Genomic DNA, 72,089 nt, shown 5'->3' with positions numbered 1-72,089 from the left:
AATTTCAATTGCCAATAATTTGACAACATTTCACAGAGATGAATGACTCGAGCATACTTAAGCTATGCATGGCAAATGTAATTATGAAATTGAGATGCCCGAATAAACATCTTTTCTTAGTTAACCATGCATTAGGTACCATGTTCAACCATTTTGTTTTTAAGTGAAATGGTTTATGATCCCAACATGGTTGGCTCATGGTACTAAACATATGCAACTAAGAATGCAGGGTGAATTTTCATACTTCCTTTTTTGTTTTTGTTTTACAGAGGAAAATGCAAGGATCATGCATGAGTAAACATGAAAACAAAAGGTATGCAGTTTGTAGAACAAAAAGTATGTTGAACGCATATGCATGATGATGCAATGACTCATGCAAAATGTGATGCGAGAATATGATAATGGACAAATGCAGGAATGATATGTTCATTATGATGCCATGAAGAGATGCTTATGTGATGCATGATATGAATGCATTTACGGACATGAGAGACCGAAAAATCATCTCTTCTTACTTGCACATTTGGGGGTGCAGTGCCCCATGTGTGCAGTTAAGAAGGTGATATGGATCTTTCGGCTTCCCATGACAAAAGACAAGACCAACATACAACGCGTGTGTGATGACATGATGCAGACGCACAAAAGCATAACACGGGGATGTACACAAGATGGAAATATCCTCAAATAATCATACAGCAAAGGCATCCATGACATTTAGGTTATACGCATGGCAGTGTTTAAAAAGGAACGCAGCGTGTTTGCTTCGTGCCCCTACTGTAGGGACCTAAACGGGAGGAACTAAAAGGCTTTTAGTGATAATTCCCAAGGTGGTCATATCTCTCTTGATGGTTTCTAGAGGTATCACCCCCTTCGACAAACATATTGCGGCAGTGGGGACTACCAGCAATAATATGTTATCAAAGATAAAAACTCTAGATGAGGGTTCACTGTTATCAAGCAAGTCGGAGACCCAACATGACCACAGATTCACCTCCACTTCTTATGTTCCCATGGACCTGGGTATAGGGCCCCTTTTCAACTCACCATGTGTACAAATAGTGTTGGTGTTTATGTGCATCAAATGAATAAATATCTATCTCATGCATACATTTCAAAAAACACACTAAAAGCATCAAAGAGTTATATACAAGAACGTAAGAGAAATAAAAGAAAACCGACAAAAGAGGAAGTCATGATATTGCACGAGATTAGAAGGCCTAACTCTCTAAAAACAGTCCCCAGTGGAGTCGCCAACTGTCGCAACCTACCCTTCAGCGGGAGGGCGACGCGGGGCTCGCGGGTGCGTCTTCCAAGAAAGGAAAATGCGCGGAGTCGCCACCAACGTTTATTCGAGGAAAACATCAGAAAAATCGGAAAAGGTGTGGTCTACGAACTTTAAGTGTGAAAGGGTCGGGAGTTGTATTTACGCACGAGGAAGGTATTAGCACCACACGCGTCCGTCACAAGGGACGGAAGCCTTTAATCAAGTGTGCAAATATGACTTCAATTTGTTTTATTTTCCCTTTTATGCTTTTATGCCTTTTTATGCCTTTTGTATTTTTTATCTTTTTGTGGTTGACAAGGGTGCTTCCCTTGCTCCTACGTATTCCTCAATTGTGATAAGGAAATCAGACCTACGTAGTTCTTTGAGAACTGAACGTTGGTTAAGTTGTTTTTATCCTTTTTTGCAAGATATATTGTGACCAAACAAAAAGTTGTTTAAGACGTTGGACCATTTAAACGATCTTTTGATTCTTTTGAAAGGAGAGAAACATTTTAAGGCATTGGACCATTAATGATCTCTTGGTTTTTGAAAGTAGAGACAAAGTTACATGTTGACTTTAGGCTTTCGAAAGTCCACGTTAACCAATAAAAGCAAAGAGGACCATTTAAGACGTTGGACCTTAAAACGGGTTTTAGGTGATTGTTATGGATAAAGCTTGATTTGTGAGTTGATTTTAGCCTTAGTTTCACTTTGGTTATTAGTCAATTCAATTAAGAAAAATCCCAAAGAAAAGCGTCCGATTGATTTTTTTGGATTATTTTATTCAAAGATATTTTGATTATTTTATTATTATTTTGCCTCTTTTGGTTTTAAACGTGGTTACGGCATGAACGATCGGTTAGATTTTGTTTTAACAGTGATTAAACGATATTACAACTCAAATGATCGGTGGAAATTCATCTGATTATTGATTAGGCGAGAAAACAACTTAAATAAATGGTTAAAGCATGTCAAAAGGGGGGTACGGAAAACAAACGAAATGAAAATAAAAGCTCGCGAAACAAGTGGGGACCACTAAGGGTACATAGAATGAATTGAAAGATTCGATTTTCGGGACCTTACCGGTTGAAGACCGAAGAACGATGAAGAACGAATGAAGAACGATGAAGAACGGTGAAGAATCTTCACGAAATCACTCACGAAAACGTCTCAGAAGCGTTACGGAAGCGCTTCGGCGTGGATTTTCTTCACGGAAACAATTTTTCTCACTAATTTCAAGAGAATCCTAAATACCAGAAGGGCTGAACGAAATTACTCTGCCCTTTTTCCCCTATTTATAGGGAAAAAGAAGGAGGTGGTTGCCGCCCAGCTCGCCCAGGTGAGCTGGGTTGCTTCCACCAGAAGGCACCACCTTTTGTTGGAACCCCCTGGAAGGCCCAAGTGGGTCTGGTTTCTATTTGCACCTCCTTTTTTACTAAATACACCCCTTTTTCTTTTTTGCTGATTCCTTTTCCGTAACGTTACGGAACTTTACGGATTATGTAACGACACTTATTTTCTTTCCAGAATGTCGCGAAACCTTATGGATTGCGCAATAATCCCTTTTTTGACCTCTAGAATGTTGCGGAACTTTATGGATTGCGCGAAAATGCTCCCTTTCGACTTTTGGCATGCCGCGGAACTTCACGAATTACCTAACAATGGGTGTTAAGTACCTCGAAGCGGTCAAGCAAAGGTTGCAGGCCATCAAACAATGGTCCCCGGACGAAATAAGGGTGTGACACTATCGCTTAAGCCATGGCCAAATTCAGGCATTATTTGTTACGCCATAAGTTCATTATTATAACTGATCACAAAAGCCTTAAGGACTTGTTGGAGAAAACATTGTAGACTCCGAAACAACAACAATGGTTACCAAAATTTCTTGGTTATGATTTCAACATAAAGTATAAACCAGGTAAGGAAAATATCCCTGCTGATGCATTGTCTAAAAGCTTGTTCATAGCTTGGTCAAAGCCTACTAATCATTGGTTAGCAAAAGTTGTAGTAGTTACTAAGGAGGATAAGTTATTTAGTGAACTAATCAGTCGCTATGCTCATAGGGGAACCATTGATCCTAAGTATGATGTAAAGGATAGACTAATATTTAGAAAAGGGAAATTGATGATTCTTGAAAATTCATCTTTGAGAAACCAGATTTTACAAGAATTTCATGACACTAAATTGGGGGGCCATGCTGGAAGGACTAAAACCATTGCTAGAATTTGCAGTCAATTTTATTGGCCTAAAATGCAAGAAGATATTAAGTCCTATATCAGATGTTGCAGTATCTGTCAACACGCTAAGGTGGATCAAGCAGTACCTGCAGGATTGCTGCAGCCATTACCTATTCCACAACAAATCTGGGAGGACATTGCTCTGTACTTCATCACTAATTTACCATCTTCTCATGGCCATTCGACTATCATGGTCATAGTTGACAGGCTTTCTAAATTTGGCCATTTTATAGCTTTAAAAGTTGAGTTTAATAGCAAGTTGGAGGCTGATGCATTTATCAATAATGTGACAAAGATACATGGATTTCCTTTGTCTATTGTGTTTGATCGTGATAGAGTCTCCATCAATTCATTTTGGCAGCAGCTGTTTAAAGCTCAAGGAACCACTTTGGCTATGAGTTTATCTTACTATCCTCAAAGTGATGGCTAGATGGAGATCCTTAATAAGACTCTTGAAATGTACTTAAGGTGCTTTGTGTTTGATAAACCTAAGTTGTGGTACCCTATGCTAGCTTTGGCAAAATATTGGAACAACTCTTCTTATCATCACAATTTGGGTATGAGTCCATTTAAAGTTGTATTTGGCAGAGAACCACCTGCAGTTGTTCCATATCAAGTCCATCCTAAGGATCATGTATCTCTGCAGGAAACTCTTGTTAATAGAGACAAACTTTTACAGAAGCTCAAGGGGAACTTGGCTAGAGCATAGAATTACATGAAAATGCAAGCACAAGAGACGAGACTTTCAATTTGAGGTGGGAGATTTGGCTTTGGTGAAATTACAACCATATATGCAACACTCTATTGCTCTTAGAAAGAATCAGAAGCTGGGAATGCATTTTTTTGGACCCTTTGAAGTGGTGGAACGAGAAGGACAGGTTGCTTATAAGTTAAAATTACCTGAGGTTGCAAACATACATCCAGTTTTTCACATTTCATTACTTAAGAAGTTTAAAGAAAGTCAGTCACAGTAGTACTTACCAATGCCACTTACAACAATAGAATTTGGCCTAATCATTCAACCTGATCATGTTTTGGATACAAAAATTATTAAGAGGAATAGTATTGAAATTCAGCAGGTCTTGATTCAGTGGGAGTCATTTGATGCTAGTGAGGCTTCATGGGAGGATTTGGTAGCTATGAAACAATCTTATCCTCGATTCAACCTTGAGGACAAGGTTGATTTCAAAGGGAAGGGTATTGTAGCGAGTAATTTCGTGGGTGACAATTATGCTGGAAATTTTGTTATGAATGATGGACACGTGGAAGGTGATCCGCAAAACATGGCCACAAGAAGGAGCACAAGGGCCCACAGGGAGAATGTGCATTTAAGAGGTTATGCTCATTGAGGAAGGGTGTGTTGTTGGTATGATTTTCTCTCTCTCTCTCTCTCTCTCTCTCTCTCTCTCTCTCATATGCACCCATCTTTTCCTGAGCTCATCTCCTTTCTCTGACCCCTCCTAAAATTTTGATTATTTTTTTTATCCTTGAACCAGGTTGATTCGAGTGAGCTGTCAGTGACATTGCTTCAGAGTTCCAGTTCCCATATTTTTATTTTGCCTCAATATCCCAAAATAGTTTATGCTAACCATTGCTACTTGTACTTTCCTTAGTTCATATAATACATATTATATTGTTTCTTTGTTACATAGGCTCCAGTTGTCTTCTAATAGGTTTCTAATGCTCATTTTTTTCGTCATAAAGATTCTTAACATTGTTGTAAGTTCAAATGTTGCTACAAGTTCTCATGTTGTTGACACTCTGGGAGATTCAATTATATAATTTTTTAAAAAAATCACTTTAAATTCTGAAAAAAAATTGCTTCAATTTATAATATGATTATTATAAAAGTTAATTTTCAATTATATTACTATTAGATAATAAAAAAATTCCATTAAATTAATCAAATAATGCGTGAAAGTTTCCAAAAAATATAAAAAAAAGAATGTTGCAGAAAATAATTTAGAAATGAACTCAAACTCAACATTTTAAAGACTGATAATCTAGAGTTCAAATCCATTATGGTCGACAAATTGTACCATTGAACCAAGAACTACTAGTTTGACCCATCTTAAAATTGTTTAGTGAATCAACTTACCACCATTAGACTATCATAATTAATTATTATAAACTTATGACACATAATAGGTTTTCTTAAATTTTGTGTTATTTTATAAATTTTTGTAGTTCAATTACTAATCCATTAATTCGACCAATGATGAAGTCAATGATCAATTCATTTCTTAAAACATTTCTTTCAATAAGTGATATATCTTAATTCCTATCGAAACAAGGAATTCTAGATCTTTTCCCAAAAATAATAGGGCTTTACAATATGCTCCAGTTGTCCATAATAAAAAAAAATGTTTCAGTTGTTCATAATAAAAGAAAAACTTAAATATTGTTTTAGTTACTGAATTTGAAAGACATGTTCTTTTTTAATTCCTCAAATTTAAAAATATTTTTTAGTTCTTGAATTTTGACATTGTTTTTTTAGTCCAACACTTCACGATAATTTTTAACACTTTATAATGATTTATTTTACACTTTATGATAGTTTTAAAATATAAATTCAAGTGGCTAAAATATAAAAATTAATTTATGACACCTAAAAACATGCACCACTATATATTAATTACCAATTCAAAATAAGTAAAATTATAAATTTGGTTCCCCAATTTGTTTCCAATTTTGATTTTGGTCTCCCTTTAAAATTATTGACGAATTTTGTCCTCTTATTTTATCTAATCATGCAATCTTGGTTCCCATAGGGGGTGAAAATGAGCCGAGCTAAGCCAAACTTTACTAGGGCTTGAGTTCGGCTTGAGTTGAATACGTAAGGCTTGAGTTTGACTCATTACCTGTCATAGGCTTTTTTTTAAAAGGCTCGGCTCGGCTTGACTTACATAAAAGTTTGGTTTGGCCTACGAGCACTACTAAAAATATCCTATTTTACGATGCACATTCTACGTCGGTCATTCAGTAGCCGACGTAGTAGTCAACGCGGTGGCATTTACGTAATTATATACGATTTTTAAACGGTACATTTCGTAAACGACGACGTTTGAATACAACCTCGGCTTTGTACGTTTGGTTCAACTTATCGAAGACGGTGCTTTTGAAGACACCGTCGTAGAAATAAAAGGATACAAAGACGGTGTTGCTTATACACCGTCTTAAATTTTGTACTATATATACTCGTGTTTCCATTGATTCAACACTTCATCTTTTGTCTTCGAAAACTCTACGACGAAAACCTAAAACCTAGCGCACATTCTACTCATCCCACTCGATCTCTTTTGTGCCCACCCTCACATCGCCGTTCCCTGACCTCCGTCGTGCCCACCCTAGCTACCTGTTGTTCCCACCACCGCCATAGCCGAAGTCGTGCTCTTTGGAGTGGTGTCGCGATCTTGCTACTATCAAGGTAAGGATGTCGAAGTACTCAGAGTTCTTGTTTGCTGATATATATGTGTTATAGTATTAGGGGTTTACTTAAGTAAGACTTTTAAAATGTGATTATTAATGTGTTGAGTTGCCCTAACAATGTCATCGTTGAATATGCCAAAAGGATTATCTAGTCTTGATATATATAGTCTTAGATTAATGGTTTCAGCCATGATACATATTGAGTTTTATCTAGTCTTTATTGTGAATTGAAAAACTCAACTACGTATCACGTAGAGATTGACTAAAACTATAGATACATAGATCATATCATAATTTCTACCAGACAATAGTATAATTTTCAAAATGAAGAGCTTCCGGTGAACATGAATGTAGCCAACATGAACAGTAGAAGTTGAAAACAATTTCAGTTTTTTTTTTGCTATATTGTCACTTATAAATGTGAAAATCCAATCATATATATTAAGAAACAAAACAGTGAAAAAAGTTTGGTGTTTCTTACTTGCAAGCCTAGCAACAGAGTTCCATCTGCCTTCACCATGCAACCTGACATACTCAACAAGCAACCTGTCCTCTTCAGCAGTCCAAGGTCCCTTCCTCCATACCTGCTCCTCTATGACACCTCTACCCATATGGCCAGCCATAACTTCCCCCCAATACATGGAATAAGGCTTGAAGTTTGTGCTTGGATAAAATATTTTCTTCCAATTTCTGTGACACTGATTTAGGTCTAGTGTTTGTTGCATATTTTGAGTCTAGTATTGCATATTTATACCTGCTTTGTTTTGATCAATAGTATGACACTGATTGTTAAGCTTGAACTGAAAATTTAAATTGATAACTTAAACAAATGAAAATTGGCATGGGTTTTGTGTTAGGGAGCAGGGGTAGTATTTTTATCCTTAAATACTTAATAGGGTAATGCATATTATTTTTTATGCTAATGTAACCATAAGTTTGATTTTTATGTTATACTATTTTTGTATGGAATAAATTGATTTGTATCACTGTAAACATCCCAAATTTCATGGTCAAAGAAGTTTCTCCTCCATTGCATCCTCCATTCCCATTTATTATCAACAAGAATTCCCATTAGGCTGATAGAAGAATCCTGCTGGTAGCTCACTTGATACAAAGTAGGGTATTTTTCTTGAAGAGTTAAATCATCCTCTCTCCATTTATCCTTCCAGAACCTGATTTTTGCCCCATTACCCAACTTCCAACACAAATTATTGGACAGCCTATTAGTGTGCTGCTGCTGGAAAATAGATTTTAAGTCCTTCCACCAGTTAGAGAAAGCTGTGGAGTTTCTCCCATGAATCAGAGCATTCCAGCCACCATACTTGGACATTACAATTCTGGCCCAAAAGTGATTCTGATTAGTCGCCAATTCCCAGCCCCATTTGCCCAGCAAGGCCTCATTAAATTTCTTCAAATCTTTAATACCTGTATTATGGTACTATCATGCAAGTACCCTTTGCACTATTAAAATCTTACTTTCAAACCTATTAGCCTCTTATGTTTCAAAAATTAACTTTGTTTCTGCTCCCACATAATTTAATTTTAAGCTTGGCAAAAGTTACTTGTATCTTGAATTCATTAGTCTGCTTCAAGTAAATTATGCCAATCTGCTTCAGTAATTTAAGGATATGTTTCTGTTATCTGAGTCAAGGAAGCTAAAGTTTGCAAAACAAAAGTTTACTTCAGATCTTCTCTGGCTTCAAATGGTATAAGAGAACTTAGCGAACAAACATGAAATTAATCAAATAACAATTATTGAAAGGGCCTTCCTAAAATATTTCCCAAACAAGACTTCTTTGGCCTCTTCGAAGACATTATTTGGGTCAGCAAAGAAACAAATCCTTGTTTTATTATTTCTACTTTCTATACAATATTTCTAAGGTCATTGATATTGTCTGAGAACACAAACTTCAAATTTTCAGGTGTCTCTACCTGCAATAGAAACATACAACATATTCATGTATACAACTCTAGTGTCTTATCTAAGCTCGAGTCCACACCACATCATGGAGTTGCTTGCTGATTGATTTAACAGTTACTTGGTCATCCTCACCATATAGAATCCAGAAAGATTAGTCAAACCTAACTTCTGGTATATGAAATTTAGTATTGAACAGAATGTTAGAAACTAAAATCCTCATAGGGTGCACAAGTTTATCAGTCTTATTTACAGTTTTTAGCCCTGTATTTACTGTTCCAATAGAACTTAAATCTTGCAATTGCTGGGGTGGGGTAGGACAATTTTTAGCATGCTAAAAATTCATGTCTAGCAGTTTGTGCTGGGGACATCACAAATTCGTCTGCAGAATCCTTGGAAGCAGCATCTTTGTACGAGCAGGCAGCAGTTATTTCCTTGTTTATTGTGCCATGCACAATGTCAACAACTTTAACATAAAAGAGATGAAGAGGTAAGTTACAATTGCAAGTCTTAAGTTATTTCCTTGTTTAAATCACACCAAGCTTAATATTGTTAGGCTTCTTCCTTGTGTCAACTTGTCAAAAGGTGCCCTCTTAGGAACAAAGAGGATAGGCTTACAAGCATAAGTGTCCCTCACCTGAGAAGTGCTTCACAGGCAAATGCTCTTCCAGTCATTGGTGAGACTCTTGTAGAAAGCATAATACTCCTCCTTTGTGATCTCCTCAGGCTCTGTCATCCAAATGGCCTTATGCTTGTTCACCAACGAGCATTCATGTGACACTTCCTTGCTGAGGAAAAAAACAATATGACACTTCCTTAATCTTCTTTAAATTACTTTCTTCCTTCTCCTTCTCTTCGTCAACATCCTCCACCTAAGTACATTAAAAAATTAGATATTGAAGTCAAATTGTAATTCAAAAAATACCAAAAAAAATAAATAAACGTTTTGAAGTACTTCTTTAGATGTTATTCCTTATGGTTCAAGTAGCAATAACGATGACAATTGTATGCATGTTTTGTTTGATATTGATTTCATTTTTTGCATAAAACAAAGAGGGGAACGACCAACAATTTGAAAGTTGTACATTCAGGAACTAAAGAATTCAAAATAGCTAGTAATAAGAGGGATTTGTTTTTGGGATTTTCTGAGCACCAAGAGCGGCTACGCAAGAAGCTTGCACTTGAGGAGGGAAGGATGTTTCCAGATAATGAACAACTTTCTTAACTACTTGTCCTTCAGACTTTCCTGGTTCTTCTTGTTAATATGTACATCACAATAGTATAAGCTATGGCGTAAAAACATGGTCTATATTGACTTCTAAGATTGTTAGGGGTCAAAAAGACCATGTCCATAAGCCATAGCCTTATACTATTTATATTTACATATTACCAAAAGAAACAGTCAAATCTGAACAACAAATAGTTAAGAAAGTTGTTCATTAGCTGCCAATATGCTTCCCTCCTCAAGTGCAAGCTTCTAGCGTACCCGCTATTGGTGCTCAGAAAATCCCAAAAACAAATCCCTCTTATTACTAGCTATTTTGAATTCTTTAGTTCCTGAATGTACAACCTTCAAATTGTTGCTCGTTCCCGTATTTGTTTTTTGCAAAAAAGAAAATTAATCTGAAACAATTCAGGCTGAATTGTTATCGTTATTATTACTCGAACCATAAGGAATAACAGCTAAACAAGTAATTTAAAATGTAACTTTTAAATTATGTGGTATTTTTTTAATTACAATTTTACTTCAATATCTAATTTTGTTAATCTACTTAGGTCGTTTTTTAAATATAAATATGAATTTAAAGGTGATCTACTGATAATATAAAGTACTTGCTAATCACAAATTATGATACCTATCATTTTAAATTTTAACTTAATTTTATAAATATTAATAAATTTATAATAAGACAATTTTTTAACATGTGCTGCAGTGATTCCTTTGACTTCACTATAATCTCCCTGACATAATTAAGAATTAGAATTAGACCTGGGCTGCAGTGATTCATTTGACTTCACTATAATCTCCCTTCTCAAGCCTTTGATTGTCTATGTTAACTTCTTTGCCTCTGATACTGTATAACTCTTCAACATGCCATTGCAGCAATTATTTTACCAGGCACATACATTTTTAATTACAATTCCTTTAATTTGTATAAGGATACAAAAATAAAACACGTGTAGCTGAATGGCAAATAAAAAAATGAAGGAAGCATGAGACTGTCAAAATATTATATTTATACATAATATGTTTATATATGATAGCATGAGACTGTCAAAATAAGTAAAGGAAGCATGTACTTTAATTTATTATTTTTTTAAATCATTAGGCCTTAGTCTTAGCTTGTTTTCATTTGGCTTTATGGCTACTGCATAAGGAATGAGACACAGTCATATGAGTTCTTTGTCTGATTTGACAGTAGAGGATATGAACATATATATGGGTGCTTTATTGTGATATTATTCAATATATCAGTTTTTTTAATGTTCTGCCACTGCTATATCTAGTAGTATCTATTTTCATATCTAGGATGCCTTGAGGGTGTATTCTGATTTGGGGTTCAGCCGCAACTTGATGGACTTCATGGTTACCACTAAGGAGCCTGAATTTCTTAGAGATGTTGATGGGACGGAACATAGTTCTAATTCAGCTGAACAAGTATCTGGTAGCTCCAGCAGGTTTGGGAGTGGAAGATATTCCACATTTTAGGTCAGAGTGAGACTACTTCGAAACAGGATGGGGTTTCTGCTTCGAATTCGAAGAATTTTAATTCTGTTGCTACTGAGCTTATCTGGTTTGAAGTTAATTGCTGAGACATTTGATTGGAGTCATGATGCCTAGGCTTGTGAACTTTCCTTGCTTGCAAAATGTGTAGATTTGTTGTTAGTGCATTATTTGTGGATTTCAGATTCATTTTTAGTAAGTTTTTGGATTGAAGGGCACATTGCTTCTTGGTTGAATAACCTGTTTTTACATAGCTGAAATAAAATTTTCAATACTAGCACTATTGGTCCTTTTTTTTGCAATTCTATTACCAGCTTTTGGTTTTTTGATGTGTCAATTTCTTGGCTTATTTTACGTAAGATTTTGAATTAATTTAAGACATGTTTCTTCGGAGATAATTAGGCACCAAACGTAAATACCTCTTACAGCATACATTCAGACCTTTTTTGTCGCCTTGTGAGAGATAAATACCTCTTCATATTTTTTTAAATTTGTAATAAAAGGTAGGTATTCTTCTATTTTAAACACTTTGACTATATTTTGTTTCTTCTTCTATCACATCATATAGTTTATTATATTTATATTTTTTAACCATGTATCTCAATATTTAATTAAATGTTAGGTGTTAAATAGGTGGTATGATGTCCACAAATTAATTATAATGCATAGTTGGTAATTTGTGATAACAACATCAGCATAAAGGTAATTTGTGATTGAACCATGAAATTCTAGCACCCAAATTTTGGAAAACAGCAAATAGTATCTGCATAGTTGGAAGATGAATTCACTAATCACCTGCACCGACTTTTCTTTTGTTTTACTAGTGAATAATCTGCGTATGCCATAAGTTTTGATTATTACTCTGTTGTTTTTACTATTGTGCAGAAAACATGAGAAATCAATGTTTTAGTAATGATTTCAAATTACTTAAGAATTATCAATGTACATGGATTATCAATAACATCATTGATAAAAACTCAAATTGTGCGAAGGCTGAAGCATGTTCTTAACAAACCATGAAAACAAGTTTTTCTAGGAATTCATACTTTAAGGCAATAACTGTTATTAGAGAGTGTCACAATATTTTTTTTCATTTATTATTTGTTCAATTTGGATATTAAATTTGATGGTTGTGACTGCATGGTAAACTTACATTATATGCTGATTGGATGCTTTTGCTTTACTTGGGGTATTATGGCAGAACATTGTCATTAAATTGTTGATTGCTAGTATTGTATAATGATATACATTTGGCTGCCTTTTTCCACAAATTTTGACACCTGGTTATGTAGGCAAAGTTTGATATCGTAGAAGCTACGAAGGTGAAGACGAAGGTTATGTCAACAGTAGCAACGAGATGGCGGCAATTTAAGTCCACATTGACTAGCAAATTTGTGTTTGCTAAGACTGAAGGTCAACAAACACAGGATGTTGTGACAAAATATGGACTAGATCCTGAAGCGTGGAAACAATTTGAAGAAACCCGCCTGACACCTAATTGGGAGGTTAGTTGAATCTGTTTATGGTAACTTCAAATGAATATTTTTTTGCCAATTTGATTATTTTAATTTCAAAAAAATCTCCGCAATTATGTATGTCACATTACAGGGTATTAGGAAACGAGCACAATCAATTCAAAAACACAACGATTGCCCTCACGTACTTTCACGTGGGGGATATGATTTTCTTGAGAAGAAATTGTTAGACCAGAAACGAAAAAGGATACAAGAGGAAGCATTGTTGAGTGAAAATCCAGCAAGTGTTGATGAACCCCCATCCCCAATAAAAAGGCATGTTAAGTGGAAGGTTGCTCGGACCAGGGCTGTTGGCAATATGACATCTGACTCTGCATAGGAAATTGCAGATAAAATAGTAAGTTCACCAATATGTTGCAATGTTCATATGTTTAAGTATTTTGTAATGAAAATGACTGCACGTTGTGTATTTTTGTGTCACTTGTTTTGTGTAGGACTCCTTAGAAGAGCAGGTAACGTAGGGTTCGTTTGTACCCCATGGTCGGCAAGACATACTGAACACTGCCATTGGCCGACCTGACCATGGGGGTCGCGTTCGGGCAGCAGGCTCAGGTGTCACTATTACTCAGTACTACGGAAGGGCATCAAGGACATGCAGCAGCTCGTCCACGTCCATCAGCCAACAACAACTAGATGAAGTTGTTGCAAGGCTTAGGGAAGACATGACTGGCCAGATTAGGGAAGAATTGAGGACTCAAATTAAGGAAGAATTGAGGACTCAGCTAGAAGAGGAAAATAGAAGGAGCTTGGAAATAATGACCAATGCATTGAAAGAGGCTATTAAAAAAGAGTTGTCAAATAAAGGATCCCAAGAGGCACTCCAAATTCAGCCGGACATACAACAACTAGGTGCGCGTGTCAGCACACAGGGAAGTAATGCTGTTACCAATGCGCAGGCTTCACAAGAACATGATGCTGATGCCATACCATTGATGGGACTATTTGTGCAGCGTAACGATGGTACACAAAGGTTTGTAGAAATATTACCTTACTTACAATTGAATCAGAGTTTTGTTTTTTCTTGCAGCTGTAATTGTTGGGTTTGGTTTGTGTTTTGTTCATGGTTTAGTTTTTGTTTTATATGCATTAAAACAAGCTTTGTTTATGGTTCATTTAAGGTTGGTGGCCATGGGGAAAATAATGGAGGGGGATTCAATCATACACACAGTGGCATATGCAGATGATGTTGTCAGGGTAAGTGTAGAAACAGTTATTGATCCTGAGGCTGAGGTCCCCTATGCCACCTCAGAAATACAATATGTGAAGTAGGCCGTCAATACATTTGTAGCTTGGCCCACACACCTTGTGAAAGCTGTATTAGATGAGGTAACATGTTTGATTTGACATACGTAAAGTAAAACATTCATAGATTACAGTACAAATACTCACCCACTTTCATTAACCATGTAGCATCCACAACGTATTCCACACAACGAGGATGCACATGTGCCGAAGCCGGCTAATGTGGACGCAGATGATCCGTTGCGTGAATTGATGAAGTACAGTTTCCATATTTACGACAAGCCACTTGAAATCAGCTTTGATGGGAGGTTTCTTGGAATTGTAGATGCATCTACATCGATATTCATCACATATTCAGATGTTACTGAAATAATAGCAGGAGACAAAAGTTTGAACATATCTGTCATACAATTATGGTTAATGTAAGTGAAATCCTTCATATAACTCATTCCTCATTCATTCAATATCATGATCCACTACAATACTTTCAAATCATGTGAATAGGTATATGCATGAGTGGAGTCAGATATTCAGTCAAGGTTTCATGTATGCATTCCTTGAGCCACAGTCGTTGGTTTGTTCAAAGGATAGACGCAGCGAATGCGAACAATATCTTGAAAGATGGCTTAAGGAATCTGACCGAGAGGTGTACATTGGACCTTACTTCCATCAGTAAGTGCTATTTAACAAACATACTTCAAATGATGTTTGGGTGTATACGTATCTAATGTGAATGACATGCAGGGAACATTGGCAACTCGTAATTTTGTGTCCTAGGCAACATGTTGTTGTTTGGTTCTGTTCTTTGCGTAGGAAACCTGATATGCATATCAAAGCTACAATTAATAGGTTATCTCATACCATATAACTTTTTGCAAGCCTTCTTTAATGGTCATTATTGATTGACATTTTGTTGTATATGCGTTGATGTGGTTTTTTAAAAGCAGTGTAATGACAAAATTGAAGAAGACCTTGTCTCCTGAAACTAAGGCAGTTGCACCAAAGTGGATTGAAGTAAAGGTAAGTCAGCTATGTACCATGCGTTAGTGTTGTCTAGTTAAGTCATGAACTTATGTAATGTATACGATGTTCAAATGTTTTCCATATGTAGAGTCACGTTCAAACCGGCTGTTATGAATGTGGATATTACATAATGCATTGGATCTGGAACATCATAGCCAGCGACATAAAGAGTGATTGGTCCATGGTATGCATAAACTTCAGTACAATTGGAACTGAATTTTTATATTTGCAGTACTAACTTACAATTATGAATACTTGCAGTGGTTTGCTAATGACACACCGTTGGACATCGGCATCATCACCACAATTCGAAAGAAATGGGCAACATTTTTTTTAAAGACAGCAATAAGTCAAAACGGCTAATGATGGCGTTGGAGTATTTTTTTTCCCTGTATTTGAGACAATTGTTATGTTATTTGACACATCGGCTATTTTATTTTCGGTCATGCTACTAATATTCTATTCTTAGTATTACCTACTCAATTTCATATAATTGTAGTAATATATTGTCTTTACCCCCTTCTACTGCATTGCATCTGCATTTGATTACCACAGCAACAATTTAGTGCAGCTATAGTACCACCAAGCTTGCCACTGCAGCAGTTAAGTGAACAAATGAAGTGTCCACAGTCATTGGATGGTTGCTTGGTAGAGGTACATGCTAATAACTAATAAGATTTCCTGTGCAGGGTATCATTGTTTTTGCATGACTGATGGCTACCTTGGGGCTGGAGATTTTGGTTGAATCTGCCTCAAGTGTTATTTTGAAGGTAATTGAGATAATCTTTTGTTGTTGTTTGTTTATTATATACCTAAATTTGGGTTCAAGACTAGTTATTCAACATGTGGATTATCTACCATAAGATTGTTCTAATAAGTGATTTTATCATTTGAGCAGATGATATTATCATTTGACCTTGCTTTTGCTTTGATTCCGCCCTAAAGTTCAGTAGCAGCAAAGTGACTAGCAGCACAAGCATTGAAGAGGTGTGTTTCCTCCTTGTTTGTGGATTCATGAACTATAAGTTGATGAACTTTGAACCACCTATAGCATTCTCACTGTGAGTGTCACCGTCGATATCCCTTTTCTTTTGGTTGATGCATGATTGTGTTATTTATCCTTTAAATGTATTTATATATGTTTGTTGTATATAAATGTAGCTTTGTTTTTGAAATTTGAATGGTATAACCCAAATTTTGTGAGCAGGCAAAATACTTCAACGACGGTCCTTATCAAAACCCGTCTTTATAGCCTTATTTACCAACAACGACGGGTGCTCGAGCCACCATCGTTGAAACCTCAAAGAACAATGACGGTGTCCTCACCACCGACGTTGACATACTGCCAAACAACGTCGGTGGTGAGCCCGCCACCGATGTTGACAGGAAACAAAACAAATACGGGTGTTATGCGTACCCGACGTTGATATGGACAACAACAACGACGAGTCTTGCTAACCCGACGTTGAAATGGACCAAAACAATGACGGGTTGTATAAAATGTGCGTCGTTGAATCCTTTTTTATAACGTCTATTCTTTTATAGCCACTGACGTTGTATTCTTGCATTACAAAGACGGGTCCTAGGATGACCGATGTTGTTGTTGTCGACATACAACGACATCTGGAACAAAGACGGTGTGGGGCCCGTCGTAGATACCGGTTTTCAACCGATGTAGAAGCTTCTTTTTGTAGTTGTGGAGCCTATTTAAAAGCTTACTTAAAGACGTCTTTGATCAATTAATTATTTTAAAACCTAGTGAAATACTAACTAAAAAAAATGAAACTTATAGAATTACGTATAAGTAATGTACAAATTCAAAAATAATTGATAAACAAAATCATATTAAATTCAAGTCGTTAAAACACAAAGTATATCAAAAGAAAATAAAAAAAGAGCATAATATTAAAAAATGTATAGATTAGAGATGATTTATACTAATATAGCCAAACAAAAATATTTAAATTGTCTGAAAATGTCTTTTATTTTCTATTTATTATTTTATAAGAATCTGAAGAGTTTTAATTTTTTTATTTAATAATAATAATATTTATTATTATTATTATTATTATTATTATTATTATTGTTATTATTACTTAAACATGTTGGTTTGTCAAGCTTAACAAACTTTTTTTTTTATAATTTGGATTTGATCTTTTTTATCTACAAAAGTTTTTTAAAAAGCTTGAGCTTGGCCTCTGTATAATAAACAAGCCGAAATAGGTCGAGCCAAAGGCTTTTGACAAACTACTCGGCGCATTTCCATCCTAGTCCTCCAGTTATGGACGTTGACTGTGACAAAAAAATGTTGACTGTCACGTGTCACGTTCTTATTGGATTATGACAACCACGTGTTCTATTCTAATTGACCAATGACAACTACAATACATTTCATCTTCCATAGAGTTGACATCCAATCAGATCATGATATGTGACCGTCATCATCCAATAAGAGTGTGACATGAGACAATCAACATTCATTTATAACGGTCAATGTCCAGTTTTGGACTAGAGAGCCAAGATTGCCTGATGGAATAAAATACGAGGATAAAATTTGTCAATAATTTTAAAGGGGGACCAAAATCGAAATTGAAAACAACTAGAAAAACCAAAATCGAAATTAAAAACAACTAAGGAGACCAAAATCGAAATTGAAAACAACTAAGGAGACCAAAAATACAATTTTACCTTCAAAATAAATCACCATTATGATTTAATATAGAAAATCAATCCATTTTTTTGTCAAATTAATTTCAAGAACTTTTAAAGTAAGTATAAAAATTAGTCTTTAATATCAAAATTAATTTTCAACAATGCTTAATTATTGTTTTAGTCTCATTTGAAAGGTGTATTACTTTTAATTCCTAAAATTTAAAGTTATTTTTTTTATGAATTTTACAAATTTTTTTTAGTCTCTAACATAGTAAATTAATAACTTATGACAACTTTTAACTCAAATTAATTTTTTAAACGCTTAAATTTACATTTTAAAAATGCAAGTACTGTAAAGCCCGCTACAAAATATTAAAACTCATCATAAAGTATCAATTTATTGTTAGAAGTAAAAAAAATAATTTGTCAAAATTCAGAAAATAAAAATAAAATATTTTTAAATTTTAGGGACTAAAAAAACAAATCTAAATTCTGGGACTAAATAAGTAATCAAGAAAAAATAAAAATGCTTCAGTTGTTGATAGACCAAACGAACTAAGCTAAATCACGGATGTTTCAGTGCGTAAGACATTGTGCCTCTTGTCAAGGATGAATCTATGTAGCTAAATCAGATTTTAAAACTACATTATAAAGTGAAGCATTAACAGTGAGGAAAAATAAAATCTGAAGTACAACATTGACAGAACAAGTCACGCGTTATAAATAAAATTAAAATGATAGGGAACAATATTGAAAAGGCATTTGCCAGATCAAATGAAATCTGTACAATCATCAGAAGTAAATAAATGCCTCTGAATATTTCTGGGTTAAAACAGTGCCCTTTAAGAAATGTATACAATATTAAACTAGCAATACTAACAAATTGAATTATAGATGACACTTGTTACAAAAAAATGAAACTGAAACTTAGATGACAAAATTTGTGTAAACGAAATCACCACTCACCAAGGGAGAGCTACTATAGCAAGTGAGGGTTACTACAGTCTAAGCTAATTTCAACAAGATATAATATGCATCCTATAGTATAAATTACGGCGAAAAAATATTTACAATACGTCTCCCATGTTTAAGAGTGACACTTTTTTATCCCCCAAAATGACTTGATAAAAGTACTTTCTCCTCCCAAAGCATATGTAAAGATGCCAACAATCTGTCCTACGATGCAAGTCCTGCTCCACGAGGCATTTTCTTCGAATATGCTGCCACAAGATTTGATTCAACAACTCACTAGCTAACGAGAATAAAAGTTTATGGCATATGGCATAAAGCAACAAATTATTTTTGTTATAACAATCAACAAATTCAAAATTGATTACTATGCTATACGCTGATTGTCCAAAATATCTCCCCTAGCTCACTATTACAATTACCTTTTTTGGCACTTAGGTTAAATTTGAATTTATTTAAATGTTCAATGAATTAACTCATGGCATAACAATAATTCTTGCCAACAGTCAGTAGTATATCTTTGCAAGCAGTCTAATTATAAAAGAAGGGATATGTAACAAATTATCTAATTAACTATCCATTAAGTTAAGCAAGTTAAATGAAAAGAGCAACATTATATTCTCTTGTAATATTCTCCTATAAATCTCTAATATATTATAAAGTGTTAAATAAAAAGGGAGATACTACAATAGTTAACACTAAACAGCCGAAAAATAAATTAACAGCATGTCATCCTATAAACTAGAATGGGCCATATTAAAAAGTGAGGGATTATACTTCACAAACTAATGACAAGAACCTTTGTTTGCTGCAATCTACAACCTGATTCTTTATGATCTATATTAATTACAAAACTTGATTAAAAGGTCAATTATCTGTAAAGCTCAAAGGGAAATGTTGTTGACTCCTTGCAAAAATATAATGGCAATATAAAGATGAAGAGAGAGAAAGAAAGATCATACAGTCTTCAACATCCTTAAGCTAGTAATAGTGGGGGCTATCTCCTGTTGGACATTTTAGTGTAATTGATCTCTTTATTATGTTAAAATAAGAGTGCACGCTTGTTTTAATGTAATAACGAGATGTTCGGTTTAGGCAAAAGGTTGGAAGTTACATGAATCAAATCTTTCGAGATGACGAACGATAGTTCGAAGATGACAAGCAAGTTTGCGAAGTTGGACAAGTTTGAAGGGCAGGATTTCAGAAGATGGCAGAAGAAGATGCACTTTCTCTTGACAACATTGAATGTGGTGTATGTGCTGAGTACACCGATGCCGGTGTATATGGAAGGCGAAACTCTGGATCAAACAAGGAAGCGTTCGAAATGGGAGAACGACGATTACATTTGTCGTGGACACATTCTGAATGGTATGTCTGACTCTCTCTTTGATATTTATCAAAATGTTGAGTCTGCTAAGGAATTATGGGACTCTCTTGAATCCAAGTATATGGCAGAAGATGCCTCAAGTAACAAATTCTTAGTTAGTAATTTCTTTAATTACAAAATGATTGATTCGAGGCCTGTTATGGAGCAATATAATGAACTGCTGCGGATTTTGGGTCAGTTTACTCAACATGATTTGAAAATGGATGAATCCATTGCAGTTTCATCTATAATTGATAAACTGCCTTCTTCTTGGAAAGACTTCAAGCATACCTTGAAACATATGAAGGAAGAGTTGACTCTGGTTCAACTTGGCAGTCATTTCATGATTGAGGAGTCGCTGAGGGCTCAGGAAATTGACAAAGTCAATAATAAAACCGTAGCAGGTTCCTCTTCCGTTAATATGGTAGAGGAAAGTGGAACAGTTAAGCAAAATTACAATGCTAAAGGTAACAAACGAAAATTTCAAGGAAATAAGAACAAAGGTCCAAACAAACAGACAAAATTGTCATGTTGGAAGTGTGGGAAACCTGGTCATTTAAAGAGGGATTGCCGGGTGTTCAAAGGAAAGAACAAGGCTGGTCCAAGTGGGTCTAATGATCCTGAAAAGCAACAAGGTCAGATTGTAGTGAATAATTTTAATTCGAATACGAATTCAAATTATGTATCACTAATATCTGATGCATTCTATGTGCAGGATGATGACGTTGCTTGGTGGTTTGATTCGGGAGCAACAAGCCATGTGTGCAAAGATCGTCGTTGGTTCAAGGAATTTAGACCAATCGATGATGGCTCTATTGTGAAGATGGGCAATGTTGCAACTGAACCAATCCTAGGATTAGGTTGTGTGAATTTAGTTTTTACTTCCGGAAAAAGTTTGTATTTGGATAATGTCTTATTTGTACCTGGTATTCGTAAGAACTTATTGTCTGGTATGGTTTTAAATAATTGTGGTTTCAAGCAAGTACTTGAAAGTGACAAGTACATCTTGTCAAGACATGGTTCGTTTGTTGGATTTGGTTATCGTTGTAATGGAATGTTTAAATTAAACATTGATGTTCCTTTTGTTCATGAATCTGTTTGTATGGCCTCGTGTAGTTCTATAACTAATATGACAAAATCAGAAATTTGGCATGCTAGATTAGGACATGTTCATTACAAAAGATTAAAAGATATGTCAAAAACAAGTATGATTCCTCCTTTTGATATGAACATTGAAAAATGCAAAACTTGCATGTTGACCAAGATCACTAGGAAACCTTTTAAGGATGTTAAAAGTGAGACTAAAGTCTTAGACCTTATTCATAGTGATTTGTGTGATTTGCATGCTACTCCATCATTAGGTCATAAAAAATATCTTGTTACTTTTATTGATGATGCATCAAGGTATTGTTATGTATATTTATTAAATACAAAAGATGAAGCTCTTGATAAATTTAAAATTTATAAGAAAGAGGTAGAACTTCATCAAAATGGGCTAATCAAAACTCTTCGTACGGATAGGGGAGGTGAGTATTATGATCCGGTTTATTTTCAATCTACTGGAATAATACATCAAACTACAGCTCCCTATACACCACAACAGAATGGTGTAGCCGAAAGGAAGAATAGAACCTTGAAAGAAATGGTGAATTCCATGTTATCCTATTCGGGTTTAAGTGAAGGATTTTGGGGTGAGGCTATGTTGACAGCCTGTTACTTGTTGAACCGAATTCCTAACAAAAGGAATAAGGTTACCCCATATGAACTTTGGCACAAAAAGACACCAAATTTGAGTTATCTCAAAATTTGGGGATGTAGGGCTGTAGTCAGGCTTACAGAACCTAAAAGGAAAACCATAGGTGAAAGAGGTATAGATTGCATATTTATTGGATATGCTGAACATTCTAAAGCATATAGATTCTATGTGCTAGAATCTAATGATTCTGTTGCTGTGAACTCGGTTATAGAGTCACGGGATGCTATCTTTGATGAACAAAGGTTTACATCTATACCTAGGCCAAAGGACATGAATTCCATGTCGAAAGTCTCAGTTAATATTGAGGATATACCTTCAACTAGTACTGAAACTAGAAAGAGTACGAGAGTAAGAAAAGCTAAGTCATTTGGTGATGACTTTCAACTCTATTTGGTTGAAGGGTCAAGGAATGATATTGAATTTCAATATCAATATTGCCTTAATGTTGAGGAAGACCCAAAGACTTTTAGTGAAGCAATGGCTTCAAGGGATGCTGTATTCTGGAAAGAAGCAATCCAAAGTGAGATGGATTCCATCATGCAAAATAATACATGGAAATTGGTTGACTTACCTCCTGGATGTAAGCCATTAGGATGTAAGATGATCTTTAGGAGAAAGATGAAAGTGGATGGTACTGTTGACAAGTACAAAGCCAAATTGGTTATCCAAGGCTTTAGGCAAAAGGAGGATATTGATTTTTTCGATACATATGCTCCTGTTGCTAGGATATCCACTATTAGACTGTTGTTAGCACTTGCTGCTATCCACAATCTGATGATTCACCAAATGGATGTGAAAACTGCATTCTTAAATGGTGAATTGGATGAAGAGATATACATGAAACAACCTGAAGGGTTTGTTATGCCAGGAAATGAAAATAAGGTGTGTAAACTGATGAAATCTCTTTATGGCTTGAAACAAGCGCCTAAGCAATGGCATCAAAAATTTGATGAGGTTGTGTTGTCTAGTGGTTTTGTTATAAACCAAGCAGATAAATGTCTATACAGCAAGTTTGATACTCATGGCAAAGGAGTTATCATTTGTCTGTATGTAGACGACATGTTGATCTTTGGTACCGACCAAGATCAAGTTGATGAAACTAAGACATTTTTGTCTTCTAAGTTTGATATGAAAGATATGGGGGAGGCGGATGTGATCTTAGGAATAAAGATCAAACGTGGAAACAATGGTATTTCCATCTCTCAATCACATTATATTGAGAAGATATTGGAGAAATTTAATTTTAAAGATTGTTCTCCGGTAAGTACTCCCATTGATCCTAACCTGAAGCTATTACCTAATAAAGGTGTAGCAGTGTCTCAACTTGAATACTCAAGGGCGATAGGATCACTCATGTATGCAATGATTAGTACTAGGCCTGATATAGCTTATGCTGTTGCTAAACTCAGTAGGTTTACAAGTAATCCTAGTTCTCATCATTGGCAAGCTATGAATAGAGTATTCAAGTACTTAAAGGGAACCATTGACTATGGTTTGACATATACTGGATTTCCTTCGGTTATTGAAGGTTACTCTGATGCAAGTTGGATAACCAATATGGAGGATTATTCATCCACAAGTGGTTGGGTATTCCTCCTTGGAGGAGGTGCTATCTCTTGGGCATCCAAGAAACAGACCTGCATTACAAATTCAACAATGGAATCTGAATTTGTAGCTTTAGCAGCAGCTGGTAAAGAAGCTGAGTGGCTAAGAAATCTAATCTATGAGATTCCATTGTGGCCCAAACCTATACCTCCCATGTCTATCAGGTGTGATAGTCAGGCAACTTTGGCTAAGGCATATAGTCAAGTGTATAATGGGAAGTCTAGACACTTGGGTGTTAGACACAACATGGTTCGGGAGTTAATCATGCATGGTGTGATATCAGTGGAGTTTGTGAGAACTCAGCATAATTTGGCCGATCATTTAACCAAAGGGTTAAGTAGAGATCTCGTAAAAAGGTCGGCTGTGGGATTAGGATTAAAGTCCATCTGAAATCTCTTATGTTAAGATACCCAATTCCCATCTAATATGACATTAGGTGCTGAATTCAATGTGGAAAGCTTAACATGTAGAGATTGGAACACATCATCGAAAGTATCCCAAAAGGAATGTGTTCGGTTCTGTAAGTTAAGGAGGTTGAAGTATAACTTCTCAATGGTTCTTTTGAAAAATTGCATTTACAGGTGCAAGAAAGAAAAGGACTACCTATATATGCATGAAGTTTAGCCGCTTCAAGAAGCTGGGACTTGGCTTTGATATGCTTATGAAGGATAGGGACACAGGCTAGTAAAACTAGTGTCGAGCAAGAGTAATGTTATAAACTATTGTGCAGATTATCTTCATGTATTCATTATGAATAGAAAGGGTTCAATCCTTAGTGACACCCTGATATTCGAATATTTGAAACGTGTAATTTGCTAAGATGAAATTCAATCGTCACGATATTTCATCTATGCAGTAGTTTGTGGTATGTTATGACTTTGGTGATTTGATCGGTAATTACACTAAAATGGGGGAGGTTTGTTGGACATTTTAGTGTAATTGATCTCTTTATTATGTTAAAATAAGAGTGCACGCTTGTTTTAATGTAATAACGAGATGTTCGGTTTAGGCAAAGGTTGGAAGTTACATGGAAGTTACTAAAACTTCCATCAACGGTTGGAAGTTACATGGAAGTTACTAAAACTTCCATCAACGGCAATTTTTAAAAATAAATAACTTCCATCAACCGCCAAAAACCACCTGTTCTTTGATTATAAATAATCATCCTGGTTCAAAAAGCATAACATGTGAAAAACTCACAAGACCAAAACAAAACTCTTGAATTATAATCTTCTGATTTTATCCGATTGAACAATTTTGGTTGAACCCCGAAATTTGATTCAATCTGAAAGTGTTTATACACGACTTCAGATTTATCCAGGATTATCTCGATTTTCAAGATTAACCAACAAAAGATTGAATCAAATCTTTCGAGATGACGAACGATAGTTCGAAGATGACAAGCAAGTTTGCAAAGTTGGACAAGTTTGAAGGGCAGGATTTCAGAAGATGGCAGAAGAAGATGCACTTTCTCTTGACAACATTGAATGTGGTGTATGTGCTGAGTACACCGATGCCGGTGTATATGGAAGGCGAAACTCTGGATCAAACAAGGAAGCGTTCGAAATGGGAGAACGACGATTACATTTGTCGTGGACACATTCTGAATGGTATGTCTGACTCTCTCTTTGATATTTATCAAAATGTTGAGTCTGCTAAGGAATTATGGGACTCTCTTGAATCCAAGTATATGGCAGAAGATGCCTCAAGTAACAAATTCTTAGTTAGTAATTTCTTTAATTACAAAATGATTGATTCGAGGCCTGTTATGGAGCAATATAATGAACTGCTGCGGATTTTGGGTCAGTTTACTCAACATGATTTGAAAATGGATGAATCCATTGCAGTTTCATCTATAATTGATAAACTGCCTTCTTCTTGGAAAGACTTCAAGCATACCTTGAAACATATGAAGGAAGAGTTGACTCTGGTTCAACTCGGCAGTCATTTCATGATTGAGGAGTCGCTGAGGGCTCAGGAAATTGACAAAGTCAATAATAAACCCGTAGCAGGTTCCTCTTCCGTTAATATGGTAGAGGAAAGTGGAACAGTTAAGCAAAATTAGAATGCTAAAGGTAACAAACGAAAATTTCAAGGAAATAAGAACAAAGGTCCAAACAAACAGACAAAATTGTCATGTTGGAAGTGTGGGAAACCTGGTCATTTAAAGAGGGATTGCCGGGTGTTCAAAGGAAAGAACAAGGCTGGTCCAAGTGGGTCTAATGATCCTGAAAAGCAACAAGGTCAGATTGTAGTGAATAATTTTAATTCGAATACGAATTCAAATTATGTATCACTAATATCTGATGCATTCTATGTGCAGGATGATGACGTTGCTTGGTGGTTTGATTCGGGAGCAACAAGCCATGTGTGCAAAGATCGTCGTTGGTTCAAGGAATTTAGACCAATCAATGATGGCTCTATTGTGAAGATGGGCAATGTTGCAACTGAACCAATCCTAGGATTAGGTTGTGTGAATTTAGTTTTTACTTCCGGAAAAAGTTTGTATTTGGATAATGTCTTATTTGTACCTGGTATTCGTAAGAACTTATTGTCTGGTATGGTTTTAAATAATTGTGGTTTCAAGCAAGTACTTGAAAGTGACAAGTACATCTTGTCAAGACATGGTTCGTTTGTTGGATTTGGTTATCGTTGTAATGGAATGTTTAAATTAAACATTGATGTTCCTTTTGTTCATGAATCTGTTTGTATGGCCTCGTGTAGTTCTATAACTAATATGACAAAATCAGAAATTTGGCATGCTAGATTAGGACATGTTCATTACAAAAGATTAAAAGATATGTCAAAAACAAGTATGATTCCTCCTTTTGATATGAACATTGAAAAATGCAAAACTTGCATGTTGACCAAGATCACTAGGAAACCTTTTAAGGATGTTAAAAGTGAGACTAAAGTCTTAGACCTTATTCATAGTGATTTGTGTGATTTGCATGCTACTCCATCATTAGGTCATAAAAAATATCTTGTTACTTTTATTGATGATGCATCAAGGTATTGTTATGTATATTTATTAAATACAAAAGATGAAGCTCTTGATAAATTTAAAATTTATAAGAAAGAGGTAGAACTTCATCAAAATGGGCTAATCAAAACTCTTCGTACGGATAGGGGAGGTGAGTATTATGATCCGGTTTATTTTCAATCTACTGGAATAATACATCAAACTACAGCTCCCTATACACCACAACAGAATGGTGTAGCCGAAAGGAAGAATAGAACCTTGAAAGAAATGGTGAATTCCATGTTATCCTATTCGGGTTTAAGTGAAGGATTTTGGGGTGAGGCTATGTTGACAGCCTGTTACTTGTTGAACTGAATTCCTAACAAAAGGAATAAGGTTACCCCATATGAACTTTGGCACAAAAAGACACCAAATTTGAGTTATCTCAAAATTTGGGGATGTAGGGCTGTAGTCAGGCTTACAGAACCTAAAAGGAAAACCATAGGTGAAAGAGGTATAGATTGCATATTTATTGGATATGCTGAACATTCTAAAGCATATAGATTCTATGTGCTAGAATCTAATGATTCTGTTGCTGTGAACTCGGTTATAGAGTCACGGGATGCTATCTTTGATGAACAAAGGTTTACATCTATACCTAGGCCAAAGGACATGAATTCCATGTCGAAAGTCTCAGTTAATATTGAGGATATACCTTCAACTAGTACTGAAACTAGAAAGAGTACGAGAGTAAGAAAGGCTAAGCCATTTGGTGATGACTTTCAACTCTATTTGGTTGAAGGGTCAAGGAATGATATTCAATTTCAATATCAATATTGCCTTAATGTTGAGGAAGACCCAAAGACTTTTAGTGAAGCAATGGCTTCAAGGGATGCTGTATTCTGGAAAGAAGCAATCCAAAGTGAGATGGATTCCATCATGCAAAATAATACATGGAAATTGGTTGACTTACCTCCTGGATGTAAGCCATTAGGATGTAAGATGATCTTTAGGAGAAAGATGAAAGTGGATGGTACTGTTGACAAGTACAAAGCCAGATTGGTTATCCAAGGCTTTAGGCAAAAGGAGGGTATTGATTTTTTCGATACATATGCTCCTGTTGCTAGGATATCCACTATTAGACTGTTGTTAGCACTTGCTGCTATCCACAATCTGATGATTCACCAAATGGATGTGAAAACTGCATTCTTAAATGGTGAATTGGATGAAGAGATATACATGAAACAACCTGAAGGGTTTGTTATGCCAGGAAATGAAAATAAGGTGTGTAAACTGATGAAATCTCTTTATGGCTTGAAACAAGCGCCTAAGCAATGGCATCAAAAATTTGATGAGGTTGTGTTGTCTAGTGGTTTTGTTATAAACCAAGCAGATAAATGTCTATACAGCAAGTTTGATACTCATGGCAAAGGAGTTATCATTTGTCTGTATGTAGACGACATGTTGATCTTTGGTACCGACCAAGATCAAGTTGATGAAACTAAGGCATTTTTGTCTTCTAAGTTTGATATGAAAGATATGGGGGAGGCGGATGTGATCTTAGGAATAAAGATCAAACGTGGAAACAATGGTATTTCCATCTCTCAATCACATTATATTGAGAAGATATTGGAGAAATTTAATTTTAAAGATTGTTCTCCGGTAAGTACTCCCATTGATCCTAACCTGAAGCTATTACCTAATAAAGGTGTAGCAGTGTCTCAACTTGAATACTCAAGGGCGATAGGATCACTCATGTATGCAATGATTAGTACTAGGCCTGATATAGCTTATGCTGTTGCTAAACTCAGTAGGTTTACAAGTAATCCTAGTTCTCATCATTGGCAAGCTATGAATAGAGTATTCAAGTACTTAAAGGGAACCATTGACTATGGTTTGACATATACTGGATTTCCTTCGGTTATTGAAGGTTACTCTGATGCAAGTTGGATAACCAATATGGAGGATTATTCATCCACAAGTGGTTGGGTATTCCTCCTTGGAGGAGGTGCTATCTCTTGGGCATCCAAGAAACAGACCTGCATTACAAATTCAACAATGGAATCTGAATTTGTAGCTTTAGCAGCAGCTGGTAAAGAAGCTGAATGGCTAAGAAATCTAATCTATGAGATTCCATTGTGGCCCAAACCTATACCTCCCATGTCTATCAGGTGTGATAGTCAGGCAACTTTGGCTAAGGCATATAGTCAAGTGTATAATGGGAAGTCTATGCACTTAGGTGTTAGACACAACATGGTTCGGGAGTTAATCATGCATGGTGTGATATCAGTGGAGTTTGTGAGAACTCAGCATAATTTGGCCGATTATTTAACCAAAGGGTTAAGTAGAGATCTCGTGAAAAGGTCGGCTGTGGGATTAGGATTAAAGTCCATCTGAAATCTCTTATGTTAAGATACCCAATTCCCATCTAATATGACATTAGGTGCTGAATTCAATGTGGAAAGCTTAACATGTAGAGATTGGAACACATCATCGAAAGTATCCCAAAAGGTATGTGTTCGGTTCTGCAAGTTAAGGAGGTTGAAGTATAACTTCTCAATGGTTCTTTTGAAAAATTGCATTTGTAGGTGCAAGAAAGAAAAGGACTACCTATATAAGCATGAAGTTTAGCCGCTTCAAGAAGCTGGGACTTGGCTTTGATATGCTTATGAAGGATAGGGACACAGGCTAGTAAAACTAGTGTCGAGCAAGAGTAATGTTATAAACTATTGTGCAGATTATCTTCATGTATTCATTATGAATAGAAAGGGTTCAATCCTTAGTGACACCCTGATATTCGAATATTTGAAACGTGTAATTTGCTAAGATGAAATTCAATCGTCACGATATTTCATCTATGCAGTAGTTTGTGGTATGTTATGACTTTGGTGATTTGATCGGTAATTACACTAAAATGGGGGAGGTTTGTTGGACATTTTAGTGTAATTGATCTCTTTATTATGTTAAAATAAGAGTGCACGCTTGTTTTAATGTAATAACGAGATGTTCGGTTTAGGCAAAAGGTTGGAAGTTACATGGAAGTTACTAACTTCCATCAACGGTTGGAAGTTACATGGAAGTTACTAAAACTTCCATTAACGACAATTTTTTAAAAATAAATAACTTCCATCAACCGCCAAAAACCACTTGTTCTTTGATTATAAATAATCATCCTGGTTCAGAAAGCATAACATGTGAAAAACTCACAAGACCAAAACAAAACTCTTGAATTATAATCTTCTGATTTTATCCGATTGAACAATTTTGGTTGAACCCCGAAATTTGATTCAATCTGAAAGTGTTTATACACGACTTCAGATTTATCCAGGATTATCTCGATTTTCAAGATTAACCAACATCTCCACCAACCACTCTTTCAACTCCGTCACCTGCAATTTGTGTATACAATTTCAGCTACTGAAACATCTATTGAAAGAAGTCATGAAACATTTGAATTGGTTAACAGTTAGGAATACCTGTCTCATATACTCCTTGGTTGTGAGTACTAGTTCATGGTATACAACCCATCTGGGAAGAACCTATGAAAGGTAAACAAAGAGAAAACAATGAAATGAGAGAAAAGATGAGATTTTCTTTACAAGACCAATATCAGTCCAATGCACATAAATGCAACATAAAGTTGTTGGATTCTCTTTTCAAATTGCCTCAAATTGGAATAAAAACACGCACACATCAGATTGAATTGTTAGGATTTCTCTAAAAATTTAAGGCTCAAGCTCAGCAACATACTAAGAAAAAAAATTAGTTCCTTTATGATCATAACAGGACCAGGTTACATCAATATTACAGTTAGCGAAGAAGATATTCAACTCCATAGCACTAAATATCATGCTACTCAAGCTGTTCCTATAGATGATGAAGACTCTCCATAGTGCGCATCCACATTTGCAAATTCTTATATTTTGATGATTCAACTCCTAGGTTAGAATTTTCATTTGGATGTAATTTTTATTACCTTTTTATCAATAAACATTGAGGGTCCTAGGGTTTATCAAGTCTTAAGTGATTTTAATTATATCTATTAAATTAATGATGGCTTTGGCATGATTTGTTAGATTCTATCTTAAAATCAATTTGCATTAAGTGAAGTTGCACAACATATTGTATAAGCTGCAGTTAGAAAATTGAGGTAAGCGATGTGAGACTTCCTAACACACTCCACTAGAGATGTTTGCCAGAATGCCTACAAGAACAAGAGAGCCTAATAGAATAGGTGAGAACCAAGATGAGCTATAGGTTCCGATATCATGTTAAATTTCATCATAAAATCAATTAACATCAAGTGAAGTTACCCAATAGATATATAAACTGTACCCCAAGAACTAAGGCCGGCGATGTAGGACTTCCTAACATTATTATGTTTGACTTTGGTATCAAAATTATGTTGGAAAATTTTCTTGAAAATTGAAAACTTTGTAATAGATTCCGTTTGGGCTATATAACTGTAGTAATCTCTATGTAATAGATTACTCATCAACTAATGTTAGGTTACCTCAAATATTTGATTATCTATGACCTAATCAATTACCTAAATGATTATCACTCTTTCAGATGTGTTTTTTTTTTTTTTTGCCACTCGCACCTACAAAAGGTTTGAAACCAGCCCTTTCTTCTCTCCTTCGAAACCAGCCTTTCCTTCTCTCCTTCGGCTGAGAACAATGCTACTCTGCCCACAGAACTCCCACCCCAGATTGTTTCCTCTATTCCCTTTGTTGCACCAGCTTCAATCATTTATTCGTTGTTCGCACTTCACCTCATTTGACCACATACCAGCAACAATATTGATCCAAACCCGTGTCTCCTCCTTCATCCAATCCTTTAGATTCATCTCTTGCCCCAATCAACTGTCCAAGTACATCGCCTGCACTTGGGCTTCCCATCTCGTTATGTAGAGGTATTTGATCCTCTCACAATCCTAATCCTCTCTATGCTTGTATTTTAAATTATGAGCATTTATCTCCCTCCTATTTCTCTTGTCACCTCATTTATCAGATGTGCTATTCTCTTCATGGTTTGAAACATCCCCCTTAGGCCTGGTATGACATTACAGTTCTTCCTTGCTACAATTGGCATGGCTGATCACTCTATTTTCTTCATTTATTCTCTTGAAAGGCCATTACATTTGTTGTCTATGTTGACAATATTGTCATCACTAGCGATGATGAGGTTGGCATCCAGCACCTAAAAAACCATCTATACCGTCAATTTCAAACTAAGATCTGGACCCTCTCAAATATTTATTGGGAATTGAGGTTGCCTAGTCCCATTTCGGTGTTGCCATTACTCAAAATAAGTATACATTGGACCAAGACAAGACCAATATGCTCGCCTGTTCTCTGGATGCTCCCTATGACCCTAATGCTAACCTTCTTCCAGGTCAAGGAGCCATTGAAAGACCTGAGAAGGTATTGACTCCTAGTAGGCATCACCTTTGTTGTAAGTGCAGTGGGTTAGTTTCTGAATTCCACTTGTGATAGTCATAGGATGTTGTATGCATTATTCATTACATAAAAAATGCACCAGGTAAAGCATTATTATATGAGGACAAAGGCAAAGCAAAGATCACTTGTTACTCTAAGGAGTGGGCAAGGTTTCCTTTACAAAAAAATTTGGATCAATTTATTTGAATTGTTTATTACAATAATGCAACACAACTCTTTTGATGTTAACTAGAAATAGGGAAGGGAGCAGTCCATTAAAGCAACAGATGTTATCAGCAACATAAAAGAAAAGTACCTGTGCGAGCCCCGAACTAGGATGTATGTGAACAGTCTGTGAATGTTTAACAGTTCGATATGATCCATTCTTTTGCAGCCGTGCAGAGTGTGGGAAAAACCCTGCAACAGTTAAAATTAGATTCAGTATAATAAAAAAGATCCGCGTTGCAAGAAATTATTAGTCTTATAAGTTTACCAGATGTAATGGATTTCTTGATGGCATCTAAATATTAGCATTTGAAGTTAGTTCAATCTCAACCCTCTCTAAAAGACCTGCCAGTTGATCATGAATATCCCTAGCCCGTTTCATACTACTTACCTGAACATCAAAATAGCAAACAAATTTAGAATATTACAGAAGAAATCAACGCAGATGCATAAAAGCATTTTAACAGAGGAAAGAAGACCAAAGTATCAAATTGTCACAACCATAAATCATTATCATTTCACTGACAGATCATTGTTGAAATAGTTCATTGGTGATTCAAAGTGACTGGGGAACTAAACATGGACAGCATTGTCATAAGCTCACATACAAGTTCTAAACTGGTCTTTTATGAAACAAATACTATCAGTAGAAAAAATTAAAAAGTAATAAAAGAAATGGTAAGATATCCTTCAAGAAACCCAAAAAAGGAAAAGTAAATCAATAAAAAGAAAAGGACAAGTAGTAAGTACTAAGTACAACTTCACAAAACTAGCTAATCTCTTTGCAAAAGAAAACCCACTAAAGTAGCTATCAACCTAACACGACAAAAATTTACCACAAAAGCATCACACATCTCCGTGGTCAATAAGGAGAAGATGGAGGTAGTTTTTTTTATGGTAATAATAAATTTTACAGTCTTCAGATTGTCCAAAATTTTCTAAAATTATTATATTTAAACTCAAATGATTTCTAAATGAACTAACAATTAAACAAAATTAATTTAGAAATAGTTAAGTAGAGTAACATTTCTAAATTATCACTACTTATAGTACTTAACCATGTACAGACGTGTGTACTAATTTCTTCCAGCATTTTCACTAAATATGGACGCACCGAATACTGGGTTTGTAGTTTGTTAGATAAAGACCCATACCTGTATATAATTCTCATAACACCATTGCGTTGAATAATTGATCTCCTTCCATGAATTGTACACCTGAATAATAATAATAAGGTTCAGTAAAAATCTAGACTGAAGAAACACCAATTATCAATTATAAACAAATATGCAATCCAATGATAATCTGGCCATGTCCTACCCAGGTGAAAAAGTAAATACACAACAAGCACAAAATAAATATTCAATCAATAAATAGATCAACAATAGAGTCTAACATTTCACAGAAAGGAAATATGGATATAGATAAGATGATAACCAACAAAATACAGAAAAAAAAGAAGTCAGAAGAAACAGAACCTTTAGCAGCGCCATATGGTCTCCCACATTTCCAGTGTGAAAATTCAGCCTTGCATTGTCTGCATGTACTTGTTTATCTTTTGGACGGTAAAATATTGAGTTTCCAACTGAAAGCATAGCAGCAATAGAAATGATATCATCTGAACACTTGTAATTTTCTGAAGCCACTATCATTTTTGACAACATTGGATCAAGTGGGAACTCTGCCATCTGTCTACCCACCTTAGTTAATTCACCAAGCTTATTTAACGCACTTAATGCAAATAGAAGCTCCAAAGCTTTCAATAAGGCCTCAGCAGGTGGAGGATCCATAAAATCAAAGTTCAATAAGTCATGAATACCAAGACTTTTTAAAGTCAAAACTACATTTGCAAGGTTAGTCCTCTGTATTTCTGGTACAGTGTTATCATCCAAATCATTGTGATAATTGTATGCAGTATACAGTCGGAAGCACTTACCAGGACCCGTTCTTCCAGAACGACCAGCTCTTTGATTTGCTGAAGCTTTTCAGATGGGAGTTACTAGCAAAGACTTCATTCCTGTTCTTGGATTATAACTTTTCATCCTACAGAATCCTGGATCAATAACATACTTGATCCCATCAATTGTCAATGACGTTTCTGCAATATTAGTAGCTAGGACAACCTTTCGTGCCCCTTCGGGAGTGGGTTCAAATATTTTAGCTTGTAGTTCAGTTGGAAGGTTGGCATATATAGGGCATATTATTAACTCAGAAATTTTAGTCCCCAAGCCTCTAGTTCGATGTTTCAAGATTTCTTCTGCCGTTTCAATTTCTTCTTGACCAGTAAGGAATACCAATATATCTCCAGGAGGTTGAGTGACATGGATTTGAAGGGATGTGACAATAGCTGCATCTAAGTAGTCAGCTTCTGGAGCTTTGGTATAGCTTATTTCAACAGGATATCGTCTCCCTGGAATTCTGAATATTGGCACAGAATCAAAGTAATCACTGAATTTCTCTACATCAAGTGTAGCACTTGATATCAGCAGCTTGAGATCAGGCCGGAAATGAGCAATATCCCGTAACAAAAACAGAGTAAGCAACCATTTTAATCCCTGAATATATATTCCACTGTCACATTTTACCTTAAAACTAAGGAAATTCAAATAAGTCCCTGAAAGTTTAATTCATCAAACACAATAATCCAAAATTCAAAAAAAATGTGCAACTCAAGTGATGATATTAACATATGTTTAGGGACAAAAATGATAGTATGTGGTTAAGTTTAAGGACTTAAACAACTAGAAATTTATGGGACTTATTTGAAATTTTTGTAGTTCAGGAACTAATGTGACAACACTATATACTTCCAAGGACCAAAATAATTTTTTACTGCAAAAATAGAGTGTGTGAGTAAGTACACGGGAGGATATTATAATGAACAACTACAAATAAGATTATTTATTCATTTAACCTGAACATGCTCATCAAATAAATTCAAATATGATGAGCAAAGACCATGCATTGATGAGTTACAGATTGACCAGTAACCAAATAAAATAATTGCACAACAATATAGAAAAGAAATCCATGCAATCAACACCATGTCAGATTTCTTACATGTATAGAAAAACACTTGCACCAGACTCAATCAAATATATGCCCAAAGTGTCTTGAATATCACAATCAAACTGCTAATTGTTCAAGGAATAGAATTTAATTGTCTCAACTCTCAATCTGCTAGAATTATAAATAAGGCATGCAAATTTAGCTCGTCACAAGAATTTTCTGCCCACCTTCACTAATCCAAACAGAATATCAGTTGAGAGTGTTCTTTCATGATCCTCATCCACCATCACAACACTGCAACATTTGCAAACATAAAATAAGAGAACAATCATAATGCATCCAACTAAACCCCAAATATGAATCCAATATAAGCCCACATATAACTTTCCAAATCCGGCTCACCAAGAAATCCCCTCAGAGTGTGTTTGGATGGAGAAATTGAAAATTCTGAGAAATTTTAAATTCTAAGAATTTCAAACACTTCAATTGAAATTCTTTTATTTTCAAAATTTTATGTTTGGATAAAAAAATAAAAATTATGGGGATGAAAAAATGAATGAAAAAAAAAGAGAAGATATTGTTGGTGTGTTAGTTATACGTGTTCCTCTATGCTCACACCCGATCGATATTTTAAGAGTTCAGACGGTGTTTCTTGAAGAAGACTGTAAGAAGAGAATTTCAATTTCTCACCTTTTAGAAGGAAATTAAAATTCCAAATTTTTAGTTGTTTAAAATTCTGTTTTAAAATTCCAAAATTTTAAATTCTTCATAAAAAGCATCCAAACAATGAATTCTAAATTACAAAAATTTAAATTCTCTGATAAATTACTTTCCTCAGTTAATATTCAAACGCACTCTCAGTAACATTCCATTTGTCATGTATTTCAGAATAGTCTTCTCTGATGTACAATCTTCAAAACGGATGGAGTAACCAACCTACAATTAAAAAATTTGAATTACACATTTGAAAGACTAAGACATGTGAAAGAGAGGTACGTATGTAATCAAATTACATATTAAAGAGAAGTTAAAATTTACCACTTATGTACATAAACATATCCACTTTCTAAGAAATAGGAAATCTTAACAGCAAATAAAATTTATAATAATAACCAACAAAGAATCTGTGTTAATATATTTAACAATGGAGGCAGCCTACCTCATGTCCTAATTTAACACCCATTTCTTGAGAAACTTGAGCAGCAACACTCATAGCCGCAACACGTCGTGGCTGAGTACATGCAATCTGCACAAAAATATAACCACCTTATGCTTGCTTGTTTCCTTCAGAGAGCATAATAAACTTACAAGATGTGAAAAGTTTCAAGCATTCATAGTTGAACGACCCAATCAAAATTAATTCTTAAATCATGGCTGTGGAAGCAAAGCTTCATGATGAATAAAAAATGATCCAAAGGTGTTTTGATGATAACAATGATGACATTAAAAGATGATGACAAAGGTGATGAACAAAAAGCTCAAAGATCAAAGAACAACTCAAGTGAATCAAGAACAAGTCAAGAGTTCAAGAATCAAGAAGAAAGTCTACAATCAAGAATCAAGATTCAAGATTCAAGATCTCAAGAATCAAGATCAAGATTCAAGACTCAAGATTCAAGAATGAAGAAAAGACTCAATCAAGATAAGTATTAAAAAGTTTTTTCAAAACTTTGAATAGCACATGAATTTTTGACAGAACCTTTACCAAAGAGTTTTTACTCTCTGGTAATCGATTACCATATTGTTGTAATCGATTACCAGTAGCAAAATGAGTTTGAAAAAGTTTTCAAACTGAATTTACAACGTTCCAAATATTTTCAAAAGGCTGTAATCGATTACAATGTTTTGGTAATCGATTACCAGTGCCCTTGAACGTTGAAATTCAAATTTAAATGTGAAGAGTCACATCCTTTTACTCAAAAGCTTTGTGTAATCGATTACACTTATTTGGTAATCGATTACCAGTGTTTGTTTCTGAAAAATCTAAAGATGTAACTCTTCAAAAAGGTTTTGACTCTTTCAAATGGGTTTTAAGTTTTTCTAAAAGTTATAACTCTTCTGAATGGCCTTCTTGACCAGACATGAAGAGTCTATAAAAGCAAGACTTTGTTTTGCATTTTTAATCAATCTTTCTAACAACAATCCTGAATACTTTTGCTTTTCCATACAATCCTTTACAAGCCTTGAATCTCTTTGAAACTTCTTCTTCTTCTTTGTACCAAAAGCTTTCTGAAGTTTTCTGGTTTTCTAAACCTTGAAAACTTGTGCTATTTATCTTTTCATTATCTTCTCCCTTTGCCAAAAAGAATTCGCGAAGGACTAACCGCCTGAATTCTTTTGGTGTCTCTCTTCCCCCTTTTCCAAAAGAACAAAGGACTAACCGCCTGAATTCTTTTGTGTCTCCCTTCTCCCTTGTCAAAGAATTCAAAACGACACAGTCTGAGAATTCTTTTGATTCTTCCCATTCCCTAATACAAAAGCGTTCAAAGGTTTAACCGCCTGAAAATTCTTTTGTATCCCCATTCACAAAGTATCAAAGGTGTAACAGCCTGAGATCTTTGTCTTAACACATTGGAGGGTACATCCTTTGTGGTACAAGTAGAGGGTACATCTACTTGGGTTTGACTGAGAACAAGAGAGGGTACATCTCTTGTGAATCAGTTCTAGTGGAGGGTACATCCACTAGGGTTTCAAAGAGAACAAGGGAGGGCACATCCCTTGTGGATCTTTGCTTGTAAAAGGATTTTTACAAGGTTGAAAGAAATCTCAAGGACCGCAAGTCGCTTGGGGACTGGAGGTAGGCACGGGTTGTTGTCGAACCAGTATAAAAACTCTTGTGTGTTTGTTTCCTTCTTCCCTACTCTTTTACTTTCCGCTGTGCATTTAATTTTCGCTTTTACTTTCTGTTAAGTTTCTCTTCTACTCCATATTCTCTTAACAACAAAAGTAAAAGCCTTAAAAGAGTAATTTTTAATTGGTAAAGTTTTAGGAATAATTAATTCAACCCCCCCCCCTTCTTAATTATTCTGAGGCCACTCGATCCAACAATGGCCACTGTTCTTGAAATGTTTTTTTAGGAAATACAGTAACATACATGGAAAAACAAACAAATAGCTACTTGTTCCACATTTTCTAAATAATAGTCGACAAGGCATACAGCACAGGAATAGAGAAAAATGAAACATCAACAAAGTAGCACTGCCTTGTCAATATTTGCATGTTGTAAAATAAAAGTCAATATAATGGGGGCATTAAGTAAGGTTTTCAGATGAAATTCATCTATTGTAATCACATAAAAAGAAATCAAATCGTACCATTCCACGCTTTGTGTAGCTAGCTTCATGAAGATATTGGGGGATCTGTGTTGTCTTTCCGGAACCAGTTTCTCCAACAATTACAAGTACCCATATAAAGAGATTATTCAAAGTTAATTTGAATGAATATACAACTGTATGCAAGAAAATACTAATAAAAAGGTAATGAAATCAAATGAATACAAATATAAAACAGTTCACTAACAACAGAGAAGAAATTCATTCATTGTCAACACCAAAATATAAAAAATAATAGAATAAAAAAATATGGGAAAAGGAAAGAAAGGAATAGAGGGCTAAGAGGGGGGACCATGCCTGGTGATTATGAACAGCTTCGAGCAATTCATCCCGATAAGGGAACATAAGTAACCTTTTCCTCTCCTCCTATAAAAAAAAAGACAACAGAGAAAGTGAATAACACTGGTCACCTTTTATAAATTAATATTGCCAGAAGATTGAGATTTTTATTTCTTAACCCTCAAGTTTTAAATGGATGACTAATAGTCAACCTCAAAGCTTGCTTTCTTTCTCAAAGAATTAAAATATCAATAATATGATTGATGTAATTATCCCATTAACCAATATAATAACAGCCTCAAGTTATCTTTTCCAGTTGCTATCTAATACTCTGAATAATAACTTCCTACCCTTTTCACTTGTATTTTTTGTAGCCTCAATCATTAGTTAAGACTAGAAGAATATGGTTAAGTGGCACTAAATTTATGAATGGCCAAACCTCTGTTTTCATCTAGACTACTTAGTAAAGGGGTTTGCCCACTTTAATTTACCAATAAAATAACAATATGATAGAAACTGAATCAAAACACCCTGTTATGATGACTCCACCATAAGTTTGTAATTAGCTAAAACATTTGTCGAGAGATGAGAGAGAAACAGAGAGTGGGTGAGAGAGAGAAACAAAGTGTGGGTGACAGAGGGATCCCGACGTAGCTACGCCGAGAATAGGTATGGCCAACAATCTGCAGTGACACTGGCAGCACAACGACGGGAAAGCAGAAGGACAAATTGGAGGGATGCATCGAACGTTTGCTCCTTCTATTTCACAAGATTTCTAGAGGAGATGGGTGAGAAGGATCTGTGATTTGAATTTAAGAAATGGGCAAAGGTAAGAGAGGTCTTCATTGCGAAGAAAAAAAATAGAAGTGGTCAGAAGTATGACTTTGCTAGATTCAATGGAGTGGTTGACGTGGGGATGCTTGAATATCAACTGGACAACATGATCATTGGGGGTTTGAAACTGTATGCCACAGGGCAAAAAGGATGAGTAGAAACAGGGCAAAAAGGAAACAGAACACACGTTCAGGAACAAAGGACTACTGTACACCCACAACGAATGCAACCACCAGTCTCATACGCGATAGTGGTGGCGAAAGGAAACAACAACATGGAGAAGAGATGGTTTCCAAGGCACACAATTCTAACGAGATCAATCTCTCATTTGACATTGCAGCTGAATATACCCATAGAGGAAACTAAATGGTACAGTAATGCATGGGTTGGAAGATTAAGTAACCTGGTGCTATTCGATAAAATGGAAGAGGAAATCATGTGGGTTGGAGGAGAAGGCATCATGCCAAAATACCTAGGTGATGATATGGTATTACTGATGGTACTCACTAATACAAGAGCTGAAGAAATGTGCAGAGAGGGAGCTGTGAATGGAATGACCTTATTCTACTGCCTGGAGAAATGGAACTCGAGCATGCGGACCGAATATAGGCTGGTGTGGATTTAGTGTTGGGGAATCCCATTACACACATGGGACAAGGAGAACATCAAGAAGATTGTGTCGGTGGTGGGGGAAGAGTGGAGGTGGATGATGAGATTGACAAACTTTGGCGGCTAGATAGGGCTCGGGTGTTGATTAAAACACCACGAAATAGAATGGACTTGGCTTAGAAGATGCTAACAAATTGCAACTTTCAATGCTAACAAATTGTTTGAAGATGCAACATTCCTACTTTGGACTTGGCTTAGAAGCTTCGAGAAAGACTTCACAATCCATTTAAATCAATGGTCAAGTAACCTTAGACAGGGTTTCATGTATTAGCAGAAGATAGAACAAATAGGATAGTAGCATATGTAGATTTCAAATGTAGCCATAGTCTGGTTCCTATTTAGACTATGTTTGTCTGATTGAGGAACCATTTTTATGGTATTCCCTAACTATGTAATCTTAGTACCTCTGATACTCCAAATTATATATATATATATATATATATATATATATATATATATAAATTTATGCTTGCTGATAAAAAAAAAGATGTATGGTTGCCTAATTCTTGTTAATTAACTTGTATTAGGATACCATATTTCTGCATATCTTGGTGCTGATGTGTATTTTGTATAGTACCTCTTGTACTGTTGTTTATATCTAATGTATTAGTATTTTTGCTCATAAAAAAATGATGACTCCACCATGATATGCTGATATTAGTGTGATATCGGTACTTGCGGTGGATTTTACACTGGAAATCTGGAATGAATGGATTACAGTGAATTGAAATAGAAATTACACAACACAGGGTAACAAATACCTTGCACCCTCCCTCACTCTTCTCTATATTTTCCTTATCCCCCTTTTGTCTCCCTTTTCCATTCTATATCCATACATGTCAAACTTTTCCTTCCAAATGCCTTTAATTATCCCATTGGCAATCTATTAAATTAACCACTTCCTTGAGATCCCAATCCCCCTTCAGTGCCTCTCTGGCAATCTGTCACATTAATCATTCCCTCCCTATGCAATAAAATCCTCCGCACTACTTCCTAATATAATCCTAGTTATAGATGGTTCCACACTCCCACTTGAGTAACTAAAAATTGCTTCTTATTTGATTGAAAACTACTACACCGATCTATTCTCCATCTTTATTGTCCTTTTTAAGTTTAAATATGAGGAATGTTAACAACACATAGTATCCAACACACCACTCTTTGATTAAATTCCTATAGGTTCCACTAAATGACAAAAGAAACTCATTAAATAGGGGGCATGACCCACATCATTAATGGATCCCACAAGAATTTCACCTTATAATGCAGAGTGTTATGTAAAAGAGTATGTTAGACATTGTACTGTTAGCATTTCTCTTAAAATTAAGCAAATGTTTAAAATATTTTAATTTCATTTATTATAACAATATTAAATATTTAAACAAGTAAAATATAGATGTAAATTTTTTTTATTGGGAAGTTAGTGCCTGTCAATCTGCTAGCACCTAATAAATCCATCAATGAAATAATGAAATGCTACCTGAAGTGCCTCGAAAGCTGACTTCGCTTTGGATTTTTCATGTGAATCTTCCATCTCTTCATAATCAAACTGCAAAGAGAGATTGACTCAAACAAAAGGATATCACCATTGAATACCATGAGTCAAGCTGTGTAATCCAAATACCTTATCTCCCTCCATTACTGATGCCTTGATAAAATCAATTTGGTCCTCAAACACATACCTAAAATAGTGAGCAATTTTAAAATAAATTATTTGTATGTTCAAAGAAATATAGGTGATAAATAACACCCTATACTAAATCTAAACAATAAAAAGGTTAAATTACTTAATAGAACCCTAAATTATTTAGGAATTTTTAATTTAGGCCATAAACATTTTTTTTACAATTGGGTTATTGATCTTTTGTATTTGTTTTCTAATTGGGTCCTCGTGATATAGCTCTATCTAACTAATGTTTGTTTTGTTCACAGTTAATTAACCAGAGAGACCCAATTAGAAGGAAAAAAAATTGTTTAGTGACCTTCAAAAATTTAAAATTGTTCAATAGGACCCTGAACCATTTGGGAATTGTTAATTAGGTCACTAAGCAATTTTTTTAATTGGGTCATTGATCTTGTATTTGATTTTTAAATGGGCCCATGTGTATAATTATCGGTTAAATTAGTTTTTTGGTCCTCTAATTTATTTAGGTTCAATTTGGTTCTCTAATTTTTTTTATCCAATTAGGTCCTCTATTTTTTTTTGTTCAATTTGATCCTCCAATTTTTAAAGCTGAATCATTTTTATGGGAAATTTTGCATTTTGTGACGGTTTAAAACTACTTAGTGATGGTTTTGAACTACCACAAGTGTGATTTCTTACAATTTAGATCGAAGAACCAAATTGAATCGATTTAAAAAATTAGAGGACAAATTGAACCCAAAAAAAAACTAAAGGACCAAACTGAATTTAAAAAATAAATTAGAGGACACAAAAACTAATTTAACCTTAATTATTCCACAGCAAAACAAATGGTAGTGAGACGAAACTACACCATAGGAAACCAATTAAAAAAAATACAAGATCAACAATCCAATTGGAAAACAAAAAATGTTGAGGGATCTAATAAAAAAACTCCTGAATAGTTGAGGGACCTTCTGAGCAATTTAGCCTAATAAAAATATACAAACTTAAGACTTCAATGCCATCCAATTGCTAGACTTTCATCGCATAGAAGCAAGTAATACAAAATCAGATTACAGTATAATGTTGAGCAACAATTGTTTCAAGATGAACTAACTCACTGATAATCATCAGAGACTTGTTTTTTATTTTTTGAACCAAACTTCAGTGTTGCCTTTCCTGAAAGATATATATAATTCAGAACCTAGAAGTATAATAATACAGTTAAAGAATAAGCACTTCTTTCTTAAAAATGAGAGATTTTATACAAGTATAATAATACAAATATATTTACCAATTTGATGTTCTTCCCAAGCCTCTTGTTCAACAAATGGATTCATCTTATCCTCAGCATTTAGATCCCTATCAATAATATAAAAAAAAGCCACAAGATGTTTAATTAAGCAACTAAAAAGTTCTTTTGAAAATTCATGCACAATCACAAGATAAAAGCTTGACGAAACACATGATAACTAGTATTATGAGAATAGACTAGTATGTGATTCCACTTTCTTTTTTCTTTTTATTATATTTTTTCAACTGGAATGGAGATCATGTTGTTAGTGAAATACCTGTAATGCTGCATAGCCACAGAAAATCTCTTCTCCTGATTAACACCACCTTCGTGATCATAAGCTTCTGGCATTCTATACTGCAGTTTCAGGAGAACATATGAGCGTTTGGCAAAGAAACATATAGATTTGTCAATTTTACTTATCATATGCCCATATCCCTTTGTTAGTGCCCAGATCCCAAAAGGATTAAATACTGTCGGATAAAATATCTTTACACCAATTTCCAGTACAAATGAGTAGGAATGTATTCTATTATAGAATATAGAAGCATACATACATTTGTAATCATCAATAGAAAGTAAAGCAGAAATAAATGTAAGCAGCTTAATTTAAATGAATAAAAAACTATATTTCAACAATAATCAACAGTTAATAAATAAACCAGCTGGGATCTCACACTCAAGGAATACGAACTTATAGATTACCATACCCCATTCGCATTGTCAGCCTCCTCTGACCGCTTTTTCACAAGTTCATATATCTCTTTCTTGTACCTGGGGACAATAAACGAAACAAATAAAACTTTTCCTAGGTACAAAGAAGCTATATCTTTGATATTTGTGATTGGAATCTACACAATGCACAATGGTAAAAAGGCTGTGGTTCCCATGTGCAAATACAGAATACACAAATATACTTCCAAAACATACAGATTGAACATGATAAAAAAACAAAAAACTAAATTAACAGTTTGAAAATAGGTCAAAATTACTATTAAGGAAGGATTATGATGGAAGCCCAAATTTGGGCATAGCATTTCCTTCACATGATTCAGGTCTCATATGGGATTATGAGGTCAAAATTAAAGGTCTCATATAGTAAAAAAAGACAAATTGAAGAAGGGGAACTTAAGAAAGCAGTAAACAAATAGATTACCTCAGTTCGCGATATTCTGCTTCTGAAAGCTTCACACCTTCAAATAGATATTGCTCATCTTCTATATCATCTATGCAGTGACAATGCTAAATTATTAAAATTCAACAATAAAATAAAGGTCTTATAATAAGTAGGTTCCTGAACTATTTAGATATTTTTAATGAAGTCTCCATTCTTAAAAAAAAAATTGTAATTGGGTCCTCAATCTTGTATAACTTTGGTAATTGGGTCCCTAGGATTTTTAAAACCAACACAAATTGTAATCTGGCAGATTAAAGCCACCTTTTTAATTTAGGGACCTACTTAAAAATTTCCAAATAGTACAGGAACCTACTAAATAATTTAACCTAAAATAAAGAACTAGCATGTATAATAGCATACCAAACAGCATAGTAATAGGATCAAACTATAATTTGTTTCACTGACAGAAAATCAGATCTAACAAAGAACCTAAGAAAACAAACTAATCGTACCTTAGTTCTTCTAATTTCTTTTCCTCCCTTTTCTTCAAGTATTCTTGCCTTGAAACCTTTCTGCAATGACATGGTATGACAGTAAGTGACACTTGCATATTGTGCTCAACTTTAAGCCATTACCAAAGCAATTAATAGCAATTTGTCCTTAAACAAGACAAGGGAAAAGACAAACAACGATAACTAAGCCTTATCTCATTAAGTGTGATTAACTACTTGGCAAACAACACCATTGGCAATCAAAAACCAAAATTTCAATAGCCAATTTAGACTAAAGTCATTTTCCATTGTTTCTCCTGAAACTTAATTCAGTCTTCCCCTATCCATTTTACTCAAAATATCTTCCATAGTTCCATTCAATAATACAAGATAGCTCTTCAATCCTTTATGCATATTTACCACACAAAATGCCCTTAAAGAAACCATGTGTTGAGCGCCAAAGAGCAACCAAGAAATCAAACCAATCCCAAACGAAGAAAGTTTAGAGATAAGGGCAACTTGCTATAACACTTCATTTACTCCAGTCAACACATTTGAATTTAATATTTGGTCTCTTGATTTTTCTGGGATGTTTTCAAGCAAACCATTCTTCCAAATCCTAAACATTCATTGATAGAGCTAACTAATAAACCCCTTTGGAAATCAAAAGCTCTGTTTAGTTTAAGGACAAGTCTTTGGTTTGGAAAGTGGTGCTTAATAAAATAAACTACTAATGACAAGTTACAAGCTCATAGGCCACATAACATTTTTACATTTCCCCCCTTATATGTGTGTTATGAAAGGTGTTTGTAAGGAATCTTTTCCCCTTATGTCAACAAACAAGACCTTATTAGGTCTAAAACTTTGCACCTACCGTTGGAAATTAGCCTGCTACAGTATGCGGATGACACAATCTTCTTCGGGGAGGCATCAATGGAAAATGTTAGAGCTATCAAAGCAATGATGAGGGCTTTTGAACTTGTATCGGGCCTCAAAATCAATTTTGCTAAGAGCGGTTTGGGTGCTTTTGGGGTGTCGGATGAGTGGAGGAATGAGGCAGATGGATACCTCAATTGTAGCTTGTTGTCGTTCCTTTTTACGTATCTTGGTGTTCCTATTGGAGTAAATCCGAGAGCATGTCAGATGTGGGACCCTATAATAACTTAGTGTGAGAGAAAGCTAGTGAAATGGAAGCAAAGACACTTGTCTTTTGGGGGGAGAATGACTCTCATAAAGTCAGTACTAACGTCCATTCCGATTTATTTTTCTCTTTTTTCAGGCTACCTAAGAAGGTGCAGGACATGCTAGTAAGGATACAAAGAAGATTTCTATGGGGAGGTGACCAAGAGCAAACCAAAATAGCTTGGGTCAAATGAGATACCATATGCTTGTCGAAGGAAGCTGGGGGCCTTGGACTCAAAGACACTAACTCCTTTAATTTGTCACTGCTGGGCAAGTGGAAATGGAGTCTATTTCACAGCAAAGAGGAGTTGTGGACTAGAGTATTGCAATCAAAATATGGAGGGTGGAGGGGTTTAACCGAGGTAACCACAGGAAAGGATGAATCTGTATGGTGGAGGGATCTAAAGATTATGTTTAATCGTCCACAATATGGAGACAAATTGAATACTATGACAGCATGGAGGGTTGGATGTGGGGAAAAGATTAAATTTTGGGAAGATAGATGGTTGGGTGGAGAGGACACGCTTTTTACAAAGTACCCGAGGTTGTATTCTATTTCTACTCAGCAAAATCAATACATACAGCACATGGGGACATTCAAAGAAGCTGGTTGGGAATGGGATTTTAGATGGAGAAGAGCATTGTTTGATAACAAAATTGAGATGACAGTCTCGTTCTTAGCGGATGTTGCATGCAGTACAATTCAGGCTCACAAAGAGGATCAGTGGGAGTGGAAGGCAGACCCGAGTGGACAATATACCGCCAAATCTGCCTATTATGTGTTGTGGGAGGAATTATTGGAACAACAACAAGATGGAGCATTTGAGGAGCTGTGGAAACTTAAGCTGTCGCCAAAATTTGTCATATTTGCATGGAGGTTAATATGAGATAGATTACCAACTAGAGTAAACTTGCAAAGAAGACAGATTCAGGTTGAAGATTCAACATGCACATTCTGCAGAGTTGAGGAGGAAAGTGCAGGCCACTTATTTTTTCAGTGTGGTAAGATAATTCCAATTTGGTGGAAGTCCTTGTCTTAGGTGGGCATGTCGGGGGCATTCCCAAACCATCCAAGGCAACACTTTATCCAACACATATATGGAGTGACAAAGGGAATGAGATCTAGAAGATGGAAATGGTGGTGGGTGGCACTAACGTGGACCATTTGGCAGCAAAAGAAACAACATCATATTCTCAAATGGTACACTCAATGCTAATAGAATCTTAGATGATGCAATTTTCCTAATGTGGGCGTGGCTCACAAATTTGGAGAAGGATTTGAACATGCATTTTAATTACTGGTCTTCCAACATCAGAGCGGGATTTCTCAATACAAGAGGATAGAACTTTAGAGCAGATTTATGTAATATGTTAACTAATATCAGATTGGTTCCATGGGCATACAAAATGTCAATGGAGCATATCTGAATGTAATATGTACTCCTAGTACCACTGGTACTCATTAATATAATATTATTTTTGCAGAGCAAAAAAAAAAATTATATACTATCACTACTCAGCCAAATTATATGAACTCGTACTTTCAATATCTTAACTCATCAGAACAGTAAGCAAGCAAACGATCAGTTATCCTCAAAAGATGTTGCCACCTATCAAGCCTAAATACTCCAAAAATGCAAAATTATTGTTCTGACGCATATCCAACACTGATATGTGTCTGATATGTCATGATATGTATCCATTATTTTTTTATTTAAAAATAACTTAACAAACACAGCTAAGATACTGCTAAGACATGGCTCTGGATATACAACTTCATATTTACTCAAATTTTTAATTGTTAAATTTATTGTTAAAAAGAACTTTTTTGTTAAAAGTACTTCTGCTAGATTTTCAGTTTACTGCTTTCTTTGCCTCAATGGCTAACCAGGTTCTTAAAACATTAGTCAACATGCTTATAAGTTGTCCACCACCTAAATATTCCCCAAAAAAAAACTCTTTTTATTCTGAACCTTATACTACCCCACAAATGGCAAATCTTGAAGGTATTTCTCATGTAAAAGAACATTCCCCCACCCCACGCACAGACAAAAATGTAATAACAAACCTCAAAGATTGAATATCATCCTGCTCTGCAGCTTTAGATCTTCGAATTGCCTCTTCTGTTGGAAGACAGGTTAACCAACATAGGAATATAAGGCATATAAACATGCATGAAATTGCATGGATATATATATATATATATATATATATATATATATATATATATATATATAAGTTTAACAAACAACTGACATACCTTCCTCCTTCCGTGTTAATTTTTGTTCAGTCAACTGACAATCAAGAAACAATTAAAACAATTAGAAGGAAGCAACAGAAAATATAAAACATTAAAAAGATATATATTACAAATGTATGCATGGAACTTGGTAAATGTGCTTCTAATATAAACATCATTATATTCTTCAATGATATTAAAGAATCTAGCAAGCATTAAAAGGACAACTGGACAACAAGTTCATAATGCTATGAGCAATAAGTATGATCCACATGCATTAAAGGCTGATAATAGCAAGGTCTAGAAAATCTTTTGTGCCAAGATATAGTTGGTATCTAAGTCATCCCCCAAGCCAAGATAACTGGCATAAATTCCACTAATAATTTTTCACAGGGTTGGGCAACATAACACTAATTACAGTAATACAACCACATGAGATAGGCAAGCAAGGTTAGTAGTTTGATTTACCCTATCTAGCCACTAAGTGTCTATTTATTTTGAATTGGAGTGACTACTTTCTTAAAGAATAATTGATTTGGAGTTCTTGATGAATGTTGGGTGTGCCTATATACTTCTAGCCTAGAGCAGAAACTTGGTGGCAGAGTGCAATTTTTTTGTTCTACCATGCATATGGTTGGAGTAGAATGCAGACATCTTCAAAGGTGTTTCTATGCCCTTACATATGCTATAGGGCAAGTTTAGTGTATGCTCTTTCTTTGGTGCTACAGCTATGGTCAGTTAAGGGAGACAAAACAATCTTATATGTGAATAGAATGGACAAATTTGTTGCTAGTTTAAAACTGAAAGTTTGAATATCCTTGTTTCTTGAGGGCCCTTTGGTCATCAAGGAGTCCCTAATTGCATTATTCCTAGTTTCTCTCCAATAAAACTTCTTCATTTATAAAAAAAAAATAATACTATTATAAAACAATAATAATAATAATAATATACACCAGAGGTTAATAATAATATGAAAATCTTAATTTTTATATAAAAATATTATGCATTGTTAACCATCTAGCTCACAATTTCGCTCATTCTTTCCAATAAACTTTCTTCTTTTATCCATAAGAAAGCATTCATGCAGCTACTACTTAACACCCTAACTTACAGTGGTATTAACCAACAACAACAATAATAGTACTAATAATCATTAAAGAAAAATGACCAAGTACACCTAACCAAATCAATTTGAACACTGACAAGTACCTTCCGTGTCCCTGCTGCATCTCTTTCTCGCATATACTGCTCTAATTCCTCCTTCTCTCTTTGATCTTTCAATCTTTCTTCTTCGGACTGTTTGCAAATAAGAAAGCAATCATATCAAGACAAGAAACGGAAAATAATAATAATAATAATAATAATAATAAATGCTTTTACAAAACTGATGTAATAAAACATCATATACACAAAGGGAAGTTTTCTTAATAAATTCCGCTTTCACATTATCAACAAAAAATAGACTGCACAAAATCTAGTTTTCTTTTGAAAACATAAATCATATTTAAGTCAGGCAAATAATAGCTCATTACCACCATGGCACATATGAATCAAAATATCAGTAAGAGACCTAATTACCCGATAAACAAAGCCAGAAACTCAATGATTAATAGAGTTGAATATGTTTATTAAAGATTACTGAAATACACCTTAGGAAAAACAACAATCTAGCTGGCAGTGCAATAACATACATAAATCAAACAAGTGGATATGACAGAAATTTCATTATCAGATATAGACTATGTCATGTATAAGCACATTTATTTATACATTTAAAGGGGAAAAATACCTCAGAATCACTAACTTAATCAGGGGAAGTTCTTCTCTTAACTTGTCTCTCCTTTTCCTTTATCAAAATTACCTGCAGGATTGCATTTGGTGAAAACAAGTCACATGCTGTTAGAAGAACCATTGACTAGAAACTTACCATGAGCAAGAAATATGTAAATGAATCTAATAGGTTATGAGCACATTGCCTCATCATCTTGATCATCTTGAACTTCAGTTTTTTTCCTGAAACATTTTTTATGGTTGTCAGACCTTCTAGATGATGCAGTAGTTACTGAAGATTTATCTACATCGTCATCATCACTATCATCATCAGCCTTCAAAATTGAGTAAGTCTTCTACTTCCTCTCCAACATTGCAGCTTCTCTCTCTTGTTTCTGATATTGCTGATATAGAATGCAAGAGTATCAATAGACAGCAGATATTAGATATTTCTACAGGAAAGGATTTGCTAGACGAACACCACAAAGATGGCAGTATATTATCACTGCACGTTAGATAAAATAGAAAAACTCACATTTATACCAGATGATCTACGAGGAACTCTTGAGTAAATTTCTTCCGCAAATGCATGAGTGTCCATTGACGAGATCCCAAACTCCACTAGTTTGCCCACCAAATGAGCTGGAGAAATAACTTGCTTGGCTGCAAAACCAAAAAAGAGATTACCAAAATACTGCACATGAATCCCAGACATGATTTCCAAATTGACTATAGAAGAATTTTTAAGGCGAGAAAACAATATTAAATGAATTACATAGTCTAATCATGTACTGGACAACTGTGGGCTGAGAATATCCCAGTAGAGACATCAACTTATCTGATACCCATGTCTTTAGACTGCCGTCACTCTCCATTGTCACTGCATAAAGTAATATAAAATACAACACTTCAGCCTAATTTCGGAGTACGTGGTTAGGAAACATGACAAGAGTGGCTCTGAAGATGATGTTAAAAATTTAAAATTCTTGTAAGCCCAGATAGAACTTGATCTATAGTTGCAAACACAAGTAATATATAATCTTTGCATCTAATGTTAACAAATGTCACTGGAATATGTAACACTTATTCTGGTGGGAGCTGCAAATTCAATGAGAAAAAAAAAGTATGTATCTTCCTTGCTTAGATGCTACATATTGGAGAATTGATACTTTGATGAGTTGAGAGGTTTACTTATCATCCTAAAAATAAAGATTATCGTGTGTCAATGAACAATGCTCTGGCAATTAAAATGTATATGGTGTGGTATTTTTTTCACTGGCACCTCACTCCCTTTTGTAATTAGGTTAACCATAGTAAAACAAAATGGATCAAATGTTAATGCAACAGCCCAAGTTTCTGTTTCTTCAAAATGGATCAAATGTATATGGTGTCTTTTATTTCCTACTTTGAGCAAATATTTTATGGGCTGGATACATCTCATTAGTGCAAAATATACGACAATAAAAAACTTAGGATTAATAACTTTTGTTATTAGTCACTTCATCCTTTACCATTGAGCAGTTTAAATGGTCATTTAGATGAAGGGTGTACATGATGAATTGATTCAATTGCTATTACAATATAGCAGAAAGAAGAGAAAGATTGACAGAACAGAGAGATGAGAGATTCCTTATTCACTAAGTGAAGTAGTTACAGAAAACACGATGCCCAGTTATTTTTATTTTGAGGAACCTGGCCCCTTCCAAACTGATGCCTACAATATTTCTGATCCTAACTCTCTAGTCTCTAGTCTTATAGTTTGTATAACCTGATAACTAGCTCTTACTAACTGCCTTCTAGTTATTTACACAACAAACTATATAACAGTCTTTGCTTTGTACCTGTCAAGCAATGCAAACAAACCTCCAAATATCTTTATGTTGGTAAATATTTGTGTTTTAATTTAAAATTTATAAATATATATTAATTCTATTTTATAAAATAAAATATTTATTTTAGATTTTCTTAAGATTTTGTTTTAATGAGTCAACTAGTTTGTTATATTTGTTTTTGACAACTGTAGGTTAGTTTCCAACAGTCATATTTTGTTAGTTGCTTAAGGTGACCTATGCCTATATATTTTCTTTCCTCCTTACTAAAAAGACAGAGAACATCTGGTTTCTTTCTCTCAAGAAAAGTGTCTCTTTCTTTTCCTATAAAAAACTTATTTTTATGAGAGCAAGAGCATTGGTGTTCAGAAGGTTCGGGGATCCTTTTGCTGCACATGATTGGAACCAATGGGTTGTCGTATCTTGGGAGAGGAGCACAATCAAATTTTCCTACCAGTGCAGTGAGGCGTTTTCTCTCTAAGGATAGCGTTTACGCGCTTTAACCCAGGCTATATCTTTTTTTCCCTAATTTATTTTTTGTAGAAGCAAAGCTTCATGATGAATCAAAGTTGATTCAAAGGTGTTTTGATTATAACAATGGTGATAACAAAAGATGATGACAAAGGTGATGACAAAAAGCTCAAAGATCAATCAAAGAACAACTCAAGTGAATCAAAGATCAATCAAAGAACAACTCAAGTGAATCAAGAACAATTCAAGGTTCAAGATCTCAAGAATCAAGATTCAAGGTTCAAGATCTCAAGAATCAAGATCAAGATTCAAGAATCAAGAGAAGGCTCAATCAAGATAAGTATGAAAAGTTTTTCTCAAAAATTGAATAGCACATGATTTTTCTCAAAACATGTTTACCAAAGAGTTTTTACTCTCTGGTAATCGATTACCAGATTGTTGTAATCGATTACCAGTAGTAAAGTTGTTTTGAAAAAGTTTTCAAATTGAATTTACAACGTTCCAAATAATTTTAAAAAGCTGTAATCGATTACAATGTTTTGGTAATCGATTACCAGTGCCTTTGAACGTTGAAATTCAAATTCAAAAGTGAGAGTCACATCCTTTCACATAAAAGCTTTGTGTAATTGATTACACTGATTTGGTAATCGATTACCAGTGGTTGTTTCTGAATAAATCAAAAGATGTAACTCTTCAAATGGTTTTTGACTTTTTCAAATTGGTTTTAAGTTTTTTCAAAAGTTATAACTCTTCAAAATGGTTCTCTTGACCAAACATGAAGAGTCTATAAAAGCAAGGCTTTGTTTTGTATTTTCGATCAATCTTTCTAAGCAATCTTTCTATCAATTCATCTCAATCATTTCTTTCAATCATCTTTCAATATTTTCTTTCATCTCTTTCAACAGTTGTTCTGTTTCATCTTCTCTTCATCTTTCTAAAAGTTTTTATTCAAAACTTTCTCTTCCAAGAAAAGTTCTTTGTTCAAAAACTTGTGCTATTCATCTTTTTCATTCCCTTCTCCCTTTGCCAAAAAGAATTCGCCAAGGACTAACCGCCTGAATTCTTTTTATGTCTCTCTTCTGCCTTTTCCAAAAGAACAAAGGACTAACCGCCTGAATTCTGTTGTGTCTCCCTTGTCAAAGAATTCAAAATGACACAGTCTGAGAATTCTTTTGATTCTTCTCATTCCCTAATACAAAAGTGTTCAAAGGACTAACCGCCTGAGAATTCTTTTGTATCCCCATTCACAAAGTATCAAAGGTTTAACAGCCTGAGATCTTTGTCTTAACACATTGGAGGGTACATCCTTTGTGGTACAAGTAGAGGGTACATCTACTTGGGTTTGACTGAGAACAAGAGAGGGTACATCTCTTGTAGATCAGTTCTAGTGGAGGGTACATCCACTAGGTTCAAAGAGAACAAGGGAGGGTACATCCCTTGTGGATCTTTGCTTGTAAATGGATTTTTACAAGGTTGAAAGAAATCTCAAGGACTGCAGGTCGCTTGGGGACTGGATGTAGGCACGGGTTGTTGCCAAACTAGTATAAAAACACTTGTGTGTTTGTTTCCTTTTTCCCTACTCTTTTACTTTTTGCTGTGCATTTAATTTCCGCTTTTACATTCTGTTAAGTTTTCTCTTCTACTCCTCATTCTCTTAACAATTTAGTAAAAGCCTTAAAAGATTCATTTTTTAATTAGTAAAGGTTTAGGAATAATTAATTCAACCCCCCCTTCTTAATTATTCTGAGGCCACTCGATCCAACATTTTTGCCTTGTGTTTATTGTATGTTATAATGCATTATTCATGTGTTGTCAATTAAATTTATTTTGCTACTGTTATTTTGTTATTTAATTCAAGACTGTGCATCTTCTTCGTATTTATTTTCTTTCATTTTTATTTTATTTTTCTAAGAGTCTTAGAGAGAGAAACGTTATCACTTTCTTCTTGCATAGTCTTTTCTACAGTAGCATTCCGTTTTATCAAAAATGTCTGTCATCAATATGATTGAGTTCCTTTCTAGTAAGCATGAAAAATTAATGGATGAAAATGCAATGCATTATGTTCCATTAAAAATGTTTTTATTATATTATTTTATTTCCTGAAATTTTAAATTAGTATGAGATTGTTGAAAAATATTTTCTTTGTCAATTGTATTTTTGTTTAAGATAAAATCTTTTAGAATTAGTTTATGTGAAAAACTAAAAATATCTCACTACTTTCATTCTTGCCTTAGGAAATTATCTTTTACTTGGTCAAATGATATTGTGAACACAAGTCTTTAAAATCAGAACGTTTGTTGTTTGGTTTTTTAATTTCTATTTTTTAACGTTACTATTATTACTGCAAGTATTTTTTTGTTACATGTTGACTGATTATCTCTTTATATATAACTCATTGATAAAAGATAAGCCTGTGAAAATATAGCACACAAAAACAATAAAATAAACACTTTGGTGAAACTTTATATTCTGCATGTTGTATTCTTAATATAGTACCTTATAAAAAAAATTATGAACTATGGAAAAAAAAGAACCAAATCTGAAATATCTTAAAGTGTGGGAGTGTCTAGTAAAGGTTAACATCCTTATTAATAAGAAAAGGAAAATTAAAAAAAATGTTAATTGTATTTTGCTGGATATTTTTTACATAATACTACTTATAGATTCTTAGTTGTTAATTCACAAGTGATTGAAATTTCTAATGTTACTATTATGCAATCTAGAGATGTCACTTTCTTTGAAAATATTTTTCCTTAAAAAATAATTTGTTAAATCTTTGCATTGTTTGAAACAAGCTTCAAAGCATTGACAGAAAAATTTGATCAAGTTATTCTTTCGTATGGTTTTCAAATCAATAATACTGATAAATGTGTGTATGTGAAACAATTTGATGATAATGAATGTGTCATTTTATGTTTGTATGTGGATGACATATTGATATTTGATAATAATATGTAATTCATAAATGATGCGAAGTCTTTCTTGTCTAGAAATTTTGATATGAAGGACCTTGGTCCTGGAGATGTGATTTTGGGTATTAAGCTTATAAAGAAAAATGATGGCATGATTTTAACCCATCACACTATGTTGAAAATCTATTGAAGAAGTTTAATTATTTTGATGTGAAACATGTTTCTACTCCTTATGACTCGTCCATCAAGCTAAAGGAAAATTTGAGTAAAGAAATTTCTTCACATAAATATTCTCAAATTATCAGTTCTTTGTTGCATTTGACAAACTTTTCTAGGTCTGTCTGATATTGCACATGTAGTTGGTAGATTGGAAAGTAATTGAGGGATTTAGTGATACAAAATTGAAGTTCTGATTTTGATGAAATAAAATTGACAAGTGGTTATGTCTTTGTTTTAGCTGGTTGTGCAGTATCATGAAAATCTACTAGACAAATTATTATTTCACATGAAAGCAAAAATTATTGCTTTAAATACTGCTACTAGTGAGGCTGAATTTCTTAAAAATGTATTATGTGATTTGTCATTGTTAAGTAAGCGTATACCTCTAATTCCAATGCATTGTGATAGTCAAATTGCTATATCTAAAGTGACAAGCAAAATTTTAATGAAAAAAGAAGACACTTAAGAGTGAGACATAAGTCTATAAGAAATTTGATTTCTCATGATGTCATTTCTCTTGACTTTGTCAGGTCAAAAAATAATATTGCGGATCCGCTTACAAAAAGGTTGACATGTCAACAAGTATTTGAGTCGTCGAGGGGAATGAGATTAAAGCCCATTATTTAGTTACAACAATGGACACCCGTCTCCGTGTGATTGGTGATCCCATGAATGGAGTTCAACGGGTAACAACGAAATTGTTTGTTGACTAAAGTACACCAAAATAAAATTTGGCGGAGTTGTTCCGTTTCTCATTCCTATGACGAGGAGTATTATAAATTGGGGCAATATTAAGGTTGAGGTATTTATATATGTGCATTTTTGGTTAAAAAAATACCTCTTAATGAGTCCGATGACAATTATTGTAGGGGTGGGGGTCACAACTCACTCTTTGAGGATTCACCTAGTGAGTGTGGTGGTGGGGCCGCCACTGTGAGATATGGGCTAATCTCTAAGTGACACTCACGAAACAAGATACAAGCGCAAGGCCGTGTAACGCGCTACCACTGATTAGAACCTAATTGAACGTCAATATTGTAGGGGTTGTGTACTAAAGTCCGGTTAAAGAATATGTAGTTCAAGACAATCAAGTCACTACATTTTTCTCGGATGGAAGTTCATAAACATTAGGTATAAGGCTCAAACCCGGAAGGTTCCTTATACCGAAATACAATATCACATGCTCTTTCTCTTATGTTTATACAAATTATCTTTTAGAAAATATATTTTAAAATTTTAAATTATGTGGGGGAATGTTGGTAAATATTTGTGTTTTAATTTAAAATTTATAAATATATATTAATTCTATTTTATAAAATAAAATATTTATTTTAGATTTTCTTAATATTTTGTTTTAATGAGTCAACTAGTTTGTTATATTTGTTTTTGACAATTATAGGTTAGTTTCCAACGGTCATATTTTGTTAGTTGCTTAAGGTGACCTATGCCTATATATTCTCTTTCCTCCTTACTAGAAAGATAGAGAACGTCTGGTTTCTTTCTCCCAAAAAAAGTGTCTCTTTCTTTTCCTATAAAAAACTTATTTTTATGAGAGCAAGAACATTGGTGTTCAGAAGGTTCGGGGATCCTTTCGCTGCACACGATCGGAACCAACAGGCTGTCGTATCTTGAGAGAGGAGCGCAATCAAATTTTCCTACCAGTGCAGTGGGGCGTTTTCTCTCTAAGGATAGCGTTTACGTGCTTCAACCCAGGCTATATCTTTTTTTCCCTAATTTATTTTTTCCTTGTGCTTATTGTATGTTATAATGCATTATTCCTGTGTTGTCAATTAAATTTATTTTGCTACTGTTATTTTGTTATTTAATTCAAGACTGTGCATCTTCTTCGTATTTATTTTCTTTCATTTTTATTTTATTTTTCTAACATTTACCACCTCGGCTACCAGTTTGTTTCATGATGATAAGCAGTGTTTATCCGGAGTTGGGTACTTGCCTTATGAAACAACTCCTCCAAAAAAACTACTCTTAGTCACATTGATCACGGTTAGTAACAATGGATGAGGGGAGATCATGTGATAGGTAACCACCATAGTTAGTTAGTTAGCTAGTTCAGGACTGAGATAATTGGAGAAACAAGGCATGTTGGCTATAAATAAGAAAAGGGGTTCATAGTGAGATTTTATCTTGTGATTTGAGACAGAATTCAGATTGTTGTGGGAGAATCCAAGCCTCTCAAAAGTCTAGGGAATGATTTGTACACCTTTATGTTAATACAAGCTTTTCACTCTAAAATTTTGATCCAGTTTGTATCAACTGGTGTGGGAACTCTGATCTTAGAGCTATGTGGGTAAATTGTTGAGAAAAATGAGTAGTTGATAGGTAAGATCATTTTCTTTTAAAAGTTTAAAGACACGGGCCCTAGTTGGGGTTGGCTACATGCAGCTACATGGATTCACTTTTAATCATATTATCTTCCATTTCATCTATAAATTATCTTCCATCACATAGCCAAATTAATTATGCTAGACCATTTTTTGATACCTCTCCTCAATAGGGGCTACTGCATGTTTCTATTGTCGTACAATGTACATTTGTTACTAAACTCTCTAATCATGCAGCTATACTTTCATTCAAGTTTGACGGCCACTTCACAATTACAAGACAAAAGTATGAATCTGGACCTTCGATCAACTACAGAGATGGAGGGAATAGATCATTAAGAGCCAAGGATGACTCTACAACTAATGAACCTGGGGATGGTAATTGTGATGAAGGTGATGCTCAGGATGATGAAACTGTAACCCCAGATGAAATAGGTGATGGAGAGAATGCTGATGAGCTAACTTTGGACAAAGACGCAGCATATTCACATCGCATTGCGTTCAAGCCTGATGTGCTGGATCAAACTTCTTACACGAATATGGATTTGGACGTAAATAAAGATGCATCATCTTGAAATCTATAAACTGAAACTTTACATTAGAGGCTAATAAATTATGAAGATAATTTATTCAGTTACTAAAAGCATGCAATTTACAGTTGATCAGCATAAAATCCAATAATCTAAAGGAGTCTAAAAGGCCACTTGACCTATAATTTGACAAAGGGATGAACGAAACTTTGGAAATGGTACCACTGTCCAGCCTTACAATGGACTTGGGCTATGCACACCACTATCCAACCTTTGCTCAAACAGACAGTAGTGTAGGTTTTGGGATGCATTCCATCCATTTGAAAAGGACAATAGCCTTATTCTGGAGGAAATTATGTCAGGTTCTAAAGGCTACATGAACCCAATCAACCTTAGCACCATCCTATCTTTGGATGCAATTATCACATGCAGATTAAACAAACCCAGTAATTCTAGAACTTGTTTTGACCTTCCATGCTACTTCATGACATTTCTCTGTGTACTTTACTTTTCTTAATTGTAAGGATAGTTATATGTTAAACGAGTAAAATTCACATAAATTGAATGCTTTGTATAGAGGAGTCATTAATCACAAAAGCAAACCAAAACATTACCTAATAACCAGTAATTTAACAATGAATCAATAAGCAAAAGGAAACCAATCAACACCTAACACAAACACAACATACCAAAGAGGACAACAATTTGCTAGTGAATGGGTTTGATAGAATCTTAGGTTGTTCCAAGTTATACTTCTACAGTATGATAACAACAAATTTCCCTAATTTGTTATGTCTAATCCAAGTTTGTACATTCTTATTTTCTTTCAATTGAACCCCTAGTTTCATGTTTTTAAATATTCATATTTTAATTACATATATGTTTCAAACAATCCAAACCTTCACAAGGCACCAACCAGACAAAAGTAACAAATACCCACATTTATAAAGTAACAAAATCAACTAGACACAAGGCACTGACCCTTTTGCAGCCAAGTCAACAATGTAGCACCGGTTGGTCACAATGAACTTGTTGATTATCAGCGTCTTCCCTGCAACGATCATTACCATACATCAGCACTAAATCAAGCTTAAATCGTACCTGCGACATGTCTTCAACACTACACCAACCTTAACCTAAGTAAGTAAGTAAGTGACCAATGTACCATGGAGAAAGCCCTGATCTTCACGAAGTGCCACTCCTTGATTCAAATTAACTGCGAGCCGGGAAGAGTTGTCCACGTCGTTGGGTTGAATGGAAGAACAAGGAAGATGGGCTAGGGTTCAATTTGTAACGAAGAGGGTCTAGGGTTCAAGTTGTACGAGCTCGAGGTTTCAAATGACTAAGCTAGGGTTCAAATTGTAACGATAAAGGGCTTCAATGCAAGGTGGGAGCTGAGGTTCTGCTATTCGAACACGTGTTTGTTTTTTTCCCCAATTACGACGGTCTTTAACTTAAACCTGCCACAAACTTTATTGCATGTAACATTCTAAGGCGGTTTTTAATAACCGTCTTGGAATGTGCATCGTAAAATGTAATTTTTTTTACAATTATTACAAAAATGCCACCGCATCACCTTTTAAATCGGGCCTACAATAACCGTCATAGATTCAACGTCGTAAAAATTATTTTTTTTAGTAGTGTTGCCATTTCTATATAAGAAACTACGTACGGTTAACCAATTCAATGGATATAAAGGAATGCATACTAATATATTATCTCCCTCACTGTATCCCATTATTATTCTTGTCCGCTAGAAACTACCAAGAAAGCTTAATTTATTGGCATTATTGCTTATTCCATTTGGAGTTTGACGGAGTCGATTCATATGAAGCCACAAAGTACGAGTGCAAATCTCTTTAAGATTATGATATTTTTTTATAAATATAAGTATATAACATTTTGCATTCAATAACATTTCAATTTTACTCCCTCAAAAAAAAAAATTCTATATATAAATTTTCTCCATATTTATGCACATAACAAAGTCATACTATAGAGAGAACACGGAGCACGCTAGTAGTGTTGTATCTAGCATTCACTTCAATCTTTATTAAATTTTGAATATATGCATAAAATATGAAATAATCAACAGTCCGTGTGCATTGAATTATGTTTATATGTGGCCATGAATTTACAAATTTTTTTATTCTCAATGCGTAATTAATGCCATATAACTCCAACGATCAGCACCCCCCATCAATTTCTTTTAATTTCCTTTTCTACTTGTAGGTTAATTAATATTTTATACTTAAATATAATTTTGGTTTTGATAAATGACTGAAAAGATAACACTTTGAAAAGTGATATAGATAGCGTCTGAGAGTCTAAAACAAAATTAAAAAAATTATTATCGACCAAAACTTAAACAAAATTATTCTGGATCAAAATAAAAATTTGGTCATTATCAGCAATCAAAACATTTTTTTAGACCAAAACATATTTAAGTGATAATTCTTTTTTATTTTCTTCTACTTAACCTTTTAAGGCTTTCTTATCCTTAACAAAAGCAAATCCGTCATATTTATGAAATTGAGTTTATTTTTGTTAATTCAGAATCACTACAGATAAGAAGATGCTAAAATAGCGATAGAAATTAAATAACTAGTCGCTAATAGCAACCGTTTGGTGATTGATTGCTTTTTCTGTCAAAAACAAGTAATAGTTGATAGTGTAAGACCTGTGTTTCTTTGATATATGACTAAGTGATTGAATAATTAATAAGATTAAATTTAATTTAATTTTAATATTAAACAAATAACTAAGAATCAGTGGTGGTTATATTTTGTATGTATTTTTGTAAAGAATTTTACAAAAATTTAGACCATTTGGCTACTAGCAGTGCGCAGAGATGCATTGCGGGATAAAAATAAATTTGAGACCCAAGAATTTGATCATAATTAATAAATTTCATTATTATTGAATTCAAGTGATTTGAGAAAGAAAAAAAAATCATTCCTTGCATATCAAAATGAAGTATCACGAGTTATATCTAACTGGGTCTAAGATCTAAACAGTAAGTTAAAACAGACTGACACATAGTCGAGACTTTTTCTTCTTCCAAATAAATACATTAGAGGTCATATATGCATTCTAAATGTCATTTCAAAGTCACACAATTTCATATTTCACTAAGAAATAGCTAAATATGATATTTCTGACTAAACCTGCTAAAATTTTGTTATGTATTCTTTGTCAATGCACAAAACAATTTTTTTTCCTAGGCATGGTGGGACCTATAAAGACCCAATTTCCGCCTTAAAAGAATTTGTGTTGATTTATGAATTTAAGAAATTTAATTATTTCTCAAAATAAATGAAATTATTGGTACGAATGATTTTAGACCGCAAAGATTTGTGGCTAATTCTTAAAAATCTTTATTCTTGTTAGAAAAAAAAGTACTAGATTTAATTAATATAAAAAATCATTATGTGGCTTTATAATATTAATTGTTTGATTTAAACTAATTTGAGTTTATATCGTATGGTTTAATTATTTTAAAATTGTTTTGTATGATTTATTTAATTATTGATCATTTGATGTTTATCATGATTGACTTTATTTAAAAAGTATAAATGGTTTGAATTATGATTATGCTCTATTATGTGCTTTGATAATTAGTTAATTAATTAATTGATTGTTATATGTTTGTTATGATAGACTTACCCTAAAAGGGTGTTAGCTTTTAGGCTTAGAAAATAAAAATAAGAGTTGAGTACATCTGCACTAAGTTCAGAGGTTAGGTTTTTAAGAAAATAGGTCACATCAACACTTTTAATAAAATCTACTTAAATAGTAAGGCATTGGGTCATTCAAAAGGCATTTACTTTCGGCACTTTAACATCTACTTTCTACACTTTTTATTTTCATTGTGTGAACAAAATTACACTTAATGAGTCTTAGCACTTTCTTTCTCCAAATGTTGTAACCCTAAATTTATAACGCCTCCCTTAGACCTTTAGAAGCTTCTGCACCCCCACGTGACCCCCTTCCCTGAGTTGGCAATCCCACATGACATCGCTACTTCCCTCAGTCATGTGACACACTTCCCTTAGTTACACTCTAGGTGCAACTCGTCGACGAAGGTGAGTGAGTGTTTCGCTTCTGGTTTGTTGTGATTTTGGATTCTAGTGTAGGTGTTTCGAAACACATTTCCATATTCCTAAGTCTATTATGGAATACTCATTTCTTAATATACTTGTAAATCTGGAATTGTGCTACGAAACACATATTTCATAATACATAACTTTTTATTTTTGGCTTCTGGAATAGATATTATGGAACACATTCTAGACTTACAAATGTATTATAGAATGTGTATTTCATAATTGACTTATAAATCTCGAAATGAGTTCCAAAATACCCATTCAAAAAGAGTGTTTTGGATTATTTTTTTTCAATAATAGGTGTTTTGGAATACTCATTAAGGTAATTTGGTCCATACAATGAAAACGAAAAGTGCAGGAAGCATGTGATGAAGTGCAGAAAGTAAATGCCCATAAAAAAGCCTTTTTGACCTAACAAACTTATCTGTTTAAATTTGTTATAATACATTAATACATTAACATAGTATATTTATCTGTTCTTTTTAAATTTTAATCATATTGATTTACATAACAAGTCAAGCTAAAGCATATATTAAGTTTATTTAAAAATAAATTCATGTCTTATTGCAAAATATATTTTAAATAAGTTATAAAAAATGTCATATTAAACCTTAAAAATATATTTTATATCATAAAGCCTGATATACATATTTTTATGTTTGTCTAGTTGTTAATTATCGCAAACTAGACCCTTAAATAGGCTTACAGCCTAGGTCAAGCTTTTATAAAGGCCAAATAAGGCTCAAGCCATAAAATTTTAATGCAGGTAAGGCTCAAAACTAGAAAAGCTTAGCTCAATTCGACCTATTTTCACTTCTAAGGGTGTGAATAATAGAAAGAAGAGGTGTTGAAAGATACTCTGGCTTGTTACTAAAAAAGGGAGCATATAGTATTTAGGGGAGTATAAATAGTAACAAGATATTTATTTTGTTTACTAAAATAAAAAAATACAAACAAAATTATAAAATAATATTAATAACTATAAAATATCTAGTTACCTAATAAATAAATAGAATAGGACAAGAATAAATGAAGATGAAGAAGTTTGTGAGTGAGTGAGGGAGAGGAATAGACAAAAGACTCACACAACTGATGTTTAGTAACCTTGGAAGTTATGAGCTCTCATCGACCTATGATTTAACAAAAAATGAATTCATGCAATCCATACCAAAACAAATATAGGAAACTGACCCAGGTAGCCTAGACCAAATTATAAATTAATTAATATCAATAAATATGTTGTAACTGTTATGTAAAACATGAAGCATGATGAAACATTGGTCAATGCATTATTTTTCTATATTAAAAAGTATGTTGCTCATTCATTGCGAATTATTGTAATCTTCTCCAATTACAATGGTGTTTCATCACTAAACTACTACGACTACGATATATAATAAACACAAGTTAATCACATTAAATAATAAAAAATATAATAATTAAAAGGACAATATAAATTAATGCGCACACACATATATTATCAGCTGAAAAAAATACGTATATAAGCACAATGTACAGATCACCGAAAAAAATTCCAGCTAGAAGGTTGTAGAGTATTTAAGACACTATCAGCACTAAATATTCAACAATCCCCCATCATATATCAAATGCTATTCCACCTTTACCCCCCACCCCACCAATAAAAACGTGATAGACTTTCTACCACTCTCAAAGCAATCCGAACAATACAATATTAAAAAGCTATACATACATTATATTTTCACTAGCATCTCTTAATCAATTCAAAAAAAAGTTCAAAATAGAAAGAGTTTACTTAGCTCATTGTTGCAACACCACGTAAACAACTGTCAGGGGCAAACAAAAAGTAATATGTTAAAATAGTACGTAATGCTAGAATAAAAAAACAATTTGTAATGACCAGCACATTTGATACCTCCAATATATGAGATCCTTAATCTGAGAAGTACAAATTAACAACTACTACAAGTACAATGCCAAGGTTGATACCCATAATCCAAAATTTCCAGTTAAGCACTGGTAGTGCAGGCCAACAATTTAGTTATCATTGATAAAATGAAGTGAATGGAAATCAAATATCAATTCAATTTTATAATATAAAATTCAAATGGAGTAATTAATAGACATGAATATAAAACTAACAAGTTCAACAAGAAAAAAAATATACTAAAAGTTATAGCTCACCATCATCTTTACTCTCAATTTCAGTGTATACTTCTTGGCTAGAAGGCCTATAATAAAATGAATTGAGGAAGTCTACAAGTACAAGGTACCCGTCAAAAGTAAGTTCGAAAGCATGTTAATTGCCTCAACACCTTAAATGACCTAGAAGTTAGCAATAGGCAATCGTATCATAATTAAGTTACCAAACAGTGTAGACCTATGGTGGCTTTTGTCAACAACCTTTCTCGCAATTCAAAGCAAACAATGTAGGTAAACTACCTCAGAAGTTACCAACATAAACCCAGTAAGTTACAACATACATGTAAATGTAAGCTACAAATTCAATCACACAATGCAAACATTGCATATTGCAAGACCTTTCAATAATCGAAAGAGAAAAAAAAACTTGAATAATTTGATTGTTATTCATGCATTGGTACAAACTTGTGGTTTCCTTACATCCAGTTTGTGGTACACACACACACACACACTTGTGTAAATTATCCATGTGCAATTTCTTGGTGTGGATGTTAGGTTATATGGAGTTTGATAGATTTGTATTGGAACTGTGTGATTTCAAGATTGACCCAAAACTTGTTTTGATAAAACTATAATCTTGGACTTGTTAATCGTTGGATCACCTTCAAATTTGGCTTGTAAGTTTATAACCCGTGTCTTTATGTTTTGACCATTGGGATTTGTCAAATAACACCTTTGGACAACTCTATTAGTAAGACAAGCGTGGTAAGCACAATTCCACACATGAGATAATTTGCTCACCGAGATCAGCGTGATAAGTGCAATTCCACACAGAGCAGACAATTCGCTCAATGCTAAATGTCATGCTCAATGCCAAAAGTTGAATTTTGATTAGTAAGACAAGCTCGTTAAGCAAGATCTTTAGATTATAAATACATTCTTCAACGTGAAAAACACGATTTTCACCCCTTTCTCTCTCTAAACCCTCACACAAAACCTAGAACCTCCTCTTCCACCACCCACGACCACCAGTGACCGCCACAAGCCACCACCGCTTGCCATCGAACCACCCCATGGAGAGGAATCTTCAAAACTCACATCGAGGATTCCATAGAGAATGGAACTTTCGACCCTCCTTTCGTGGTTTCTTTGAGGTAACCATGATTTCCTTGTCTTCTCTTAGTTAGTTTGAGCTTCTCTTAGTATCTTGTGATTTAGGTACCGTTACTGGATGTTTTTACACTTCCTTTGAAAATGAGACGTTATAAAAGTTGTATTGTTTTTAAAAAAATTAAAGTCATTTTTGTGACCTTTGTAGAACCCCAATCATATTAGCGTGATCAGAATTTCAAAATGACGTCTCTTTGATGCAAAACCCAAAACACCATTTTAGTGCCTTTTTAAAATTGAATGGATGTTTGACCTCGAATGTTAATATGAACCTTGTCTTTCAAATCCATATTGAATTGTCTTCAATTTGGTATATTGAGCTCTATGTTTGGAACAAAGGATGTGAACCCAAGAGATTTCAGAATAATGCCACGAGGAACTAACAAAGAGATATAGATAGGTGAGAGGAGTTTATTGTTGGTTTACAATTTTTGATACCATAGTTGGGGTTAGGGAACCCAATTATGGGAATGTATGTCTGTCCCTGTTGCATGTTGATTTCCAAGAAAAATTGTTTGAAACTAATGGGATGGGATATATTTGCTATTGATGAATAAAAATTGTGAATGATGTTGTCGTAATGATTGAAATTTTTGGGAAATTTTATATCTGTTCTGATGCAATCCTCCCAAGGAGGGGACCCATCACCAGAGCCATGGCTAGGAGACTCCAAGAATATTGGGTCAGAGATGCAGGAGAAGACCCTAGAGTTCTCATGAGCCTTAGGGTAGATTTTGGACCAATGGGCTAAGTATTTTTGGACCTCAAATCCCAAGAGGTTCACTATGTGAACCTAACAGTTAGTCTATTATAAGTTTTTTTAATTACACATCTAGGAGTTTGTATGCTAGTTGTAACCTTGATCACATTATCTTGCAATTTTTCTCACAATAATGTGCACCTTATTCTTGCTCGAGCTTCAAATTTAAGCCAAAGTTTATATTCTAAAATATCTATCCTTTTGTTTAACCCACCTATTATCTTAAAGGCTCATAAAGTTTGACATTCTCAAATGCTTCCATTAATTCTCCTGAAATAGTTTCAATTCTCCAAGTGTCAAAGTAAATTTTACTTTGATTCCTCAGTTTCACCTATATTTATCTTGGGAAGTGTGAAAACTCTTGTCTATTTTCCACTATATCTAGGGGCCAATATAGCACCTCTACCTCTTCCTCTCTTAACATTGTCCTTGAGCCATAAATGTGTTAGGGTAACTACCTAGCGTTAAAGTGTATCACAAAGACAATAAAGATTTGCATTGATTATTGATGGTCTAACATCTCCCTTCTTTTGTGGAATAAAGAACTATCATAAGATAGTATATGAGATAAACTGGTCAATAAAAATTGTAAGCTTTTGTTTGTTAAGTAGTCTTAAACTTATAAACTGTTGAAGGATATGTGAAATCTCTTTGCTCATAAATGAAAATGTATTTTGAAGTGAATTAATCTACATGATTTTTCTTTAGGTGATTCAGAATCCTTGTTTGTTGCCTTAATGCCTCTGGTGGTTGTTATTCTTTATCTTTGAATAGTTGCAGTTTTTTTTTCAATAATTTGAGATTTTCTTATTTAAAAATATGTCTTTTAATTCTATATTGGTGCATCCCATACAAAAATTCATTTAATTTTTTTTCCTAACATCAATAAATTTAATGTATTTTATGCTTTTCAACATTTAGATTTTTCATATCTAGAAATATTATTGACTATCACTACTTTTTGTTAGTAAGTTGGCATGTCACTTTATTTCCAAAAAAAATAAAAAAAATTAGCATGTTACTTTTAAGAAAAGACCAAACCAAATTATCAAGTGATTTTGTTTTGCTTCACTGGAATGCTAACACTGACATTTAGAATTAATACTTACTGTCCATAAAATAATTTATATTATTAAATAACACTTAGTTATAAATTTGGAATAGTACAATAAAATAAAAAATTATAGAAAATGAGTGACACTAAGGTGACTAGTAGATAAATATCTTCTTGATATTTTCTATTTACTACAACTTTAGGAGATCCAACGATTGTCCTGGAAAGTTGCATGCGTAGCCACATTAATTTTTTGCTTACAAATTTTATAAAATCCACTTCATGCATTATAATCCTTTTTGCCTATAATTTCTCTAAATTACTTTAGTCTCATTGTTTTATGCAAGATAAATGCTAGTGTTTTAATCACTAGATTCTACGATTGAATTTGTTATTGATAAACTATTTGGAGCAGTGAAAAAAAATTGGTTATCTAGTATTTTTCTTATTTGTTACACTTGGTTATCACTAGATTTTTTTAAAAAGACATTTTAAGATGGTTTTTGAAAAAATCATTTTAGAATCCTCAATTTATTTAATTTTTGTTTTAAAAAAACATTCTAAGACATTTATTTGAAAAATCGTCTTAGAATGTAGATATTCTAAGATGATTTTTAGAAAAATCGTCTTAAAATCCTTGATTTATTTAAATTTTTTATTAAAATACATTTTAAGACGATTCTTTGGAAAACCGTCTTATATTGTAGACATTATAAGACGATTTTTCCAAAAACCATCTTAAAATTCTCATTTTTTTATTTTTTTTAAATTTATTCTATTTCACTGAAAATCGTCTTAAAATGTCACCATTCTAAAACATTTATTTTTCTAAAAACCGTCTTTGAATTGTAATTTTTCTAAGACGATTTTTTAGGAACCCTCGTGAAAAGTGTTGACTTTTCACGACGTTGACTTCAAAGACGATTGAAAATCGTCTTTGTATTATCCTTAAAATTGTTATCAAATATGTTTTTTTAGTAGTGTATTCAACTTAAATTCCTTGCATGTCTTTGATCATGCTTGCAAGTCATACAAAGTAATGTATTTGAATCAGTTTGAATCATATCCTATTTATGAAAATAAAAAATAAAAAATTTCATCGCAAACCAAGGTGTGATTGAATTTAGGCCAGATACAACTAGACAAGAAAAGAACAATGCATGGGTCACTGCGAAATGGGATTGTTGATGATACAGATACCCAAAAAGAAGTTTGAAAAAGCCACCATACCATGCAAAGCAAACTCACACCATTGTAGCTACTTACTAGCTTTGGTGAAGGACTAGACATTAGTTGATGATACATCTTAATCAATAATCAATTCCATTGTGGATGTGACTCAGGATCGCTCTCAAATAATTTCTTTTTATCCTTTTAGATGACCTCCTAAATGGACCACATTGACATTTCTTTGTGATGAAATCAATGATTTTTCTTTGTGTACCCAACTTTTTTCTTGTACACCTAGCAAATTTTGGACAATTCCAACATTGTCCTTCCGTAAAGCTCATAGAGATTACGAATTTGTAATGACGCCTTACGGATTGACAATTGAATGTGTGACTTTTGCATTATTAATACGACGCTCTAACTAATTAAGCTAATAAGTTAATTATGTTATAAGATAATTAATATTATTATATATAACACTAAATTTTTTAATGTATATTTAATACACATATAAGTTTACATAATAAATTTTGTAACAATTAATTTTAATCTAATAATATATTTTTTTACATATATAATTTGTACACTACTTTTGTTTTAGTCTGCAATTATACTCCTCTATGATTTCTAATACAACTTATTGCATATTCTAAAATTATATTTATGGTCTTAATCACATCACCATTTTTTTTTAAAAAAATCAATCTTAAATTTTTATTTTAAAAAATTATTTTATAATAAAAAATTAAATAGGTCAATAAAGACCCTTCTATATATTCTAACAAACTTAAAGTCTTTTTAGAAATTAACATATCGAAACCACAAACTATAATTTCAAAATATTATAATAAAAATTTATATCGATAGTTGACTGTGTCATTTAGACTTTGATTTTTTTTTTTTACAGTATTTAGACTATGATTTTAAGATTTAGATGAAAATGTTGTTTAAAAAAATATTTTAGTATTGGAGAAAAGAGTTTCTTAAGAGGTCAATCTATCTATGGCAAATTAAAGACAACTACTTAACTGATTTTGCATTGACGAAGAGATAGAACGGATTTTAAAAATGTTGAGAGAGGAATTGCATTGGAAAATATATATTTATTTATTAAAATGTGCAAAAAATAATTTTATAATAAAAAACAATAAGAGTCCACATTAATGCATTAATGTCATGCATATGCATTAAATATAGACACTTGTTATGTTGGATGTAATTTTAAATTTAGTACTATTCCATGTCATTTCGTTAGTTGTTTAAGATTAATCCATAGAGTGTCTAAAAAAAAAGGTTAATGCATGTATTATTTAGACTTTAAAACTCTTAAACAGAATTTGTTTTGAAAAAGAGATTGAAACAAAGAAATGGGATGGTTTTAAAATATATAGAAGTGATAGGATTTTATTGTTCCGATATATTACTAGAGTTGGTTAAAGTATTTTAAGAAGTCCTTTTTTTATTATTTACAATCTTTATCTCAATCCTATGTACTAAGGTTTTGCATTTTTTTTTATTTCAGTTTCAAGCAAGCCTAATTTAATTAGTTTTATTTTTGTGTTGTGTTTAATTTTTTTAAAACACACGTGTTTAATTTTTTTTAAACACACGTGTTTAATTTTTTTATTCATATCATGTTAAACGAATTCAAATAAATTTCCACATTCTTAAAAGTCTGTAATAAAATGAAATCATACCCGCATGCGCCATTATATTGAGCTAATTCTTCTTTCTTACACGAAAATGGCCAAATAGAATCGATTGATTAATTCCTCAAAAATAAACAAGAATCGGTTCATTGAACAAGTATGCGCAATAGCCAACCCAGAAAGGGAACAGAAAAAAACAAAAGAAATTTTGCTTTCATTGAGAGTCGAACTCAAGACCTCCCGCTTACTAAACGGGTGCTCTAACCAACTGAGCTATGAAAGCTTTTGAGAGTTGCTTTAATTCGTTATTTAAAAAATTATTTTACTCTTGGTTGATTACGCCTCAAAAACCTACAAAAGGTGTTATGTTCTGCCATTGCAACATTCTCATTTTTTTTGCTAGACAGAGTGGCCTCTTTGATATAGAGGTCCAGCCCGAGTATGCAAAGGCAATCTATTTGATAGTGGAAGGTTGTGATGTGGACCATCCTTGCCATCATGTTGTTCAAGCAATAAAGGAGTGGAATGTTCTTCCCATGGTTGTCAGTTTTATACACGTGCTTAGGGAATGCAAAGGAGTTGCGGATGCTTTTGCAAAGTTGGGGCTGTCCATGCAGAGGAAAGTGGTTTATTATTTTGATCCTCCTTTGGCTATATTGTCTTTCGAAAATTGATATTTCAACTTTGTGTTTGTTGTGTTAGTTTTCCTTTTCTTGGGTTTTAGCCCTTCTTGTTCATAAAAAAATCTCATTTTTGTAAGTAATAATCGTAATTGACATGCTTACACCTCACAAGTAATTGGTTATTGTCGCAACCTACCATTCGGCGGGAGGGCGACGCGGAGCTCACGGGTGCATCTTTCAAGGGAAAAAGGTGCGCAGAGTCGCCACCAACGTTTATTCGAGGAAAACATCAGAAAAACCGAAAAGTGTGGTCTATGAACTTTAATCGTGAAAGGTTCGGGAGTTGTTTTTACGCATGAGGAAGGTATTAGCACCTCACGCGTCTGTCACAAGGGATGTCAGCCTTCAATCCAGTGTGCAAATATGACTTCAAAATTATTTATTTTTCTCTTTTTTATGTTTTTTAGCTTTTTATGAGCCTTTTTGTATTTTTTTTTTATCTTTTTTGTGGTCGACAAGGGTGTTTCCCTCGCTCCTACGTATTCCTCAATTGCGATGAGGAAATCAGACCTACGTAGTTCTGTCAGAACTAAATGTTGGTTAAGTTGTTTTGATCTTTTTCCGCAAGATCGATTTTAACTGAACAAAAGTCGTTTAAGGCGTTGGACCATTAAACGATCTTTTGATTCTTTTAAAAGGAGAGAAACATTAAGGCATTGAACCCTTAATGATCTCTTGGTTTTGAAAGGAGAGAAACGTTAAGGCGTTGGACCATTAACAATCTCTTGGTTTTTGAAAGGAGAGAAACGTTAAGGCGTTGGACCATTAACGATCTCTTGGGGTGGTCGACAAAAGTGAGGCTTTTGCTCTTACGTATCCTCAATTACGTTGAGGAAATCAGACCTACGAAGTTCTTGCAAAAGTGGTAAAGTTATGGGTTGATT

At 34.0% G+C, this 72,089-nt stretch overlaps 1 non-coding gene and 1 pseudogene across 1 annotated transcript; both read right to left on the bottom strand.

Annotated features, from left to right (window-relative positions):
• Window positions 1–30,003: 30,003 nt before the first annotated feature.
• On the bottom strand, window positions 30,004–50,331 carry LOC114386065 (annotated as a pseudogene).
• Window positions 50,332–70,731: 20,400 nt separating this feature from the next.
• Window positions 70,732–70,805, bottom strand: TRNAT-AGU. The gene has a single exon. It is a non-coding gene; the product is annotated as a tRNA-Thr (tRNA).
• Between the last annotated feature and the right edge of the window lie 1,284 nt (window positions 70,806–72,089).

This window comes from Glycine soja, chromosome 15 (assembly GCF_004193775.1).
Source record: "Glycine soja cultivar W05 chromosome 15, ASM419377v2, whole genome shotgun sequence".
In the NCBI taxonomy this organism is placed as follows: Eukaryota; Viridiplantae; Streptophyta; class Magnoliopsida; order Fabales; family Fabaceae; genus Glycine; species Glycine soja.
This window is presented reverse-complemented; position numbering and strand designations above follow the sequence as displayed.